This window comes from Hemicordylus capensis, chromosome 7 (genome assembly GCF_027244095.1).
Source record: "Hemicordylus capensis ecotype Gifberg chromosome 7, rHemCap1.1.pri, whole genome shotgun sequence".
Taxonomy (NCBI): domain Eukaryota; kingdom Metazoa; phylum Chordata; class Lepidosauria; order Squamata; family Cordylidae; genus Hemicordylus; species Hemicordylus capensis.
Window position 1 is genome coordinate 36,232,581 of NC_069663.1, and position 62,123 is coordinate 36,294,703.

General features: G+C 54.1%; 3 protein-coding genes across 3 annotated transcripts; all 3 read left to right on the forward strand.

Annotated features, from left to right (window-relative positions):
* The first annotated feature begins 12,931 nt into the window (after positions 1–12,931).
* LOC128333169 (uncharacterized) lies at positions 12,932–19,180 on the forward strand. Its single transcript, XM_053268325.1, has 13 exons — positions 12,932–12,997; positions 13,846–13,915; positions 14,216–14,385; positions 14,754–14,876; positions 14,996–15,116; positions 15,207–15,344; positions 15,738–15,911; positions 16,087–16,236; positions 16,461–16,580; positions 16,682–16,790; positions 17,114–17,176; positions 17,444–17,635; positions 17,930–19,180. The coding sequence occupies exons 1-12, from the start codon at positions 12,933–12,935 to the stop codon at positions 17,626–17,628; spliced, it is 1,488 nt and encodes a 495-aa protein (XP_053124300.1). The 5' UTR covers position 12,932; the 3' UTR covers positions 17,629–17,635; positions 17,930–19,180.
* A 9,552-nt stretch (positions 19,181–28,732) lies between these two features.
* Positions 28,733–39,905, forward strand: LOC128333144 (uncharacterized). The gene is made up of 20 exons (XM_053268262.1): positions 28,733–28,798; positions 29,778–29,866; positions 30,190–30,253; positions 31,306–31,391; positions 31,718–31,790; positions 32,743–32,828; positions 33,163–33,241; positions 33,631–33,722; positions 34,571–34,640; positions 34,941–35,110; positions 35,479–35,601; positions 35,721–35,841; positions 35,932–36,069; positions 36,463–36,636; positions 36,812–36,961; positions 37,186–37,305; positions 37,407–37,515; positions 37,839–37,901; positions 38,169–38,360; positions 38,655–39,905. Exons 7-19 carry the CDS (start codon positions 33,197–33,199, stop codon positions 38,351–38,353), a joined length of 1,560 nt encoding a protein of 519 aa, XP_053124237.1. The 5' UTR covers positions 28,733–28,798; positions 29,778–29,866; positions 30,190–30,253; positions 31,306–31,391; positions 31,718–31,790; positions 32,743–32,828; positions 33,163–33,196; the 3' UTR covers positions 38,354–38,360; positions 38,655–39,905.
* Positions 39,906–41,638: 1,733 nt separating this feature from the next.
* On the forward strand, positions 41,639–60,674 carry LOC128333136 (uncharacterized). The gene is made up of 22 exons (XM_053268252.1): positions 41,639–41,741; positions 48,070–48,143; positions 49,505–49,568; positions 50,548–50,636; positions 50,960–51,023; positions 52,076–52,161; positions 52,488–52,560; positions 53,514–53,599; positions 53,930–54,008; positions 54,400–54,491; positions 55,340–55,409; positions 55,710–55,879; positions 56,248–56,370; positions 56,490–56,610; positions 56,701–56,838; positions 57,232–57,405; positions 57,581–57,730; positions 57,955–58,074; positions 58,176–58,284; positions 58,608–58,670; positions 58,938–59,129; positions 59,424–60,674. Exons 1-21 carry the CDS (start codon positions 41,718–41,720, stop codon positions 59,120–59,122), a joined length of 2,154 nt encoding a protein of 717 aa, XP_053124227.1. The 5' UTR covers positions 41,639–41,717; the 3' UTR covers positions 59,123–59,129; positions 59,424–60,674.
* Positions 60,675–62,123: the final 1,449 nt, after the last annotated feature.

Here is a 62,123-nt window from a genome sequence, read left to right on the forward strand (position 1 = left end):
AAGGAGTCCAGAGTGAGTGTCCACCGCCCTGCCCCAAATAGGTTCAGTGTAGGGTGGGGGGGGGGACCCAGAGGGGTTGGATTTGGGTCCAGGTGGAGACATTTAGGAAGTGAGACTGTCCTGGACCCTTTGAGCTGACCAAGGTGGTCATGAATGAACTGGCCCAGCGCACCTTCACAAGGTCTTCATGGAGCACCAGCCCCCCATGGATGGCTCAGAGCTCCATCAGCCCCGTCCCTCCTCCAGGACCTCATCCAGCGAGAAAGCAGAGAGTGGAGCCACCTGCACAGAACGGGGAAGGGGCTCCCGGCCTCTCCGAGATCCCCGCAGTTTTCCCCTTCAGAGGGGCAGGGTGGCCATATGAGGGTCGAAGAAAACAACACTGGTCATTCTTGGTAGTTGAGCATGACTGGAATGGATGGTGAAAAGATCCCAGGCTCGGGAGCACATTCAGTATCCAGCAACACCCCTGCAGCGAAGCTCCCCCTCTCTCTTTCTCTTTGGATAGATGGTGATGACCTCCATTTTTTGGAAGGCTTTTTCATCTGTAGCTTTGCATGGGATTATATGAGTTCTATTGTTTGTTAGCCATTATTTTTAAATTAAAAGGAAGATATCAATTTAATGGAATGCGGGGGGGGGGAGGAAGGAGGATAGAAATGGCGAATTCTGCCAAGTGGGAGTTGCAGGTTCTGTGGAGGATGGGAATTGCCCCCTCTTGATGAAGGGGGTAGGGGGGGACCCCCAGGGGTTGGATTTGGGTCCAGGTGGAGACATTTAGGAAGCTAGACTGTCCTGGCCCCTCTGGGCTGACCTTGTAGGGCAGGAAGGGACTGGTCCAGCCCATCTTGAAGATGGGCTGGACCAGAAGAGCCCCTGGTGGTGCAGTGGTAAAACTGCCGCCCTGTAACCAGAAGGTTACAAGTTCGATCCTGACCAGGGGCTCAAGGTTGACTCAGCCTTCCATCCTTCCGAGGTCGGTAAAATGAGTACCCAGAATGTTGGGGGCAATATGCTACATCGTTGTAAACCGCTTAGAGAGCTTCGGCTATAGAGCGGTATATAAATGTAAGTGCTATTGCTATTGCTATTGCTATCTTCACGGGGTCTTCATGGAACAGCAGCCCCCCATCGATGGGTCAGAGCCCCATCAGTCCCCTCCGTCCTTCAGGACCTCATCCAGCGAGGAAGTGCAGAGTGGAGCCACCTGCACAGAGGAAGGGAAGGGGTTTCTGGTCTCTCCGAGATACCTGCAGCTTCCCCCTTCAGAGGGGCAGGATGGCCATATGAGGGACTTGAAGAAAACAACACTGGTCATTCTTGGGTAAAAGAAATGAAATGTTGAGGAGGGGGGATGGAGGAAGGATAGAAAGGGCCAGTTCTGCCAAGGGGGAGTCGCAGGTTCTGTGTAGGATGGGAATTGCCTCTCTTGATGTGGCATGGCTCCTCTGCTCTGAGCAAAAGCGTGACCTGTTTGAGCTGGTGAAGCCATTTCTAGGCTAAGGAGATGGGAAACTGCTTCACTAGCTTAAGATCTGCATGTCAGGCATCTGCTGAAGTCACAGGAGCCGGACCAGTTAACGAGTGGGCAACCCTGCCTCTTGATGCCTTGTGCCCACCACTGAGGCTGGGAGTTCCGCCATCCTTGTTTAGATTCAAATATGGCAGTTGCTGGAGTGGGGATCCCCGGCCGGGAGTGTTTACCGGTCGCCATGGCACTGAGGTTCTGATGGATCCTGATGGGGCTGGAGGTTCCGTTGCTGCCTTCAAACTCTCCGGACTCGACCGTTGGCAGGAGGACTTTCTGGCCTCTCCTGCTGCTCACGGCCAATTTCGTCCCATTTTGGCCGTGAGAGAGTGCAGAACATGGCCTCAGGCAAGGAGTCCAGAGTGAGTGTCCATGGACATGCCCCAAATATGTCAATGAGATGGGGGGGAGACCCCCAGGGGTTGGATTTGGGTCCAGGTAGAAACATTTAGGAAGTGAGACTGTCCTGGCCCCTTTGGGCTGATCCTGTTGGGCAGGAAGGGACTGGCCCAGCCCTTCTTCACGGGGTCTTCATCAGGGGTGTATCAAGCATGGGTCAGGCTGGGCATGTGTCCCGGAAGCCACATGAAGGGGGGGCACCATTTTTAAAAATTAAAAATCAATAAATAATGGCCACCAAAAACAAAATGGCCACTGCACATGCTCAAATGACTTCTCTGTGGCCCTAGGTCATGCCAAGCCTCACAGAGGCCATTTGAGCATGCGCTGTGGCCATTTTGTTTTCAGTGGCCATTTTTTAAAAACAAAATTTATTTTAATAAATGGCCACTGCACATGCTCAAATGGTCCCTGTGGGGCCCTAGAGGCTAGAGGATAGAGGGGAACATTTGCTTACCCCAAATGGCCTTTACCAAGCCCCCCGAAGGGGCGACAGGTAATTTTTAAAATAATAATAATAATAATATAAGTCACTGTACACATATTTAGTTTGGCACTATGTATGGAGAATCGGGGCTTGTGAATGCTGAGCTGAAGCTTATGAGCTAGGATTGTATTCATTTGCTCTTACTTTGCTTCTTGTGATAAGTGAGTTAAATGTAATGTCTTAATAATATGGCTATTAATGGTGAGTTTGTCTTTGAATCAGTGTGAAATCCTTAGTATTAAGGCCCACTGGGAGTTTCTTGCTCTCTTTCTCTCATTTTAACTGTCTTTCTGAAAGACTAGAATATATTCCAAGCAGTGACACAGTTTACTCTGCATATCCTTAAATTATTTTCAGAGTATCTGGGAAAAATCAAATTCTCCATTTATTTTAAAAACTGATTTAATAGTGATGCTACAATGCATAGTAGAGAATGAGACAGGCACTTCTCTTTAGTTTTCCAAGTATACCTCCACATAGTATTTGGGTATTTCATGAGCTGCAGCATACTGAAATGTGTAGTTTCCCAGCAATTTTTGGACTGGCTACATCCACTGCTAAATAGTTTTTGAGATATTAAAAGATTAACAAGCTTGACTTGTATTTTTCAGCTGTTATTATGGTAAAGTTATCTGAAAGATGGGTGTCAGATGTTTGGACAGGGGGCGCAATTTCAGTGCTTGCCCCAGGCGCTATTTCCCCTAGATACGCCTCTGGTCTTGGATGGCTCAGAGCTCCACCAGCCCCCTCCCTCCTCCAGGACCTCTTCCAGTGAGGAAGCACAAAGTGGAGCCACCTGCACAGAACAGGGGAAGGAGCTCCTGGCCTCTCTGAACTCCCTGCAGTTCCCCCTTCAGAGGGACAGGATGGCCATATTAGGAACTTTAAGAAAACAATACTGGTCATTCTTGGGGGCTGAGCATGACTGGAATGGATGGTCAAAAGGGCCCAGGCTCAGGAGGATTTTAAACATCCTGCAAGACCCCCGCTGCGAGGCTCTCTCTCCTTCTCCCTCTTTGGACAGATGGTGACGACCTCCTTGTTTTGGAAGGCTTCTTCCTCTATAGCTTTGCATGGGATTATATGAATTCACTATTTTTCAATTAAATGTAAGATATAAATTTAATGGAATGGGGTTGGGGAGAAGGAGGGAGGATAGAAATGTCCAGTTCTGCCAAATGGGAGTTGCCGGATATGTGGAGGATGGGAATTGCCCTCTCTTGATGTGGCCTGGCTCCTCTGCTCTGAGCAAAAGCGTGACCAGTTTGAGCAGGTGAAGCCATTTCAAGCCTAAAAAAGAAACAGTGGTGTTCTAATTCTAACTGTGGTTGGGAGTGCCAGGGCACATTGAGTTTCATGCTATGTCCAACAATGAACCTCCATTGTGATCAGCAAAAAGGCTGCCATTTTGGCCGCGAGAGAGCACAGAACATGGCCTTGGGCAAGGAGTCCAGAGTGAGTGTCCACCGACATGCCCCATAAAGGTTAATGGGGTGGGGGGGGAGACCCCCAGGGTTGGATTTGGGTCCAGGTAGAGACATTTAGGAATTGAGACTATCTTGGCCCCTTTGGGCTCACCCAGGTGGGCAGGAAGTGCAAGCCCATCCCATCTTCACTGGGTCTTCATGGAGCACCAGCCCCCCATGGATGGGTCAGAGGCCTGTCAGCCCCCTCCCTCCTCCAGGACCTCATCAAGAAAGGAAGTGCAAAGTGGAGCCACCTGCACAGAGGAAGGGAAGGGGCTCCTGGCCTCTCCGAACTCCCTGCAGTTCCCCCTTCAAAGGGGCAGGATGGCAATATGAGGGACTGGAAGAAAACAACACTGGTCATTTTTGGGAACTGAGCATGACTGGATTGGATGGGCAAAAGGGCCCAGACTCAGGAGCATTTAAGCATCCAGCAACACCCCTGCAGGGTCTCTCTCTCTCTCTCTCTCTCTCTCTCTCTCTCTCTCTGGTCAGATGGTGATGATGCCCTCCTTGTTTTGGAAGGTTTCTTGCCTGTAGCTTTGCATGAGATTATATGTTCTGCCAAGTGGGCGTCGCAGGTTCTGTGGAGGATGGGAATTGCCCCCTCTTGATGAAGGGGGTGGGGGGGAGACCCCCAGGGGTTGGATTTGGGTCAAGGTGGAGACATTTAGGAAGCGACACTGTCCTGGCCCCTCTCATTGCCCTGTAACACCGGTGTGGAGAAGTCTCCCTTTGGAGACCTGAGGGGCCAAATGTTCAGAATATTCCTCCTGCCCCTTGGAGGAAAGGCACGGTCCTGTTGTCCCCTTCCATGTGTGCTCAGGGATGGACTTCAGTCTGGATCCTGCAGGGTTGGCCTGCAGGGTTGCCAACCTTTTTGCTAGCCTGGCTCCTGTGCCTTGAAAAAGAGCTTGACAGTCCAAGATCAACCAGATGAAGCTTTTGCTGCAATGGAAATGAAGAGATGGGGAAATCTTCACCAGTTTAATTTTGATATGCCAGGTTTCCTCTAAAAGCATAAGAGCAGGAGCAGGTAGAGAGTTGGCAACCATGCCTGCTAGTGCCTCGTGCCCACCACTGGGCCTGGGAGTTCCGCCATCCTTGTGTACATTCAAACATGGCGGTTGCGGGGGGGGCAGCCGGGAGTGTTTACCGGTTGCAACGGATCCTGATGGGGCTGGAGGTTCCGCTGCTGCCTTCAGTCTCTCTGGACTCGACCGTTGGCAGGAAGACTTTCTGGCCTCTCCTGCTGCTCACGGCAAATTTCCGTCCACTTTTCGTCGTGAGGGAGCGCAGAACATGGCCTCAGGCAAGGAGTCCAGAGTGAGTGTCCAGCACCCAGCCCCAAATAGGTTCAATGTTTGGTGGGAGCGGGTGAGACCCCCAGGGGTTGGATTTGGGTCCAGGTGGAGACATTTAGGAAGTGAGACTGTCCTGGCCCCTTTGAGCTGACCTTGTAGGGCAGGAAGGGACTGGCCCAGCCCATCTTCACGGCGTCTTCATGGAGCAGCAGCCCCCCATCGATGGGTCAGAGCCCCATCAGCCCCCTCCCTCCTCTAGTGCCTCATCCAGCAAGGAAGTGCAGAGTGGAGCCACCTGCACAGAGGAAGGGAAGGGGTTCCTGGCCTCTCCGAGCTCCCTGCAGCTTCCCCCTTCAGAGGGGCAGGATGGCCATATGAGGGACTTGAAGAAAACAACATTGGTCCTTCTTGGGTAAAAGAAATGAAATGTTGAGGAGGGGGATGGAGGGAGGACTGAAAGGGCTATTTCTGCCCAGGGGGAGTCGCAGGTTCTGTGGAGGATGGGAACTGCCCCCTCTTGATGTGGCCTGGCTCCTCTGCTCTGAGCAAAAGCTTGACCAGCTTAGCCCAAAGAGATGGGAAATGCATCACCAGCTTGATATCTGCATGCCAGCCTTCTGCTGAAGTCACAGGAGCAGTATTAGTGAGAGAGTTGGCAACCCTGCCTCCTGGTGCCCCATGCCCACCACTGGGCCCTGGGAGTTCAGCTAACTGAGCCAAGATACACCTTTCAAAGTGTTGATACTCTCATATTTAGCAGGGGGAGAGCAACTTGTCCCCTCCATCCCCAGCACAGCATCTCTCCGGTGGTGTTGCTGGCATCTGCTTGATGTTTCTTTTTGGACGGAGAGCCCTTTGGAGACAGGGGACCATCTTATTCAGGTCTTCTTGATTTATTTCTCTGTGTAAACCACTTTGAGTACTTGGGTTGGAGAGTGGAATATACATCTCTGTAGTAGCCGACGGACTTGTTTAGATTCAAAAAGTGGCCGTTGCTGAGCTGCATCCCAGGGCTTGGTATGTTGACCTGGTCGCCATGGCGCTGGGGTTCAGATGGATCCTGATGCGGCTGGAGGTTCCGCTGCTGCCCTGGGAGCCCCTGGACTCGACTGGTGGCAGGAGGGCGTTGCGGTCTCCCCTGCGGCTCACGCCAAATCTGGTCCATTTGGGGCCATGTGGGAGCGCTGAACATGGCCTCCGGCAAGGGGTTTAGAGGGAGGGTTCACCACCCTGCCCCAAAGAGGTCCAATGTGGGGGTGGGGGGAGAGACCACCAAAGTTCTCAAAGCGGTTTGATGAGACATCTAGGATGGGAGTCTCCACTGGCTGCTTAGGAATGACCCCGGTGGGTGTGAAGTGGCCCAGCCCATGCTCACTCCTGCTCTCCTCTCTCCTTGGCAGGACATGGGAGAAGGATGCCCCTTACTCCGCGGCGTGGGCAGCCTTGATGGGGCTACTCCTGTGGCTCCTCTCAGGTATGTCCTCCTGTTCCTCCTGGGTTATCTGGGCCCATTCTTGATTAATGGCACCTTGGATTTGGGACCCTCTCAAGAAACATGGCCCCTGCCAGGGTTTCATTGTTGGAGATCCAGCTCCAGATGCCATCGGCCTTTGCCACCAGTAACCCTGATGACCACGACAGGTCTCTCTCTGACCAAGACGTAGCCAGAAGTCAGATAGAGGTCTTTTCCTCTCAGCATCTACTTCTGAATAAAGCAGATTAGTTTAACCTTGTGTGAATCTCCCTGCTTATCGTGGACAAGCTGTTGCCCCTGAGACCCTGTTGACTTCTGCTGTAATGGGAGTGAAATAGCTGCTGAATACTCTGCCATAGAAGTCATGACCCCCAACATTCATAAGCCCAACCCCCAAGGGGTCCCTGTTTTCAAGGGGCACCCAGTCTATGTTCTGACTATTGGAATGTGGGAAAGACATCAGAGAATGACAGCAAAGGCAGGCAAAGGGAGTTCCAAAGGAGAAGAGCCAATCAGTCTGAGCTACCTGGGTTTTGGGGGAGGATCCAGGGATTCAGGCACAGGAGGCAGGGGAGGGTTCTCGTGCACAATTTGCTCTCTAGGGTTTCAAATGAGGATGGGTGGGGTGGGGGGATCGGTCCCCTAGTCTGCTCTCTGAGGACTGAGGGGCTGTGGGGCTCCATGGGCTGGTGGGCCTGGCCCACCATTTCTCAATGCCTGGATTCCAGGTGAGCCCTGCAGCCACCCAGAGCGTGAGGCTGGAGCCAGGGTGTGGCTGGCTGCTCCTTCAGGGCTGGATCCGCTGGTGCCTCCTTGAGTGGTTGCAGGGCAAAGGGAGCAGTTGAGATGGGGAGTGATGGAAGCCCCTCTGGGGGCCAGAGGAGTGGGTTGTGGCAGCCCCTCGGAACAGGTGATGCTGAGTCAGACCATTGCTCTACTCTGACCAGTAGCCGCTCTCCAAACCCCAACCAAGGGAGCTGAGCTGTTTTAGAGGTTTTAAAAGTAGGCAGTATATACATATATATAAATCCAATGAATGAATGAATGAATGAATGAATCAGGAAAGAAAGAAAGAAAGAAAGAAAGAAAGAAAGAAAGAAAGAAAGAAAGAAAGAAAGAAAGAAAGAAAGCCCTTTATGTTGTGGAGAGCTGGGAGGGTATATAAATAAAATAAAATAAAATAAAATAAAATAAAATAAAATAAAATAAAATAAAATAAAGAAAGTAAGTAACCCTTATGTTGCAGGGAGCTTGGAGGGTTCTTGCCTTCACCCCAGCCCACTGCTGGAAACTGGCTACTCCAGGTTCCTTCGACACACTCTCTCACTCACTTGTGTCTTCTGTCCTTTTCCCCTCTCAGTGACTTCCAGCCACAGGAGATATATGAAGAGCGCTCCGTGGCCAAAACGAGCAAATGGTCACTGGTAAGGGATGAAAACCCAGTCTGTACATGGCAGGGCTGGGAGGGGGTGGGAGAGACCCCATTTCAAGCTAGAAGAAGGGCGTGTGGTAGAGATCCAGTCTTAGCAGGTTGAAGGGATGCTTTGAGAACTTGTCCGGAAAAGCCATATGCATCGATCTTTGCAGTGGTAGTAGCAGTGACTTGGGTGGGTGGGATGAGTGACAATCCGGGCTCAACTACAAGTGACTCAGGCAAAGGTGGGAGACCCTCGCTATGGAGGAAGCATCATGGGAACTTTAGGGATGGGAAGTGCTGAGAGGGAAGAGGGGTGTGTCTACCTATCTTCCAACCTCGCTTCTTCATTCCGCTCTCCTGCCCCAAATCTCTCCCTCCCCCAGGGTTCTAGACTTTGATTTTGTTCTGGACTACCAAGCAGAAAACACATCCAGGAAGGGAGCAGTCTGGAGGGGAACTAGAGTGGGAAAGTCTTCTTTGGGGTAGATGGTGCACTCTTTCCCCCCTGCCACTTCTTGGCTCCACATGGCCCCCTTTCTGGTGTCATTGAAAAGGGCCTCAAAACACGGGTCTGCAGCATCAAGTGGCCAATAGCTCTGCCCAGCAAAGAGAAGAACTTAGCTAGGCTTTCCTTAATTAAAGGCACCATGAAAGAAACCACAGTGTCCCATGTAGCAGGAGGCCTGACTCTTCTTCGGGATCCTGCCACTCCAAATGTTGTGTAATAGCCATGATCTCACCCGACTGCCCAGGAATGGGCAGAAAGCTGGTTTCTGAGGTTCAGTAGATTCTTGGGTTTGGTTCCTCTCTGAGCCCAGTTACACGTTGGTAGACACGGTTTTGAGGTGCTAAGGAGCCACCTCCTGCTTTAAGCTCCTCTGTTAAGAAGGACCTCTTGAAGGAGGGTTGACGTTTGGACCCCAGATGCCCTGGAAAGGTCAAGTGGGCACCAGAGCACCCATTCCTCTCTCCATTCTCATCCACAGAAGTCATTCTCGGACGGCTCCAGGATTCAGACGGTCAACACTGGGAACGAGATCCTGGAAGAAGCACATGCCATCAGTTCCCCGAGGAGGTAGAGTTTCTTCTTGAACTTTTGTGTAGGGAAGGTTTTCTGTCCCCCTGGCAGCCTGGATCTGGGATGTATCCAGTGCCGCTGACTGGCAAGAGGTGCAGGGCAGACAAAAACAACGTCTTCATACATTGTGTAGAAGCATTCACTCTTCCAAGAATGGTGGTGGTGATGTCCGTTAGCTTTAAGGGCACAGAGGATAGCTTCCTGGAGGCCTGCCGGATGGCTGTCCCCTATTGGAAGCAGAGTGCTGGGCTAGATGCATCTTTGGTCTGATCCAGCAAGGCTCCTCCGAGGTACTCATGCCATTGTATTTCTTCCTGCAGTGTCTTCACGGTTGAGGAGGATGGATGGTTTCTGCAGACCGTGGACACCGAATGGTCTTGTGAGGTAAGGAAACGATTCCAGTCGCTTTTGTGGATGGGCTGGTGGAGGAGTGAGGGGAGATTGCATCTCCACCGTCAGGAGACAGAGGGGGGTCAGATCCAGAAAGGGGAGGAAATCCAGCTGCTGCATGTTGGCCAGAGGAGTACAGTGGGAACGTCGTGGCTAGGGAAGGATTCTGCAACCCTCTGCCTCTCCTTCCAATGGCCACCTTTCTGGGTTTGTGTGCTTTGGATATGAGGCGTCAAACGGCTCCCAAGACCCTGAGATGGGTCAGGAGAGGAGAGGGTCTTCCTGGCAGATATCTTCCAGGTCTCTTGACTGAAGAGGCATTTCTGTAGAGACAATCATGGTCCCCTCAGGTAAAAACAGCCCACAGCAGGACAGATGGCCCTCACTCCGGACTCAGGGGCCCATCTTGTCTCTCCCCTTGGAAAGGCTGTGCTAACCCTGTTTCCTGGGGAGAGGAGAGAAGAGAAGAGGACATGAAGGGGTGGGATCAAGAAGACTCTCTGGGCCAAACTATTGATGCCAGTGGGTCCCGTTCCTCTTTGTTTCCATTCCCCATGAAAGGAATGCAGAAGAAATGACAACAAGCAGTTAGCATTCCATTCTGGAGCTCCCATGCAGTGATGTTTCTGTTAATGGCTGGTTTTTGGGAGGGAAAGAAAGAGATTTCACAGACCTACCTGTCATGCTGTCTTTGGACTAGAGCTCCAGAGTGCAGCCAACTGATTCTGATGGCCCTTTTGAAGGATGGTGGCCATTTTGCTGACCACAGTAGATCATCTTACAATGGAGGTTCATTGTTGGACATAGGATGAAACCAAATGGCCACAAGCATGTGGTGGCTGTGCCCTGGCACTCCCAACCAGTTAGAATTAGAACACATGGTTGCTTTTTAATAAGGTTTTTTTGTCTTTAGAAAAAAATCAAAATAATTTAAAGAAATAAAAATGAACTCAAAGAAAATGTCAGGGGGAAAACTCCCTACGAATCCTAGGCCCTAGGAAGATCAGAGTGAGTACACACATTGGAAACCTTTGTCTCATTTGCAGAGTCCTGACATCCAAGAGGCCACGATCCCAGAAGACAACACTAGGGATCAGGAGCTGGACGTGGAGAGCTTTGTCAGTTCCCCGAGGTACTCTTTTCTCACCTGGAGGGGCAGCTCCATCGCTCATGGAAGTAGAGGACCTTCCTTAGGAGCCCATGCAAGTTTTTTGGGGGGGAGGTGGTTAGTTTAGCAAGAAGCCAAGGGTGGAGAGAAGCTCCGAGCAGCATGGAGGATTGTTTCCATGGAGACAGGTGTCTCCATGCCCAGCCCGTGGGCTTCCTGCAGGCATCTGGCTGTCCACTCCTGGAAACAGGGTGTTGGGCTGCATGCCTCATCCATCTTATCAAGCAGAGCTCTTTCTAAGCACTCGTGTTCTGATCTCATGTGTCTTCTTTCTTTCTTTTCTTAGCGTCCAGAGGCCAAGCACCGTGTTGAGGAGGCTGCAAAACACCGCTGCTGACCAAGAGCCATCCCTTGGAGAGGTCAGGAAGCCTCAACATCCTTGGAAGGACTGTGGGTTGGGCGTGTGGGTCCCCCGTGTTGGCCAGGAGTAGAGAGCATGTGGAATGGCCCCAGTTTTTGATGCTGCCGGGTGGGCGGCCATCTTCTGACAGTCGTTTGCTTAAAGCTATGGTAAAGGGACAGCCATGCCCTTAACAACACTGCATCCCAATGGTGGCACGGTGGGGGTGATAGGATTAAAGAAGATGGCCCCAAGGAGATGGCGGCCATGGCCTTGACGTCCGGTCCAGATCTCACAGTTAAAGGTGGAGCATCCTGTTGCTTTAATGGCAACCATTGAAAAACAGTGACAAATAAATGAAGAATGAATAAAAATACAAAACAATAAGCAAACTCAACCAAACCAATGAGAAATGAACTAAATGGAAAGGGGAAAGAACTGGGAAAGAAAGAGGAAAGGAGACCCCATTTTGGCATGCTTTTGCACGTGCCTTTAGTGTCCTCACTAAGGAGCCGACTGAAAGCATGAAGTGGACTGGAAGTGGTCTTTTCCAGTCACCAGAGCCATCGGGGCCCCAGCTGAGTGAGGGAGCGCAACATGTCTTGGGGGGGGGGGGCGGCGGTTGATGCCTTTCCCCTCTGCCATTTGCATGAGTGCGCAAAGGCCTGAAATCAGCCCGACCGACCTCACTGCGAGGAAGGCGGGCACGAGAGAGGAGCTCTTTCGCCATCTCTCCCGCCCGCCTCCAGCCAGCACGCCTGGGCTCCAAAGTGGTTTTTAAGAAAATTGAAAATCAGGAAAGCGGGAGGAATTGTGTCCAGAACTGGACGATCCCCTTCCGGCCCACTTCCTGCGTTCAGCTCACCCGGTGATGACCGCTGGAAGGTGCCAGGCTGGCCATTTCCCTGCTGAAGCCTAGGAAGCCAATGCGAGGGCCAGAGCAGCCATTTCTCCCCCTTCTCTCCTTCACAGAGTTCTTCCTTCCCGGGGGCCGAGACTCCACCCGCCAGCGTGGAGGAAGAGGGGTCGGAAGGGGACTATGCCACCAGTTCCCCCAGGTACCTTTCTCAGCTGAAGGGCCGCTCCAGGGATCAGAGAGGCGGATCACCTTCCCCAGGAGCCTTGGTTGATTAGACATGTTCATGGAGGAGAAGCCAGTTGAAGACTATTACCCATGACAGCCAAGGAACCTCTGAATCTCCAGATTTCTCTCTCTCTCTCTCTTTCTCTCTCTCTTTCTCTCTCTCTCTCTCTCTCTGAATAAACACACTTTGATGCCACATGTAACCAGGTCTCAAGTGGTTCACAACCAACTAAATAGGTTGATGCACAAGGGCTCTTGGCATGCATTGATGTTCTTATGCCATGTCTCTCCTTTCTCCTCTCAGAGTCCAGAAGCCAAAGAAGTGGCTCATCAAGAAGATGATGATGAACACCTACACAGTGGAAGACTCGTCCTCTGCAGAGGTCAGAAATGACCCATTTCATCATCCATTTTTTCATGTGAACGGGCTCTAGGTTGTGTGTGTGTGTGTGTGTGTGTGTGTGCGTGCCCTGTTCCCCAGCAGGAGACAGAACATGGAATGGTTCTAGTTCTAGATGCTGCAGGATGGGAGGGATTGTGATTGGTGGGATGGGAGGAAATGCAGCTGAGGCATTGGAAAGGGGGCAAAAATGTGGTGAAAGGCTTTTCTTCTGGGCAGAGATGCCAAATGCCTTTTCTACCAAGAGGCACGTCTTATTTTAGAGCCGGATGTCTTCCCAACTGTCCCTTGGGCTTGGTTCCTCTCAGAAGCCTCGCAAGGTCAACGCAAGCCCTGGAACGCTCCCGTTTCTCTTCTCTCTCCTCCCCAGTGCTCCTCTACGGACGAGGACGACACGATGCATGAGATCAGCAGCATCGAGGACGAGGGGTGGGACTCTCCACCGACCCCCAGTTTGGCCAGGTAGGTACCCTCCTCTCAGCTGAAGGGCCTTAGGAGCCAGTAGGGAGCTGGGGGAGGAGAGCTGGTCTTGTGGTAGCAAGCATGGCTTGTCCCCATAGCTAAGCAGGGTCTGCCTTGGTTACATATGAATGGGAGACTTGATGTGTGAGCATTGGAAGAGATTCCCCTTAGGGGATGAAGCCGCTCTGGGAAGAGCAGAAGGTTTCAAGTTCCCTCCCTGGCAGCATCTCCAAGATAGGGATGAGAGAGATTGCTGCCTGTAACCTTGGAGAAGCCGCTGCCAGTCTGTGAAGACAATACTGAGCTAGATAGACCAATGGTCTGACTCAGTAGATGGCAGTTCCCTATGTTCCCTATGTTCCTATGGGGGGCTTTTAGCACAGTAAGCAGAAGGCTGCAGGGGACAGGGGCAGCTCCCCCATGTCTGAGCCCCACAGAGGGATGTTTCCTCCAACTTGCTCCCTGAGGACTCTGGAGGGGGAGTTCACCCAAGGAAGCCGATTGACAGCAGGTGCAAGACAGACACCAGCAAGTCTATTGCTGGCTATTAGCAGAGGGAGCTCCGAGACCCCCATGCTGTTGGCATGAGCGGGTGTTGGGGAGAAGGAGCAGGGGAGGGCTCCTGTCTCGATGCCCCCTTTGAACACTTCCCAGGGCTTCTCAGTGGGGAACGAAAGGCTGGACTTGGGAGATCTCTGGCCTGATGAAGTTCCCCTGCCAGCCACCTCCCAAGGGAGGCGAGATCCTTGCTTAGCATCTCTTTGGGTGCCCGTGTTCTTCTTCAGCTGGCTGCCATCTCCAACAGGACAGACCTTTGAGCAGCTTTTCTCTCTCCTCTCCTCTCTCAGGAACATCGACGAAGAGGAAAGAAGAGGACAGCTGGCCCCAGATTGGTTCTCCTCGGTCCATCTGGGAGAGGTAAGGGGTGCAAACCAAGGGTGACTTGACTCCACCCCTCTGCCCCTCCTTTCCTGCACTACACAGGATGGCGGCTTGGATGGCAGTCACTGTTCACACGGGAGTTGGAGACTTACCCTTTTCCCTTGTGGATGTCTTTCCCTTCCAGTTGACCTCATGCACCCTGAGCCAGAGGCAGCACCCTCCAGGCCCAGATGTGGGTGCAGACACCCATGGCACTGGCCTGGCCCTGGGGATTCTCCTGACCCATAACCGTCCCTCGGACTGTGTGCTGAGGCCTGACCCTCCTCTTCTTCGCAGGGGAGAGCAACAAAGAAGATCGGGGACGTCGTCCGGTGTGTGGAGTATGCCAGCGAGGTGGAGGAGAGGTTCCCCGAACTCCTGGTGGGCCTGGTCAACAAGATCCTCACCGGCCTGCAGAACACCACCGAGGGAGTCGGGAACCGAGACAGCCAAGACCTGCCTCCTCAGTAAGTCATGGCGGTGGGGAAAGCGGGGCCAGCAAGTCCTCCTTCCAGCACTCTGCGAGGACAGGCTAGGGTCATTTCTCCCATGTCCCACTCTGATGGGCGAGGAGCATTTCTGGCCTGTTGGGGTGACTCTGGCACGGTGGTCCCTTCCCTCAGCTCCACAGGGGAGACCCCAGAATTTGCAGCCCTCTTGGCTCTGCAGAGAGCCTAAAAATGCGTCTGCAGTGTTAAAAAACCAGCTGTGGGGAAAGTCACTTCACCCCTGTGGTCTCCCTCCCATGGTCCAACACAGTCGCTCCACCCTTGACACTACACCACCCCGCAAGGAGACACACACTTTGGTGACAGCAACCTTCTCTTCTCTGCAGGGAGACTGCGCAGATTGTCCGGACCCTGCTGGAGAGGGTGGCACAGGTGACCCCAGAGAAGACCTGCTGGGAATCCCTGTGCTCTCCGCAGAGCTGCCTCCAGGGTGTGGCCCTCTTGGTGAGGTAAGTAGGAGTGAATAGGAGATATCTCAGGAGGCCTGGGGGCTGGTGTGGTTTGGGTCAGGTCTGCTCTTTCTGGACCTTCCGCCCAGGACTCAGCAGGGTCTTTTGGTGTTTTGCAGGGCTCTCCTCCAGACACGGTCCTCCACAGTGGCCAGGCTGAAGGCATACCTGGCTTCCCTCTTCAGCCTGGACAAAGATCCAGAAGAGCATTCCCTCGCAGAGGTGGCCTTCTTTGTGGAGGTGAGCAGCGTCTTCCTCAGGGTGGGCTTCCCTGAGAGGAGGGTCTGGCCCCAGAGGCTAATGGATGTTTTCCTCCTTTCCCTCTTTTAGCTGCTCCTGAAAGACCAAGACTTTGCTGCCTTAGAGAAGACCTGGACGCTCCTGGTAGCGTGGCTAGTCCACCCCAGCCAGAACATCTGCTACCTGAGCGAAAGGGGACTTCTCCAAATTTATGGCACCCTGAAGGCGGTGAGTGACATCCCTGGGCATGGAGCATCCCTAGGCATGGAGACTCCTCTCTTTGGGGAGCCCTTCCTGAGGCTGGTGCTCCTAGGCATCCCCAGGTGTGATGGGGAGATTTCTCCAGTTGGGTGGATTCAGTCTGTGGAACCCTTGCCACAGGACGAAGGAGAAATGCTTAAGGGAAGGCACAGGAATGCATCTCTCAGTAGGAGCCTGATTCCCCACGTGCTCCAATGCCGCATTCTCCCCGCTCTTTGTGCCTCTGGGATGGCTTGAGTCATCTCCTCCCCAAGGCAGTGGATGGTGGCCAAGCAGCATCAAACACGGACAGCTCTGTGGTGCGTTTAGCAGCGGGTGGACTAGCATGTGTTTTCAAGGATCCACCTTTTCCCTCCCTAGGCCAAGAAAGCCCAGGATTTTAGTGCCGGGATCCTGGGAGGGCTCAGGACCTCCAGTCTGGAAGCCACTTTGGGGGTCCTGGCCTTCATGGAGCGGCTGAGGCACTGTCCATCAGAACACCAGGCCACGGTGAATGCTGTCCTGGCTGCCCTGTGCCGCCCTCTCTTCCACCACGTGAGTACTTGCACGCCAGCCCTCCGCCCCGGCTCTATGAGGGCCGGCCAACCTGCAGGTTCCGACTGGGTTGGAGAAGGGAAACCAGAAACCCCCTAGAGACCCATGCAAGCTCTTCATCAATTATGGAGGTGAGGAATTCCTCCCTAATAACAAGCCCTGTTCTTCTTTGTAGGAGGAGGCTAAGATCCGAAGGGCAGCCATGAGGACCCACCTGGATCTCCTGCAGCACCGCCACCACCACCACAAGGGTAGAGAGGAGAACATCACGACCCTCATCGCGGTGCTGATGCATGTGGAGGATGAAGACCTGGAGGTAGCACAGGTGAGGGCCCACTTCTTCCTGCCACCCCTATGAAGGTGTTTAGGCTTCCCCAAGTCCAGCCACCCAGTGGCAGGCTCCAGAGTTAGCCTCATGGGGTGGTGAATCCACAAGCTGTCCTGCTGTGGTTTGGCCCATCCAGGCCCTACTCCTTGAAGCCCCCTAAGAGGTTTCTTGGAATCCCTTGGCAGCCTTTTTCACTCCCATTCCGTTCTTTCTTTTGGCAGGCTGCGAAGGACAATCTGAGCCTCCTGGCGGAAGCCCTCCTATGGCACCTGGAGGGCAGGCTGCTGGCGCGGGACTCTTACAGCCTGCAGGAGCTGCTCCACAAGATCGCCAAGCGTCTGGTAAGGGCAGCCCCTTCCTGTCCATCCCTCGGCTCAAATGGCTCAAGGACCTTTGGGCGATGCTTTGCTCACTCGGGATTTGTCTTTGCTCTTGATCCCAGATTCGGCAGCTCGGCACAGAGGACGCCGTGGAGATGGAGGCCACCAAGATCCTGGGCTTCTTCCGCAGCGAGCAGCCTTCAGTGAGGAGAACGGCTGCCCTGCTGATCGGTAAGCGAAACAAGACTTTTGGGTCTCCCTTAGTGGGTCGTCTTGGTGGGCAAAGGTTCATTCTCTTGGAAGGCACTGCCAGAAGGGTGTGGAGGGGCAGGAGCTGTTCCCTCCCCAGGAGGACTGGCCCAGTGAGCGTTAGCGAGGTCTCTTGGCTTAATTTCCTTCCAAGGTGACGTAAGAGTCCCGGGAGGAATGGCTCAATCTGTCAGTCCCAGAGGGAGCAGAGAGGGGAGGACTTCCTCTCCTGAATGATGGGAAGTGGGCTGTCCATGCGCAGGGTCCTGAACTGTGGTCCCATTTCCTTCCACCCTTGTTTTTAGGTCACCTGGTCCACAAAAAGGGCAGCATCCTCACTGAAGGGAACATAGAGACCTTCCATGCTGGTAAGTGCCGGTTTCTGGGTGGGAAGGGGAAGTTTCTGTGAGGGGAGAGGCCTAGATTTAGGGACCACAGAGCTGGAATGGGCCACCTGTCCCCTCAAATGGAAGGTCCCGCTTGCATCCTCAGGGATGCTCAGCAGTAGGGTTTCCCAGAGTGCAGGGGAGAAAGAGTCAGGACTTGCGCCCTCTTGGTGTGGAAATGGTGGGGCTTGGCCAAGGGTGGGGTGATCTCTTCATGCCATTTCTGAACCTTCTCCTTCATCCCTCCAGCGCTGGAGAGCTTGCTTGGCGACCATGACCCCGAGGTCGGGAGAGTTGCCTGCAAGACAGAGAAGATTGTGAAGAAGGCCTTTTCCCTCCACTCCCGGCACGGGCTGCGGGCTGCCGTTCGGCGCTTGTGGGCGGGCTGTAAGAAGAAGAGACACCCGCCAGAGTACGGTGATCTCTCCACCTGACCGACTGGTGAGTAGACCAAGGCAGGGCTTCACTTGAAGGGGCCCCGATGGTTAGGGAGGGGGCTGGGGCTGCAGGAAGGGTGGGCAGGAATCTGGGCAACCCTCCCTCGTGTTGGAATGCCATCTTCGGACATTGTGGCCAGTTGTACAAGTAGCCCAAGGGAAAGAGGAAATCTCTCTCTTCCCTCTGGGAAATGAGGACACGGATATTCTGCCAGGAGTCCCTGGTGCTGGGTGGTGTCATGGGGGAGAGTGTGAGAAGACCCCCAATCTCTGAACCAATGTCCTTCTCTCTTTCCAGGAACAACAGCCCCGTGCTCTCCCCTTGAAGATCAGCAGCTGAAGGGAGGTTCAGGAAAGACCGTGCAGCGCAGGGGCCTCCCAGAAGACCTCCTCCAACCGCGTGGACACAAGATCTGTCCACAAGAAGACATCCAGCAGGGAAGTGCAGTTCTGTCTGAGGAGTGAGGGGGAAGCAGGCTCCACTCCCCTGGCCCAAGGAAGCCCCGCCTCTGGGGTGCAGAAGCCCCTCCCCTAGCTTCTGCTGGCAGGCAGTGGGAGGAGGCTACAGCACCACCCTGCCCCCAAGTGGCCCTTTGGAACCATTCTTGGGCTTCCCTTGGGTCCGGGGAGGCTGTGTGGCCCCAGCAGGAGGGCAAGGTCACCGCCTCCCTCCATTCCCACCAGCTGGCCAGGGAGCGCTCCCTCCTCCTTCCGCTTTTCTCCCCTTCCCCAGCGGCCTGGCTTCCCCTGGCAGGGGAAGCACCATCCAGGCATCCGCCCCCTCCCCTGCCGAGGGTGTGCTCCTCCCCCCCTCCACTCCCGCAGCCACGCCTCACTCCCCCCTCCGCTCCCTCCTCATTCCTCCTCAAACCGGTGCAGCAGCAGAGGAGCCCGGGAGACTCTGGGGGCCCCCTGCAGCCCCAGTAGCGCCCCCTGGTGCTGCCCGGTGGCAGGCCAGAGAATCCTCCTCTCCCTCCTGCTCCATGCTGTGGCTGCACAGTGGGGAGCCCGAGGTCAAGCAGAATTCTCTGGCTTGCCCCCCCCTCAACCCCCAGCCCCCTGCCCAATCCCCACTTGCTGGGCTGCCGGAGTGGAAAGGGAGGAGGAGCAGGGCAACCCCACTGATGCTGCTTTGTGCTTCTTGCAGGCTTGTGCTGCTGCTGGGCGGCTGGAGGAGTCGATCCGCCCCAGAAGAGGAGACCAAGTGAACGTGCCTGCAAGGAGCGGGGGTGGGGTGGGGTTGGGGGCTGGCTGGGACTCCCCCCAATTTTGTTTGCCCTGCCATTCCCTTCTTCTGTGTGACCCTGGGCTTCCTCCCTCCCCTCCTTCCCTTCCTCCCTCCCCCTCCCTCCCAGGGACAGAATGGGCTTTGCTGGTCGTCCCATTGGGGGCCGAGTAGGAATTTTTGGCTTTCCAACAGATTGGCCGAGATGGAAAGTTTTTTTGCCTACTCCATTCTGTCCTGTTTTGTTTCCTTTAGTTAGAAAGTTAAGTGATGACTTGTATCCTAATTAAGTATATGAATAAAGTTGCCCCTTTTGTTAAAAACCATCCCATCGTTTCTGAGTTCCTCTTTTCTTCTCGTCTCCCTTGGAGCGTTTGTGCCCACAGACTCCCAAGCTCACCTCTTGGCTGAGGGAGACGCTGCTACACTGCTGCAGGTCCATGCAAATGCCTCTTGCTTGGAAGCACTCACTCAGACAATTGGCTTGGATCACTCCAGAGGAGCCCACTTGAGGTTTGCCGCCAATGAGGTTTGCTGAGCACAGGATCCTGGGAGCAAGCTGCACCTTCCAATCGAGTGCCCGGAAAGCACAGCCTTGGCAAGGCCTGGCAAACTTACAAACCAAGGCCAAAATTCAATTAAAATGAAACCAAGGCAGACCCTGCTTAGCTAAGGGGACAAGTCACGCTTGCTACCACAAGACCAGCTCTCCTCTCCTCTGAGACGGGCGCTCTAGGCACCCGTCTCTGTGTGCACGCAGGCAACAAGCAGCCCAAGCACCCATCTGATCCCAGTGCCGGGGTAAAGGGCACGCTCGCACCCTCAACTTTGTCTAAAGGCTGGGCTTCAAAGTGGGGTTAGGCGGGCCAGCAGTGCCAGGGATGCCTGCGCTGCAGACGAGCAGCCTGGCTTAAACTGCTTCTTCTGGGAACCGTCTTCCTGAGAAACATAGCTAGGACAGTGAAGAGGGGAGCAGACCGCAGGAGAGAAGCGACCCCCACCCCCACCCCGGTCAGTCAAGAGCAGAGAGCAGGAAATCTGGTCCCTTCCCCATTCACAAAGGCAGGGGGTTCTCCAAGGCACCATTGCTGTGGAGACGGATGGGGCTCTCCTGTGCCGCAGCGGTGAGTTCCAGAGGTTCCTGGTAGAGTGGCGAGCAGCAAAAGATGGATCCCCTGGACGAGAACATGGCAGCACCGTGTGTGTGTGTGTGTGTGTGTGTGTGTGTGTGTCTGATTGCCCTGAAAAGTGCCTGACCCAGTTTTTGCTTCTCTCCTCAAAGGGGCCGGAAGGTGGTCATGGCGCCAAGCCAGTGGGCTTGTGGAGATCCTATCAGGACACGAGACTTGAAAGCCATCTGCTGCGCTTGGCTTAGTGGCCACAATGACTGGGAATAAAGCCCTGCTCTGACCTGAAGGAAGGAGGTTCCTTGCCTGGACCCCAATTGACACACACACACCTCCTCTGCCAAGCCTTCTGCTCCTCAGCAGCTCTATTACCCACATTTAGTGGGCGCCTCCCTCATGCCCTGTAACACCTGTGTGGAGAAGTCTCCCTTTGAAGACCCGGGGGGCCAAATGTTCAGAATATTCCTCCTGCCCCTTGGAGGAAAGGCACGGTCCTTTTTGTCCCCTTCCATGTGTGCTCAGGGATGGACTTCACACTGGATCCTGCAGGGTTGCCAACCTTTTTGCTAGCCTGGCTCCTGTGCCTTGAAAAAGAGCTTGACAGTCCAAAATTAAGCAGATGAAGCTTTTGCTGCAATGGAAATGAAGAGATGGGGAAATCTTCATCAGTTTAATTTCGATATGCCAGGTTTCCTGTAAAAGCATAAGAGCAGGAGCAGGTCGAGAGTTGGCAACCCTGCCTGCTGGTGCCTCGTGCCCACCACTGGGCCTGGGAGTTCCGCCATCCTTGTTTAGATCCAAATATGGCAGTTGCTGGAGGGGGGGTCCCCGTCCGGGAGTGTTTACCGGTCGCCATGGCGCTGTGGTTCCGACGGATCCTGATGGGGCTGGAGGTTCCGCTGCTGCCTTCAAACTCTCTGGACTCGACTGTTGGCAGGAGGATTTTCTGGCCTCTCCTGCTGCTCACGGCATATTTCCGTCCCATTTTGGCCGTGAGGGAGCGCAGAACATGGCCTCAGGCAAGGAGTCCAGAGTGAGTGTCCACCGCCCTGCCCCAAATAGGTTCAGTGTAGGGTGGGGGGGGGACCCAGAGGGGTTGGATTTGGGTCCAGGTGGAGACATTTAGGAAGTGAGACTGTCCTGGACCCTTTGAGCTGACCAAGGTGGGCATGAATGAACTGGCCCAGCGCACCTTCACAAGGTCTTCATGGAGCACCAGCCCCCCATGGATGGCTCAGAGCTCCATCAGCCCCTTCCCTCCTCCAGGACCTCATCCAGCGAGAAAGCACAGAGTGGAGCCACCTGCACAGAACGGGGAAGGGGCTCCCGGCCTCTCCGAGATCCCCACAGTTTTCCCCTTCAGAGGGGCAGGGTGGCCATATGAGGGTCGAAGAAAACAACACTGGTCATTCTTGGTAGTTGAGCATGACTGGAATGGATGGTGAAAAGATCCCAGGCTCAGGAGCATTTAAGCATCCAGCAACACCCCTGCAGCGAAGCTCCCCCTCTCTCTTTCTCTTTGGATAGATGGTGATGACCTCCATTTTTTGGAAGGCTTTTTCCTCTGTAGCTTTGCATGGGATTATATGAGTTCTATTGTTTGTTAGCCATTATTTTTAAATTAAAAGGAAGATATCAATTTAATGGAATGCGGGGGGGGGGGAGGAAGGAGGATAGAAATGGCGAATTCTGCCAAGTGGGAGTTGCAGGTTCTGTGGAGGATGGGAATTGCCCCCTCTTGATGAAGGGGGTGGGGGGGGACCCCCAGGGGTTGGATTTGGGTCAAGGTGGAGACATTTAGGAAGCTAGACTGTCCTGGCCCCTCTGGGCTGACCTTGTAGGGCAGGAAGGGACTGGTCCAGCCCATCTTCACGGGGTCTTCATGGAACAGCAGCCCCCCATCGATGGGTCAGAGCCCCATCAGTCCCCTCCGTCCTTCAGGACCTTATCCAGCGAGGAAGTGCAGAGTGGAGCCACCTGCACAGAGGAAGGGAAGGGGTTTCTGGTCTCTCCGAGATACCTGCAGCTTCCCCCTTCAGAGGGGCAGGATGGCCATATGAGGGACTTGAAGAAAACAACACTGGTCATTCTTGGGTAAAAGAAATGAAATGTTGAGGAGGGGGGATGGAGGAAGGATAGAAAGGGCCAGTTCTGCCAAGGGGGAGTCGCAGGTTCTGTGTAGGATGGGAATTGCCTCTCTTGATGTGGCATGGCTCCTCTGCTCTGAGCAAAAGCGTGACCTGTTTGAGCTGGTGAAGCCATTTCTAGGCTAAGGAGATGGGAAACTGCTTCACTAGCTTAAGATCTGCATGTCAGGCATCTGCTGAAGTCACAGGAGCCGGACCAGTTAACGAGTGGGCAACCCTGCCTCTTGATGCCTTGTGCCCACCACTGAGGCTGGGAGTTCCGCCATCCTTGTTTAGATTCAAATATGGCAGTTGCTGGAGTGGGGATCCCCGGCCGGGAGTGTTTACCGGTCGCCATGGCACTGAGGTTCTGATGGATCCTGATGGGGCTGGAGGTTCCGTTGCTGCCTTCAAACTCTCCGGACTCGACCGTTGGCAGGAGGACTTTCTGGCCTCTCCTGCTGCTCACGGCAAATTTCCGTCCCATTTTGGACGTGAGAGAGTGCAGAACATGGCCTCAGGCAAGGAGTCCAGAGTGAGTGTCCATGGACATGCCCCAAATATGTCAATGAGATGGGGGGGAGACCCCCAGGGGTTGGATTTGGGTCCAGGTAGAAACATTTAGGAAGTGAGACTGTCCTGGCCCCTTTGGGCTGATCCTGTTGGGCAGGAAGGGACTGGCCCAGCCCTTCTTCACGGGGTCTTCATCAGGGGTGTATCAAGCATGGGTCAGGCTGGGCATGTGCCCCGGAAGCCACATGAAGGGGGGGCACCATTTTTAAAAATTAAAAATCAATAAATAATGGCCACCAAAAACAAAATGGCCACTGCACATGCTCAAATGACTTCTCTGTGGCCCTAGGTCATGCCAAGCCTCACAGAGGCCATTTGAGCATGCGCTGTGGCCATTTTGTTTTCAGTGGCCATTTTTTAAAAACAAAATTTATTTTAATAAATGGCCACTGCACATGCTCAAATGGTCCCTGTGGGGCCCTAGAGGCTAGAGGATAGAGGGGAACATTTGCTTACCCCAAATGGCCTTTACCAAGCCCCCCGAAGGGGCGACAGGTAATTTTTTAAATAATAATAATAATAATATAAGTCACTGTACACATATTTAGTTTGGCACTATGTATGGAGAATCGGGGCTTGTGAATGCTGAGCTGAAGCTTATGAGCTAGGATTGTATTCATTTGCTCTTACTTTGCTTCTTGTGATAAGTGAGTTAAATGTAATGTCTTAATAATATGGCTATTAATGGTGAGTTTGTCTTTGAATCAGTGTGAAATCCTTAGTATTAAGGCCCACTGGGAGTTTCTTGCTCTCTTTCTCTCATTTTAACTGTCTTTCTGAAAGACTAGAATATATTCCAAGCAGTGACACAGTTTACTCTGCATATCCTTAAATTATTTTCAGAGTATCTGGGGAAAATCAAATTCTCCATTTATTTTAAAAACTGATTTAATAGTGATGCTACAATGCATAGTAGAGAATGAGACAGGCACTTCTCTTTAGTTTTCCAAGTATACCTCCACATAGTATTTGGGTATTTCATGAGCTGCAGCATACTGAAATGTGTAGTTTCCCAGCAATTTTTGGACTGGCTATATCCACTGCTAAATAGTTTTTGAGATATTAAAAGATTAACAAGCTTGACTTGTATTTTTCAGCTGTTATTATGGTAAAGTTATCTGAAAGATGGGTGTCAGATGTTTGGACAGGGGGCGCAATTTCAGTGCTTGCCCCAGGCGCTATTTCCCCTAGATACGCCTCTGGTCTTGGATGGCTCAGAGCTCCACCAGCCCCCTCCCTCCTCCAGGACCTCTTCCAGTGAGGAAGCACAGAGTGGAGCCTCCTGCACAGAACAGGGGAAGGAGCTCCTGGCCTCTCCGAACTCCCTGCAGTTCCCCCTTCAGAGGGGCAGGATGGCCATATTAGGAACTTTAAGAAAACAATACTGGTCATTCTTGGGGGATGAGCATGACTGGGATGGATGGTCAAAAGGGCCCAGGCTCAGGAGGATTTTAAACATCCTGCAAGACCCCCGCTGCGAGGCTCTCTCTCCTTCTCCCACTTTGGACAGATGGTGACGACCTCCTTGTTTTGGAAGGCTTCTTCCTCTATAGCTTTGCATGGGATTATATGAATTCACTATTTTTCAATTAAATGTAAGATATAAATTTAATGGAATGGGGTTGGGGAGAAGGAGAGAGGATAGAAATGTCCAGTTCTGCCAAATGGGAGTTGCCGGATATGTGGAGGATGGGAATTGCCCTCTCTTGATGTGGCCTGGCTCCTCTGCTCTGAGCAAAAGCGTGACCAGTTTGAGCAGGTGAAGCCATTTCAAGCCTAAAAAAGAAACAGTGGTGTTCTAATTCTAACTGTGGTTGGGAGTGCCAGGGCACATTGAGTTTCATGCTATGTCCAACAATGAACCTCCATTGTGATCAGCAAAAAGGCTGCCATTTTGGCTGCGAGAGAGCACAGAACATGGCCTCGGGCAAGGAGTCCAGAGTGAGTGTCCACCGACATGCCCCATATAGGTTAATGGGGTGGGGGGGAGACCCCCAGGGTTGGATTTGTGTCCAGGTGGAGACATTTAGGAATTGAGACTATCTTGGCCCCTTTGGGCTCACCCAGGTGGGCAGGAAGTGCAAGCCCATCCCATCTTCACTGGGTCTTCATGGAGCACCAGCCCCCCATGGATGGGTCAGAGGCCTGTCAGCCCCCTCCCTCCTCCAGGACCTCATCAAGAAAGGAAGTGCAAAGTGGAGCCACCTGCACAGAGGAAGGGAAGGGGCTCCTGGCCTCTCCGAACTCCCTGCAGTTCCCCCTTCAAAGGGGCAGGATGGCAATATGAGGGACTGGAAGAAAACAACACTGGTCATTTTTGGGAACTGAGCATGACTGGACTGGATGGGCAAAAGGGCCCAGGCTCAGGAGCATTTAAGCATCCAGCAACACCCCTGCAGGGTCTCTCTCTCTCTCTCTCTCTCTCTTTCTCTCTCTCTGGTTAGATGGTGATGATGCCCTCCTTGTTTTGGAAGGTTTCTTGCCTGTAGCTTTGCATGAGATTATATGTTCTGCCAAGTGGGCGTCGCAGGTTCTGTGGAGGATGGGAATTGCCCCCTCTTGATGAAGGGGGTGGGGGGGAGACCCCCAGGGGTTGGATTTGGGTCCAGGTGGAGACATTTAGGAAGCGACACTGTCCTGGCCCCTCTCATTGCCCTGTAACACCGGTGTGGAGAAGTCTCCCTTTGGAGACCTGAGGGGCCAAATGTTCAGAATATTCCTCCTGCCCCTTGGAGGAAAGGCACGGTCCTGTTGTCCCCTTCCATGTGTGCTCAGGGATGGACTTCAGTCTGGATCCTGCAGGGTTGGCCTGCAGGGTTGCCAACCTTTTTGCTAGCCTGGCTCCTGTGCCTTGAAAAAGAGCTTGACAGTCCAAGATCAACCAGATGAAGCTTTTGCTGCAATGGAAATGAAGAGATGGGGAAATCTTCACCAGTTTAATTTCTATATGCCAAGTTTCCTCTAAAAGCATAAGAGCAGGAGCAGGAAGAGAGTTGGCAACCATGCCTGCTAGTGCCTCGTGCCCACCACTGGGCCTGGGAGTTCCGCCATCCTTGTGTACATTCAAACATGGCGGTTGCGGGGGGGGGGGGCAGCCGGGAGTGTTTACCGGTTGCAACGGATCCTGATGGGGCTGGAGGTTCCGCTGCTGCCTTCAGTCTCTCTGGACTCGACCGTTGGCAGGAAGACTTTCTCTCCTCTCCTGCTGCTCACGGCAAATTTCCGTCCACTTTTCGTCGTGAGGGAGCGCAGAACATGGCCTCAGGCAAGGAGTCCAGAGTGAGTGTCCAGCACCCAGCCCCAAATAGGTTCAATGTTTGGTGGGAGCGGGTGAGACCCCCAGGGGTTGGATTTGGGTCCAGGTGGAGACATTTAGGAAGTGAGACTGTCCTGGCCCCTTTGAGCTGACCTTGTAGGGCAGGAAGGGACTGGCCCAGCCCATCTTCACGGCGTCTTCATGGAGCAGCAGCCCCCCATCGATGGGTCAGAGCCCCATCAGCCCCCTCCCTCCTCTAGTGCCTCATCCAGCAAGGAAGTGCAGAGTGGAGCCACCTGCACAGAGGAAGGGAAGGGGTTCCTGGCCTCTCCGAGCTCCCTGCAGCTTCCCCCTTCAGAGGGGCAGGATGGCCATATGAGGGACTTGAAGAAAACAACATTGGTCCTTCTTGGGTAAAAGAAATGAAATGTTGAGGAGGGGGATGGAGGGAGGACTGAAAGGGCTATTTCTGCCCAGGGGGAGTCGCAGGTTCTGTGGAGGATGGGAACTGCCCCCTCTTGATGTGGCCTGGCTCCTCTGCTCTGAGCAAAAGCTTGACCAGCTTAGCCCAAAGAGATGGGAAATGCATCACCAGCTTGATATCTGCATGCCAGCCTTCTGCTGAAGTCACAGGAGCAGTATTAGTGAGAGAGTTGGCAACCCTGCCTCCTGGTGCCCCATGCCCACCACTGGGCCCTGGGAGTTCAGCTAACTGAGCCAAGATACACCTTTCAAAGTGTTGATGCTCTCATATTTAGCAGGGGGAGAGCAACTTGTCCCCTCCATCCCCAGCACAGCATCTCTCCGGTGGTGTTGCTGGCATCTGCTTGATGTTTCTTTTTGGACGGAGAGCCCTTTGGAGACAGGGGACCATCTTATTCAGGTCTTCTTGATTTATTTCTCTGTGTAAACCACTTTGAGTACTTGGGTTGGAGAGTGGAATATACATCTCTGTAGTAGCCGACGGACTTGTTTAGATTCAAAAAGTGGCCGTTGCTGAGCTGCATCCCAGGGCTTGGTATGTTGACCTGGTCGCCATGGCGCTGGGGTTCAGATGGATCCTGATGCGGCTGGAGGTTCCGCTGCTGCCCTGGGAGCCCCTGGACTCGACTGGTGGCAGGAGGGCGTTGCGGTCTCCCCTGCGGCTCACGCCAAATCTGGTCCATTTGGGGCCATGTGGGAGCGCTGAACATGGCCTCCGGCAAGGGGTTTAGAGGGAGGGTTCACCACCCTGCCCCAAAGAGGTCCAATGTGGGGGTGGGGGGAGAGACCACCAAAGTTCTCAAAGCGGTTTGATGAGACATCTAGGATGGGAGTCTCCACTGGCTGCTTAGGAATGACCCCGGTGGGTGTGAAGTGGCCCAGCCCATGCTCACTCCTGCTCTCCTCTCTCCTTGGCAGGACATGGGAGAAGGATGCCCCTTACTCCGCGGCATGGGCAGCCTTGATGGGGCTACTCCTGTGGCTCCTCTCAGGTATGTCCTCCTGTTCCTCCTGGGTTATCTGGGCCCATTCTTGATTAATGGCACCTTGGATTTGGGACCCTCTCAAGAAACATGGCCCCTGCCAGGGTTTCATTGTTGGAGATCCAGCTCCAGATGCCATCGGCCTTTGCCACCAGTAACCCTGATGACCACGACAGGTCTCTCTCTGACCAAGACGTAGCCAGAAGTCAGATAGAGGTCTTTTCCTCTCAGCATCTACTTCTGAATAAAGCAGATTAGTTTAACCTTGTGTGAATCTCCCTGCTTATCATGGACAAGCTGTTGCCCCTGAGACCCTGTTGACTTCTGCTGTAATGGGAGTGAAATAGCTGCTGAATACTCTGCCATAGAAGTCATGACCCCCAACATTCATAAGCCCAACCCCCAAGGGGTCCCTGTTTTCAAGGGGCACCCAGTCTATGTTCTGACTATTGGAATGTGGGAAAGACATCAGAGAATGACAGCAAAGGCAGGCAAAGGGAGTTCCAAAGGAGAAGAGCCAATCAGTCTGAGCTACCTGGGTTTTGGGGGAGGATCCAGGGATTCAGGCACAGGAGGCAGGGGAGGGTTCTCGTGCACAATTTGCTCTCTAGGGTTTCAAATGAGGATGGGTGGGGTGGGGGGATCGGTCCCCTAGTCTGCTCTCTGAGGACTGAGGGGCTGTGGGGCTCCATGGGCTGGTGGGCCTGGCCCACCATTTCTCAATGCCTGGATTCCAGGTGAGCCCTGCAGCCACCCAGAGCGTGAGGCTGGAGCCAGGGTGTGGCTGGCTGCTCCTTCAGGGCTGGATCCGCTGGTGCCTCCTTGAGTGGTTGCAGGGCAAAGGGAGCAGTTGAGATGGGGAGTGATGGAAGCCCCTCTGGGGGCCAGAGGAGTGGGTTGTGGCAGCCCCTCGGAACAGGTGATGCTGAGTCAGACCATTGCTCTACTCTGACCAGTAGCCGCTCTCCAAACCCCAACCAAGGGAGCTGAGCTGTTTTAGAGGTTTTAAAAGTAGGCAGTATATACATATATATAAATCCAATGAATGAATGAATGAATGAATGAATCAGGAAAGAAGGAAAGAAAGAAAGAAAGAAAGAAAGAAAGAAAGAAAGCCCTTTATGTTGTGGAGAGCTGGGAGGGTATATAAATAAAATAAAATAAAATAAAATAAAATAAAATAAAATAAAGAAAGTAAGTAACCCTTATGTTGCAGGGAGCTTGGAGGGTTCTTGCCTTCACCCCAGCCCACTGCTGGAAACTGGCTACTCCGGGTTCCTTCGACACACTCTCTCACTCACTTGTGTCTTTTGTCCTTTTCCCCTCTCAGTGACTTCCAGCCACAGGAGATATATGAAGAGCGCTCCGTGGCCAAAACGAGCAAATGGTCACTGGTAAGGGATGAAAACCCAGTCTGTACATGGCAGGGCTGGGAGGGGGTGGGAGAGACCCCATCTCAAGCTAGAAGAAGGGCGTGTGGTAGAGATCCAGTCTTAGCAGGTTGAAGGGATGCTTTGAGAACTTGTCCGGAAAAGCCATATGCATCGATCTTTGCAGTGGTAGTAGCAGTGACTTGGGTGGGTGGGATGAGTGACAATCCGGGCTCAACTACAAGTGACTCAGGCAAAGGTGGGAGACCCTCGCTATGGAGGAAGCATCATGGGAACTTTAGGGATGGGAAGTGCTGAGAGGGAAGAGGGGTGTGTCTACCTATCTTCCAACCTCGCTTCTTCATTCCGCTCTCCTGCCCCAAATCTCTCCCTCCCCCAGGGTTCTAGACTTTGATTTTGTTCTGGACTACCAAGCAGAAAACACATCCAGGAAGGGAGCAGTCTGGAGGGGAACTAGAATGGGAAAGTCTTCTTTGGGGTAGATGGTGCACTCTTTCCCCCCTGCCACTTCTTGGCTCCACATGGCCCCCTTTCTGGTGTCATTGAAAAGGGCCTCAAAACACGGGTCTGCAGCATCAAGTGGCCAATAGCTCTGCCCAGCAAAGAGAAGAACTTAGCTAGGCTTTCCTTAATTAAAGGCACCATGAAAGAAACCACAGTGTCCCATGTAGCAGGAGGCCTGACTCTTCTTCGGGATCCTGCCACTCCAAATGTTGTGTAATAGCCATGATCTCACCCGACTGCCCAGGAATGGGCAGAAAGCTGGTTTCTGAGGTTCAGTAGATTCTTGGGTTTGGTTCCTCTCTGAGCCCAGTTACACGTTGGTAGACACGGTTTTGAGGTGCTAAGGAGCCACCTCCTGCTTTAAGCTCCTCTGTTAAGAAGGACCTCTTGAAGGAGGGTTGACGTTTGGACCCCAGATGCCCTGGAAAGGTCAAGTGGGCACCAGAGCACCCATTCCTCTCTCCATTCTCATCCACAGAAGTCATTCTCGGACGGCTCCAGGATTCAGACGGTCAACACTGGGAACGAGATCCTGGAAGAAGCACATGCCATCAGTTCCCCGAGGAGGTAGAGTTTCTTCTTGAACTTTTGTGTAGGGAAGGTTTTCTGTCCCCCTGGCAGCCTGGATCTGGGATGGATCCAGTGCCGCTGACTGGCAAGAGGTGCAGGGCAGACAAAAACAACGTCTTCATACATTGTGTAGAAGCATTCACTCTTCCAAGAATGGTGGTGGTGATGTCCGTTAGCTTTAAGGGCACAGAGGATAGCTTCCTGGAGGCCTGCCGGATGGCTGTCCCCTATTGGAAGCAGAGTGCTGGGCTAGATGCATCTTTGGTCTGATCCAGCAAGGCTCCTCCGAGGTACTCATGCCATTGTATTTCTTCCTGCAGTGTCTTCACGGTTGAGGAGGATGGATGGTTTCTGCAGACCGTGGACACCGAATGGTCTTGTGAGGTAAGGAAACGATTCCAGTCGCTTTTGTGGATGGGCTGGTGGAGGAGTGAGGGGAGATTGCATCTCCACCGTCAGGAGACAGAGGGGGGTCAGATCCAGAAAGGGGAGGAAATCCAGCTGCTGCATGTTGGCCAGAGGAGTACAGTGGGAACGTCGTGGCTAGGGAAGGATTCTGCAACCCTCTGCCTCTCCTTCCAATGGCCACCTTTCTGGGTTTGTGTGCTTTGGATATGAGGCGTCAAACGGCTCCCAAGACCCTGAGATGGGTCAGGAGAGGAGAGGGTCTTCCTGGCAGATATCTTCCAGGTCTCTTGACTGAAGAGGCATTTCTGTAGAGACAATCATGGTCCCCTCAGGTAAAAACAGCCCACAGCAGGACAGATGGCCCTCACTCCGGACTCAGGGGCCCATCTTGTCTCTCCCCTTGGAAAGGCTGTGCTAACCCTGTTTCCTGGGGAGAGGAGAGAAGAGAAGAGGACATGAAGGGGTGGGATCAAGAAGACTCTCTGGGCCAAACTATTGATGCCAGTGGGTCCCGTTCCTCTTTGTTTCCATTCCCCATGAAAGGAATGCAGAAGAAATGACAACAAGCAGTTAGCATTCCATTCTGGAGCTCCCATGCAGTGATGTTTCTGTTAATGGCTGGTTTTTGGGAGGGAAAGAAAGAGATTTCACAGACCTACCTGTCATGCTGTCTTTGGACTAGAGCTCCAGAGTGCAGCCAACTGATTCTGATGGCCCTTTTGAAGGATGGTGGCCATTTTGCTGACCACAGTAGATCATCTTACAATGGAGGTTCATTGTTGGACATAGGATGAAACCAAATGGCCACAAGCATGTGGTGGCTGTGCCCTGGCACTCCCAACCAGTTAGAATTAGAACACATGGTTGCTTTTTAATAAGGTTTTTTTGTCTTTAGAAAAAAATCAAAATAATTTAAAGAAATAAAAATGAACTCAAAGAAAATGTCAGGGGGAAAACTCCCTACGAATCCTAGGCCCTAGGAAGATCAGAGTGAGTACACACATTGGAAACCTTTGTCTCATTTGCAGAGTCCTGACATCCAAGAGGCCACGATCCCAGAAGACAACACTAGGGATCAGGAGCTGGACGTGGAGAGCTTTGTCAGTTCCCCGAGGTACTCTTTTCTCACCTGGAGGGGCAGCTCCATCGCTCATGGAAGTAGAGGACCTTCCTTAGGAGCCCATGCAAGTTTTTTGGGGGGGAGGTGGTTAGTTTAGCAAGAAGCCAAGGGTGGAGAGAAGCTCCGAGCAGCATGGAGGATTGTTTCCATGGAGACAGGTGTCTCCATGCCCAGCCCGTGGGCTTCCTGCAGGCATCTGGCTGTCCACTCCTGGAAACAGGGTGTTGGGCTGCATGCCTCATCCATCTTATCAAGCAGAGCTCTTTCTAAGCACTCGTGTTCTGATCTCATGTGTCTTCTTTCTTTCTTTCTTTTCTTAGCGTCCAGAGGCCAAGCACCGTGTTGAGGAGGCTGCAAAACACCGCTGCTGACCAAGAGCCATCCCTTGGAGAGGTCAGGAAGCCTCAACATCCTTGGAAGGACTGTGGGTTGGGCGTGTGGGTCCCCCGTGTTGGCCAGGAGTAGAGAGCATGTGGAATGGCCCCAGTTTTTGATGCTGCCGGGTGGGCGGCCATCTTCTGACAGTCGTTTGCTTAAAGCTATGGTAAAGGGACAGCCATGCCCTTAACAACACTGCATCCCAATGGTGGCACGGTGGGGGTGATAGGATTAAAGAAGATGGCCCCAAGGAGATGGCGGCCATGGCCTTGACGTCCGGTCCAGATCTCACAGTTAAAGGTGGAGCATCCTGTTGCTTTAATGGCAACCATTGAAAAACAGTGACAAATAAATGAAGAATGAATAAAAATACAAAACAATAAGCAAACTCAACCAAACCAATGAGAAATGAACTAAATGGAAAGGGGAAAGAACTGGGAAAGAAAGAGGAAAGGAGACCCCATTTTGGCATGCTTTTGCACGTGCCTTTAGTGTCCTCACTAAGGAGCCGACTGAAAGCATGAAGTGGACTGGAAGTGGTCTTTTCCAGTCACCAGAGCCATCGGGGCCCCAGCTGAGTGAGGGAGCGCAACATGTCTTGGGGGGGGGGGCGGCGGTTGATGCCTTTCCCCTCTGCCATTTGCATGAGTGCGCAAAGGCCTGAAATCAGCCCGACCGACCTCACTGCGAGGAAGGCGGGCACGAGAGAGGAGCTCTTTCGCCATCTCTCCCGCCCGCCTCCAGCCAGCACGCCTGGGCTCCAAAGTGGTTTTTAAGAAAATTGAAAATCAGGAAAGCGGGAGGAATTGTGTCCAGAACTGGACGATCCCCTTCCGGCCCACTTCCTGCGTTCAGCTCACCCGGTGATGACCGCTGGAAGGTGCCAGGCTGGCCATTTCCCTGCTGAAGCCTAGGAAGCCAATGCGAGGGCCAGAGCAGCCATTTCTCCCCCTTCTCTCCTTCACAGAGTTCTTCCTTCCCGGGGGCCGAGACTCCACCCGCCAGCGTGGAGGAAGAGGGGTCGGAAGGGGACTATGCCACCAGTTCCCCCAGGTACCTTTCTCAGCTGAAGGGCCGCTCCAGGGATCAGAGAGGCGGATCACCTTCCCCAGGAGCCTTGGTTGATTAGACATGTTCATGGAGGAGAAGCCAGTTGAAGACTATTACCCATGACAGCCAAGGAACCTCTGAATCTCCAGATTTCTCTCTCTCTCTCTCTTTCTCTCTCTCTTTCTCTCTCTCTCTCTCTCTCTCTCTGAATAAACACACTTTGATGCCACATGTAACCAGGTCTCAAGTGGTTCACAACCAACTAAATAGGTTGATGCACAAGGGCTCTTGGCATGCATTGATGTTCTTATGCCATGTCTCTCCTTTCTCCTCTCAGAGTCCAGAAGCCAAAGAAGTGGCTCATCAAGAAGATGATGATGAACACCTACACAGTGGAAGACTCGTCCTCTGCAGAGGTCAGAAATGACCCATTTCATCATCCATTTTTTCATGTGAACGGGCTCTAGGTTGTGTGTGTGTGTGTGTGTGTGTGTGTGTGCGTGCCCTGTTCCCCAGCAGGAGACAGAACATGGAATGGTTCTAGTTCTAGATGCTGCAGGATGGGAGGGATTGTGATTGGTGGGATGGGAGGAAATGCAGCTGAGGCATTGGAAAGGGGGCAAAAATGTGGTGAAAGGCTTTTCTTCTGGGCAGAGATGCCAAATGCCTTTTCTACCAAGAGGCACGTCTTATTTTAGAGCCGGATGTCTTCCCAACTGTCCCTTGGGCTTGGTTCCTCTCAGAAGCCTCGCAAGGTCAACGCAAGCCCTGGAACGCTCCCGTTTCTCTTCTCTCTCCTCCCCAGTGCTCCTCTACGGACGAGGACGACACGATGCATGAGATCAGCAGCATCGAGGACGAGGTGTGGGACTCTCCACCGACCCCCAGTTTGGCCAGGTAGGTACCCTCCTCTCAGCTGAAGGGCCTTAGGAGCCAGTAGGGAGCTGGGGGAGGAGAGCTGGTCTTGTGGTAGCAAGCATGGCTTGTCCCCATAGCTAAGCAGGGTCTGCCTTGGTTACATATGAATGGGAGACTTGATGTGTGAGCATTGGAAGAGATTCCCCTTAGGGGATGAAGCCGCTCTGGGAAGAGCAGAAGGTTTCAAGTTCCCTCCCTGGCAGCATCTCCAAGATAGGGATGAGAGAGATTGCTGCCTGTAACCTTGGAGAAGCCGCTGCCAGTCTGTGAAGACAATACTGAGCTAGATAGACCAATGGTCTGACTCAGTAGATGGCAGTTCCCTATGTTCCCTATGTTCCTATGGGGGGCTTTTAGCACAGTAAGCAGAAGGCTGCAGGGGACAGGGGCAGCTCCCCCATGTCTGAGCCCCACAGAGGGATGTTTCCTCCAACTTGCTCCCTGAGGACTCTGGAGGGGGAGTTCACCCAAGGAAGCCGATTGACAGCAGGTGCAAGACAGACACCAGCAAGTCTATTGCTGGCTATTAGCAGAGGGAGCTCCGAGACCCCCATGCTGTTGGCATGAGCGGGTGTTGGGGAGAAGGAGCAGGGGAGGGCTCCTGTCTCGATGCCCCCTTTGAACACTTCCCAGGGCTTCTCAGTGGGGAACGAAAGGCTGGACTTGGGAGATCTCTGGCCTGATGAAGTTCCCCTGCCAGCCACCTCCCAAGGGAGGCGAGATCCTTGCTTAGCATCTCTTTGGGTGCCCGTGTTCTTCTTCAGCTGGCTGCCATCTCCAACAGGACAGACCTTTGAGCAGCTTTTCTCTCTCCTCTCCTCTCTCAGGAACATCGACGAAGAGGAAAGAAGAGGACAGCTGGCCCCAGATTGGTTCTCCTCGGTCCATCTGGGAGAGGTAAGGGGTGCAAACCAAGGGTGACTTGACTCCACCCCTCTGCCCCTCCTTTCCTGCACTACACAGGATGGCGGCTTGGATGGCAGTCACTGTTCACACGGGAGTTGGAGACTTACCCTTTTCCCTTGTGGATGTCTTTCCCTTCCAGTTGACCTCATGCACCCTGAGCCAGAGGCAGCACCCTCCAGGCCCAGATGTGGGTGCAGACACCCATGGCACTGGCCTGGCCCTGGGGATTCTCCTGACCCATAACCGTCCCTCGGACTGTGTGCTGAGGCCTGACCCTCCTCTTCTTCGCAGGGGAGAGCAACAAAGAAGATCGGGGACGTCGTCCGGTGTGTGGAGTATGCCAGCGAGGTGGAGGAGAGGTTCCCCGAACTCCTGGTGGGCCTGGTCAACAAGATCCTCACCGGCCTGCAGAACACCACCGAGGGAGTCGGGAACCGAGACAGCCAAGACCTGCCTCCTCAGTAAGTCATGGCGGTGGGGAAAGCGGGGCCAGCAAGTCCTCCTTCCAGCACTCTGCGAGGACAGGCTAGGGTCATTTCTCCCATGTCCCACTCTGATGGGCGAGGAGCATTTCTGGCCTGTTGGGGTGACTCTGGCACGGTGGTCCCTTCCCTCAGCTCCACAGGGGAGACCCCAGAATTTGCAGCCCTCTTGGCTCTGCAGAGAGCCTAAAAATGCGTCTGCAGTGTTAAAAAACCAGCTGTGGGGAAAGTCACTTCACCCCTGTGGTCTCCCTCCCATGGTCCAACACAGTCGCTCCACCCTTGACACTACACCACCCCGCAAGGAGACACACACTTTGGTGACAGCAACCTTCTCTTCTCTGCAGGGAGACTGCGCAGATTGTCCGGACCCTGCTGGAGAGGGTGGCACAGGTGACCCCAGAGAAGACCTGCTGGGAATCCCTGTGCTCTCCGCAGAGCTGCCTCCAGGGTGTGGCCCTCTTGGTGAGGTAAGTAGGAGTGAATAGGAGATATCTCAGGAGGCCTGGGGGCTGGTGTGGTTTGGGTCAGGTCTGCTCTTTCTGGACCTTCCGCCCAGGACTCAGCAGGGTCTTTTGGTGTTTTGCAGGGCTCTCCTCCAGACACGGTCCTCCACAGTGGCCAGGCTGAAGGCATACCTGGCTTCCCTCTTCAGCCTGGACAAAGATCCAGAAGAGCATTCCCTCGCAGAGGTGGCCTTCTTTGTGGAGGTGAGCAGCGTCTTCCTCAGGGTGGGCTTCCCTGAGAGGAGGGTCTGGCCCCAGAGGCTAATGGATGTTTTCCTCCTTTCCCTCTTTTAGCTGCTCCTGAAAGACCAAGACTTTGCTGCCTTAGAGAAGACCTGGACGCTCCTGGTAGCGTGGCTAGTCCACCCCAGCCAGAACATCTGCTACCTGAGCGAAAGGGGACTTCTCCAAATTTATGGCACCCTGAAGGCGGTGAGTGACATCCCTGGGCATGGAGCATCCCTAGGCATGGAGACTCCTCTCTTTGGGGAGCCCTTCCTGAGGCTGGTGCTCCTAGGCATCCCCAGGTGTGATGGGGAGATTTCTCCAGTTGGGTGGATTCAGTCTGTGGAACCCTTGCCACAGGACGAAGGAGAAATGCTTAAGGGAAGGCACAGGAATGCATCTCTCAGTAGGAGCCTGATTCCCCACGTGCTCCAATGCCGCATTCTCCCCGCTCTTTGTGCCTCTGGGATGGCTTGAGTCATCTCCTCCCCAAGGCAGTGGATGGTGGCCAAGCAGCATCAAACACGGACAGCTCTGTGGTGCGTTTAGCAGCGGGTGGACTAGCATGTGTTTTCAAGGATCCACCTTTTCCCTCCCTAGGCCAAGAAAGCCCAGGATTTTAGTGCCGGGATCCTGGGAGGGCTCAGGACCTCCAGTCTGGAAGCCACTTTGGGGGTCCTGGCCTTCATGGAGCGGCTGAGGCACTGTCCATCAGAACACCAGGCCACGGTGAATGCTGTCCTGGCTGCCCTGTGCCGCCCTCTCTTCCACCACGTGAGTACTTGCACGCCAGCCCTCCGCCCCGGCTCTATGAGGGCCGGCCAACCTGCAGGTTCCGACTGGGTTGGAGAAGGGAAACCAGAAACCCCCTAGAGACCCATGCAAGCTCTTCATCAATTATGGAGGTGAGGAATTCCTCCCTAATAACAAGCCCTGTTCTTCTTTGTAGGAGGAGGCTAAGATCCGAAGGGCAGCCATGAGGACCCACCTGGATCTCCTGCAGCACCGCCACCACCACCACAAGGGTAGAGAGGAGAACATCACGACCCTCATCGCGGTGCTGATGCATGTGGAGGATGAAGACCTGGAGGTAGCACAGGTGAGGGCCCACTTCTTCCTGCCACCCCTATGAAGGTGTTTAGGCTTCCCCAAGTCCAGCCACCCAGTGGCAGGCTCCAGAGTTAGCCTCATGGGGTGGTGAATCCACAAGCTGTCCTGCTGTGGTTTGGCCCATCCAGGCCCTACTCCTTGAAGCCCCCTAAGAGGTTTCTTGGAATCCCTTGGCAGCCTTTTTCACTCCCATTCCGTTCTTTCTTTTGGCAGGCTGCGAAGGACAATCTGAGCCTCCTGGCGGAAGCCCTCCTATGGCACCTGGAGGGCAGGCTGCTGGCGCGGGACTCTTACAGCCTGCAGGAGCTGCTCCACAAGATCGCCAAGCGTCTGGTAAGGGCAGCCCCTTCCTGTCCATCCCTCGGCTCAAATGGCTCAAGGACCTTTGGGCGATGCTTTGCTCACTCGGGATTTGTCTTTGCTCTTGATCCCAGATTCGGCAGCTCGGCACAGAGGACGCCGTGGAGATGGAGGCCACCAAGATCCTGGGCTTCTTCCGCAGCGAGCAGCCTTCAGTGAGGAGAACGGCTGCCCTGCTGATCGGTAAGCGAAACAAGACTTTTGGGTCTCCCTTAGTGGGTCGTCTTGGTGGGCAAAGGTTCATTCTCTTGGAAGGCACTGCCAGAAGGGTGTGGAGGGGCAGGAGCTGTTCCCTCCCCAGGAGGACTGGCCCAGTGAGCGTTAGCGAGGTCTCTTGGCTTAATTTCCTTCCAAGGTGACGTAAGAGTCCCGGGAGGAATGGCTCAATCTGTCAGTCCCAGAGGGAGCAGAGAGGGGAGGACTTCCTCTCCTGAATGATGGGAAGTGGGCTGTCCATGCGCAGGGTCCTGAACTGTGGTCCCATTTCCTTCCACCCTTGTTTTTAGGTCACCTGGTCCACAAAAAGGGCAGCATCCTCACTGAAGGGAACATAGAGACCTTCCATGCTGGTAAGTGCCGGTTTCTGGGTGGGAAGGGGAAGTTTCTGTGAGGGGAGAGGCCTAGATTTAGGGACCACAGAGCTGGAATGGGCCACCTGTCCCCTCAAATGGAAGGTCCCGCTTGCATCCTCAGGGATGCTCAGCAGTAGGGTTTCCCAGAGTGCAGGGGAGAAAGAGTCAGGACTTGCGCCCTCTTGGTGTGGAAATGGTGGGGCTTGGCCAAGGGTGGGGTGATCTCTTCATGCCATTTCTGAACCTTCTCCTTCATCCCTCCAGCGCTGGAGAGCTTGCTTGGCGACCATGACCCCGAGGTCGGGAGAGTTGCCTGCAAGACAGAGAAGATTGTGAAGAAGGCCTTTTCCCTCCACTCCCGGCACGGGCTGCGGGCTGCCGTTCGGCGCTTGTGGGCGGGCTGTAAGAAGAAGAGACACCCGCCAGAGTACGGTGATCTCTCCACCTGACCGACTGGTGAGTAGACCAAGGCAGGGCTTCACTTGAAGGGGCCCCGATGGTTAGGGAGGGGGCTGGGGCTGCAGGAAGGGTGGGCAGGAATCTGGGCAACCCTCCCTCGTGTTGGAATGCCATCTTCGGACATTGTGGCCAGTTGTACAAGTAGCCCAAGGGAAAGAGGAAATCTCTCTCTTCCCTCTGGGAAATGAGGACACGGATATTCTGCCAGGAGTCCCTGGTGCTGGGTGGTGTCATGGGGGAGAGTGTGAGAAGACCCCCAATCTCTGAACCAATGTCCTTCTCTCTTTCCAGGAACAACAGCCCCGTGCTCTCCCCTTGAAGATCAGCAGCTGAAGGGAGGTTCAGGAAAGACCGTGCAGCGCAGGGGCCTCCCAGAAGACCTCCTCCAACCGCGTGGACACAAGATCTGTCCACAAGAAGACATCCAGCAGGGAAGTGCAGTTCTGTCTGAGGAGTGAGGGGGAAGCAGGCTCCACTCCCCTGGCCCAAGGAAGCCCCGCCTCTGGGGTGCAGAAGCCCCTCCCCTAGCTTCTGCTGGCAGGCAGTGGGAGGAGGCTACAGCACCACCCTGCCCCCAAGTGGCCCTTTGGAACCATTCTTGGGCTTCCCTTGGGTCCGGGGAGGCTGTGTGGCCCCAGCAGGAGGGCAAGGTCACCGCCTCCCTCCATTCCCACCAGCTGGCCAGGGAGCGCTCCCTCCTCCTTCCGCTTTTCTCCCCTTCCCCAGCGGCCTGGCTTCCCCTGGCAGGGGAAGCACCATCCAGGCATCCGCCCCCTCCCCTGCCGAGGGTGTGCTCCTCCCCCCCTCCACTCCCGCAGCCACGCCTCACTCCCCCCTCCGCTCCCTCCTCATTCCTCCTCAAACCGGTGCAGCAGCAGAGGAGCCCGGGAGACTCTGGGGGCCCCCTGCAGCCCCAGTAGCGCCCCCTGGTGCTGCCCGGTGGCAGGCCAGAGAATCCTCCTCTCCCTCCTGCTCCATGCTGTGGCTGCACAGTGGGGAGCCCGAGGTCAAGCAGAATTCTCTGGCTTGCCCCCCCCTCAACCCCCAGCCCCCTGCCCAATCCCCACTTGCTGGGCTGCCGGAGTGGAAAGGGAGGAGGAGCAGGGCAACCCCACTGATGCTGCTTTGTGCTTCTTGCAGGCTTGTGCTGCTGCTGGGCGGCTGGAGGAGTCGATCCGCCCCAGAAGAGGAGACCAAGTGAACGTGCCTGCAAGGAGCGGGGGTGGGGTGGGGTTGGGGGCTGGCTGGGACTCCCCCCAATTTTGTTTGCCCTGCCATTCCCTTCTTCTGTGTGACCCTGGGCTTCCTCCCTCCCCTCCTTCCCTTCCTCCCTCCCCCTCCCTCCCAGGGACAGAATGGGCTTTGCTGGTCGTCCCATTGGGGGCCGAGTAGGAATTTTTGGCTTTCCAACAGATTGGCCGAGATGGAAAGTTTTTTTGCCTACTCCATTCTGTCCTGTTTTGTTTCCTTTAGTTAGAAAGTTAAGTGATGACTTGTATCCTAATTAAGTATATGAATAAAGTTGCCCCTTTTGTTAAAAACCATCCCATCGTTTCTGAGTTCCTCTTTTCTTCTCGTCTCCCTTGGAGCGTTTGTGCCCACAGACTCCCAAGCTCACCTCTTGGCTGAGGGAGACGCTGCTACACTGCTGCAGGTCCATGCAAATGCCTCTTGCTTGGAAGCACTCACTCAGACAATTGGCTTGGATCACTCCAGAGGAGCCCACTTGAGGTTTGCCGCCAATGAGGTTTGCTGAGCACAGGATCCTGGGAGCAAGCTGCACCTTCCAATCGAGTGCCCGGAAAGCACAGCCTTGGCAAGGCCTGGCAAACTTACAAACCAAGGCCAAAATTCAATTAAAATGAAACCAAGGCAGACCCTGCTTAGCTAAGGGGACAAGTCACGCTTGCTACCACAAGACCAGCTCTCCTCTCCTCTGAGACGGGCGCTCTAGGCACCCGTCTCTGTGTGCACGCAGGCAACAAGCAGCCCAAGCACCCATCTGATCCCAGTGCCGGGGTAAAGGGCACGCTCGCACCCTCAACTTTGTCTAAAGGCTGGGCTTCAAAGTGGGGTTAGGCGGGCCAGCAGTGCCAGGGATGCCTGCGCTGCAGACGAGCAGCCTGGCTTAAACTGCTTCTTCTGGGAACCGTCTTCCTGAGAAACATAGCTAGGACAGTGAAGAGGGGAGCAGACCGCAGGAGAGAAGCGACCCCCACCCCCACCCCGGTCAGTCAAGAGCAGAGAGCAGGAAATCTGGTCCCTTCCCCATTCACAAAGGCAGGGGGTTCTCCAAGGCACCATTGCTGTGGAGACGGATGGGGCTCTCCTGTGCCGCAGCGGTGAGTTCCAGAGGTTCCTGGTAGAGTGGCGAGCAGCAAAAGATGGATCCCCTGGACGAGAACATGGCAGCACCGTGTGTGTGTGTGTGTGTGTGTGTGTGTGTGTGTCTGATTGCCCTGAAAAGTGCCTGACCCAGTTTTTGCTTCTCTCCTCAAAGGGGCCGGAAGGTGGTCATGGCGCCAAGCCAGTGGGCTTGTGGAGATCCTATCAGGACACGAGACTTGAAAGCCATCTGCTGCGCTTGGCTTAGTGGCCACAATGACTGGGAATAAAGCCCTGCTCTGACCTGAAGGAAGGAGGTTCCTTGCCTGGACCCCAATTGACACACACACACCTCCTCTGCCAAGCCTTCTGCTCCTCAGCAGCTCTATTACCCACATTTAGTGGGCGCCTCCCTCATGCCCTGTAACACCTGTGTGGAGAAGTCTCCCTTTGAAGACCCGGGGGGCCAAATGTTCAGAATATTCCTCCTGCCCCTTGGAGGAAAGGCACGGTCCTTTTTGTCCCCTTCCATGTGTGCTCAGGGATGGACTTCACACTGGATCCTGCAGGGTTGCCAACCTTTTTGCTAGCCTGGCTCCTGTGCCTTGAAAAAGAGCTTGACAGTCCAAAATTAAGCAGATGAAGCTTTTGCTGCAATGGAAATGAAGAGATGGGGAAATCTTCATCAGTTTAATTTCGATATGCCAGGTTTCCTGTAAAAGCATAAGAGCAGGAGCAGGTAGAGAGTTGGCAACCCTGCCTGCTGGTGCCTCGTGCCCACCACTGGGCCTGGGAGTTCCGCCATCCTTGTTTAGATCCAAATATGGCAGTTGCTGGAGGGGGGGTCCCCGTCTGGGAGTGTTTACCGGTCGCCATGGCGCTGGGGTTCCGACGGATCCTGATGGGGCTGGAGGTTCCGCTGCTGCCTTCAAACTCTCTGGACTCGACTGTTGGCAGGAGGATTTTCTGGCCTCTCCTGCTGCTCACGGCATATTTCCGTCCCATTTTGGCCGTGAGGGAGCGCAGAACATGGCCTCAGGCAAGGAGTCCAGAGTGAGTGTCCACCGCCCTGCCCCAAATAGGTTCAGTGTAGGGTGGGGGGGGGGACCCAGAGGGGTTGGATTTGGGTCCAGGTGGAGACATTTAGGAAGTGAGACTGTCCTGGACCCTTTGAGCTGACCAAGGTGGGCATGAATGAACTGGCCCAGCGCACCTTCACAAGGTCTTCATGGAGCACCAGCCCCCCATGGATGGCTCAGAGCTCCATCAGCCCCGTCCCTCCTCCAGGACCTCATCCAGCGAGAAAGCACAGAGTGGAGCCACCTGCACAGAACGGGGAAGGGGCTCCCGGCCTCTCCGAGATCCCCACAGTTTTCCCCTTCAGAGGGGCAGGGTGGCCATATGAGGGTCGAAGAAAACAACACTGGTCATTCTTGGTAGTTGAGCATGACTGGAATGGATGGTGAAAAGATCCCAGGCTCAGGAGCATTTAAGCATCCAGCAACACCCCTGCAGCGAAGCTCCCCCTCTCTCTTTCTCTTTGGATAGATGGTGATGACCTCCATTTTTTGGAAGGCTTTTTCCTCTGTAGCTTTGCATGGGATTATATGAGTTCTATTGTTTGTTAGCCATTATTTTTAAATTAAAAGGAAGATATCAATTTAATGGAATGCGGGGGGGGGGGGAGGAAGGAGGATAGAAATGGCGAATTCTGCCAAGTGGGAGTTGCAGGTTCTGTGGAGGATGGGAATTGCCCCCTCTTGATGAAGGGGGTGGGGGGGGACCCCCAGGGGTTGGATTTGGGTCAAGGTGGAGACATTTAGGAAGCTAGACTGTCCTGGCCCCTCTGGGCTGACCTTGTAGGGCAGGAAGGGACTGGTCCAGCCCATCTTCACGGGGTCTTCATGGAACAGCAGCCCCCCATCGATGGGTCAGAGCCCCATCAGTCCCCTCCGTCCTTCAGGACCTTATCCAGCGAGGAAGTGCAGAGTGGAGCCACCTGCACAGAGGAAGGGAAGGGGTTTCTGGTCTCTCCGAGATACCTGCAGCTTCCCCCTTCAGAGGGGCAGGATGGCCATATGAGGGACTTGAAGAAAACAACACTGGTCATTCTTCGGTAAAAGAAATGAAATGTTGAGGAGGGGGGATGGAGGAAGGATAGAAAGGGCCAGTTCTGCCAAGGGGGAGTCGCAGGTTCTGTGTAGGATGGGAATTGCCTCTCTTGATGTGGCATGGCTCCTCTGCTCTGAGCAAAAGCGTGACCTGTTTGAGCTGGTGAAGCCATTTCTAGGCTAAGGAGATGGGAAACTGCTTCACTAGCTTAAGATCTGCATGTCAGGCATCTGCTGAAGTCACAGGAGCCGGACCAGTTAACGAGTGGGCAACCCTGCCTCTTGATGCCTTGTGCCCACCACTGAGGCTGGGAGTTCCGCCATCCTTGTTTAGATTCAAATATGGCAGTTGCTGGAGTGGGGATCCCCGGCCGGGAGTGTTTACCGGTCGCCATGGCACTGAGGTTCTGATGGATCCTGATGGGGCTGGAGGTTCCGTTGCTGCCTTCAAACTCTCCGGACTCGACCGTTGGCAGGAGGACTTTCTGGCCTCTCCTGCTGCTCACGGCCAATTTCGTCCCATTTTGGCCGTGAGAGAGTGCAGAACATGGCCTCAGGCAAGGAGTCCAGAGTGAGTGTCCATGGACATGCCCCAAATATGTCAATGAGATGGGGGGGAGACCCCCAGGGGTTGGATTTGGGTCCAGGTAGAAACATTTAGGAAGTGAGACTGTCCTGGCCCCTTTGGGCTGATCCTGTTGGGCAGGAAGGGACTGGCCCAGCCCTTCTTCACGGGGTCTTCATCAGGGGTGTATCAAGCATGGGTCAGGCTGGGCATGTGCCCCGGAAGCCACATGAAGGGGGGGCACCATTTTTAAAAATTAAAAATCAATAAATAATGGCCACCAAAAACAAAATGGCCACTGCACATGCTCAAATGACTTCTCTGTGGCCCTAGGTCATGCCAAGCCTCACAGAGGCCATTTGAGCATGCGCTGTGGCCATTTTGTTTTCAGTGGCCATTTTTTAAAAACAAAATTTATTTTAATAAATGGCCACTGCACATGCTCAAATGGTCCCTGTGGGGCCCTAGAGGCTAGAGGATAGAGGGGAACATTTGCTTACCCCAAATGGCCTTTACCAAGCCCCCCGAAGGGGCGACAGGTAATTTTTTAAATAATAATAATAATAATATAAGTCACTGTACACATATTTAGTTTGGCACTATGTATGGAGAATCGGGGCTTGTGAATGCTGAGCTGAAGCTTATGAGCTAGGATTGTATTCATTTGCTCTTACTTTGCTTCTTGTGATAAGTGAGTTAAATGTAATGTCTTAATAATATGGCTATTAATGGTGAGTTTGTCTTTGAATCAGTGTGAAATCCTTAGTATTAAGGCCCACTGGGAGTTTCTTGCTCTCTTTCTCTCATTTTAACTGTCTTTCTGAAAGACTAGAATATATTCCAAGCAGTGACACAGTTTACTCTGCATATCCTTAAATTATTTTCAGAGTATCTGGGGAAAATCAAATTCTCCATTTATTTTAAAAACTGATTTAATAGTGATGCTACAATGCATAGTAGAGAATGAGACAGGCACTTCTCTTTAGTTTTCCAAGTATACCTCCACATAGTATTTGGGTATTTCATGAGCTGCAGCATACTGAAATGTGTAGTTTCCCAGCAATTTTTGGACTGGCTACATCCACTGCTAAATAGTTTTTGAGATATTAAAAGATTAACAAGCTTGACTTGTATTTTTCAGCTGTTATTATGGTAAAGTTATCTGAAAGATGGGTGTCAGATGTTTGGACAGGGGGCGCAATTTCAGTGCTTGCCCCAGGCGCTATTTCCCCTAGATACGCCTCTGGTCTTGGATGGCTCAGAGCTCCACCAGCCCCCTCCCTCCTCCAGGACCTCTTCCAGTGAGGAAGCACAGAGTGGAGCCTCCTGCACAGAACAGGGGAAGGAGCTCCTGGCCTCTCCGAACTCCCTGCAGTTCCCCCTTCAGAGGGGCAGGATGGCCATATTAGGAACTTTAAGAAAACAATACTGGTCATTCTTGGGGGATGAGCATGACTGGGATGGATGGTCAAAAGGGCCCAGGCTCAGGAGGATTTTAAACATCCTGCAAGACCCCCGCTGCGAGGCTCTCTCTCCTTCTCCCACTTTGGACAGATGGTGACGACCTCCTTGTTTTGGAAGGCTTCTTCCTCTATAGCTTTGCATGGGATTATATGAATTCACTATTTTTCAATTAAATGTAAGATATAAATTTAATGGAATGGGGTTGGGGAGAAGGAGAGAGGATAGAAATGTCCAGTTCTGCCAAATGGGAGTTGCCGGATATGTGGAGGATGGGAATTGCCCTCTCTTGATGTGGCCTGGCTCCTCTGCTCTGAGCAAAAGCGTGACCAGTTTGAGCAGGTGAAGCCATTTCAAGCCTAAAAAAGAAACAGTGGTGTTCTAATTCTAACTGTGGTTGGGAGTGCCAGAGCACATTGAGTTTCATGCTATGTCCAACAATGAACCTCCATTGTGATCAGCAAAAAGGCTGCCATTTTGGCTGCGAGAGAGCACAGAACATGGCCTCGGGCAAGGAGTCCAGAGTGAGTGTCCACCGACATGCCCCATATAGGTTAATGGGGTGGGGGGGAGACCCCCAGGGTTGGATTTGTGTCCAGGTGGAGACATTTAGGAATTGAGACTATCTTGGCCCCTTTGGGCTCACCCAGGTGGGCAGGAAGTGCAAGCCCATCCCATCTTCACTGGGTCTTCATGGAGCACCAGCCCCCCATGGATGGGTCAGAGGCCTGTCAGCCCCCTCCCTCCTCCAGGACCTCATCAAGAAAGGAAGTGCAAAGTGGAGCCACCTGCACAGAGGAAGGGAAGGGGCTCCTGGCCTCTCCGAACTCCCTGCAGTTCCCCCTTCAAAGGGGCAGGATGGCAATATGAGGGACTGGAAGAAAACAACACTGGTCATTTTTGGGAACTGAGCATGACTGGACTGGATGGGCAAAAGGGCCCAGGCTCAGGAGCATTTAAGCATCCAGCAACACCCCTGCAGGGTCTCTCTCTCTCTCTCTCTCTCTCTCTCTCTTTCTCTCTCTCTGGTTAGATGGTGATGATGCCCTCCTTGTTTTGGAAGGTTTCTTGCCTGTAGCTTTGCATGAGATTATATGTTCTGCCAAGTGGGCGTCGCAGGTTCTGTGGAGGATGGGAATTGCCCCCTCTTGATGAAGGGGGTGGGGGGGAGACCCCCAGGGGTTGGATTTGGGTCCAGGTGGAGACATTTAGGAAGCGACACTGTCCTGGCCCCTCTCATTGCCCTGTAACACCGGTGTGGAGAAGTCTCCCTTTGGAGACCTGAGGGGCCAAATGTTCAGAATATTCCTCCTGCCCCTTGGAGGAAAGGCACGGTCCTGTTGTCCCCTTCCATGTGTGCTCAGGGATGGACTTCAGTCTGGATCCTGCAGGGTTGGCCTGCAGGGTTGCCAACCTTTTTGCTAGCCTGGCTCCTGTGCCTTGAAAAAGAGCTTGACAGTCCAAGATCAACCAGATGAAGCTTTTGCTGCAATGGAAATGAAGAGATGGGGAAATCTTCACCAGTTTAATTTCTATATGCCAAGTTTCCTCTAAAAGCATAAGAGCAGGAGCAGGAAGAGAGTTGGCAACCATGCCTGCTAGTGCCTCGTGCCCACCACTGGGCCTGGGAGTTCCGCCATCCTTGTGTACATTCAAACATGGCGGTTGCGGGGGGGGGGCAGCCGGGAGTGTTTACCGGTTGCAACGGATCCTGATGGGGCTGGAGGTTCCGCTGCTGCCTTCAGTCTCTCTGGACTCGACCGTTGGCAGGAAGACTTTCTCTCCTCTCCTGCTGCTCACGGCAAATTTCCGTCCACTTTTCGTCGTGAGGGAGCGCAGAACATGGCCTCAGGCAAGGAGTCCAGAGTGAGTGTCCAGCACCCAGCCCCAAATAGGTTCAATGTTTGGTGGGAGCGGGTGAGACCCCCAGGGGTTGGATTTGGGTCCAGGTGGAGACATTTAGGAAGTGAGACTGTCCTGGCCCCTTTGAGCTGACCTTGTAGGGCAGGAAGGGACTGGCCCAGCCCATCTTCACGGCGTCTTCATGGAGCAGCAGCCCCCCATCGATGGGTCAGAGCCCCATCAGCCCCCTCCCTCCTCTAGTGCCTCATCCAGCAAGGAAGTGCAGAGTGGAGCCACCTGCACAGAGGAAGGGAAGGGGTTCCTGGCCTCTCCGAGCTCCCTGCAGCTTCCCCCTTCAGAGGGGCAGGATGGCCATATGAGGGACTTGAAGAAAACAACATTGGTCCTTCTTGGGTAAAAGAAATGAAATGTTGAGGAGGGGGATGGAGGGAGGACTGAAAGGGCTATTTCTGCCCAGGGGGAGTCGCAGGTTCTGTGGAGGATGGGAACTGCCCCCTCTTGATGTGGCCTGGCTCCTCTGCTCTGAGCAAAAGCTTGACCAGCTTAGCCCAAAGAGATGGGAAATGCATCACCAGCTTGATATCTGCATGCCAGCCTTCTGCTGAAGTCACAGGAGCAGTATTAGTGAGAGAGTTGGCAACCCTGCCTCCTGGTGCCCCATGCCCACCACTGGGCCCTGGGAGTTCAGCTAACTGAGCCAAGATACACCTTTCAAAGTGTTGATGCTCTCATATTTAGCAGGGGGAGAGCAACTTGTCCCCTCCATCCCCAGCACAGCATCTCTCCGGTGGTGTTGCTGGCATCTGCTTGATGTTTCTTTTTGGACGGAGAGCCCTTTGGAGACAGGGGACCATCTTATTCAGGTCTTCTTGATTTATTTCTCTGTGTAAACCACTTTGAGTACTTGGGTTGGAGAGTGGAATATACATCTCTGTAGTAGCCGACGGACTTGTTTAGATTCAAAAAGTGGCCGTTGCTGAGCTGCATCCCAGGGCTTGGTATGTTGACCTGGTCGCCATGGCGCTGGGGTTCAGATGGATCCTGATGCGGCTGGAGGTTCCGCTGCTGCCCTGGGAGCCCCTGGACTCGACTGGTGGCAGGAGGGCGTTGCGGTCTCCCCTGCGGCTCACGCCAAATCTGGTCCATTTGGGGCCATGTGGGAGCGCTGAACATGGCCTCCGGCAAGGGGTTTAGAGGGAGGGTTCACCACCCTGCCCCAAAGAGGTCCAATGTGGGGGTGGGGGGAGAGACCACCAAAGTTCTCAAAGCGGTTTGATGAGACATCTAGGATGGGAGTCTCCACTGGCTGCTTAGGAATGACCCCGGTGGGTGTGAAGTGGCCCAGCCCATGCTCACTCCTGCTCTCCTCTCTCCTTGGCAGGACATGGGAGAAGGATGCCCCTTACTCCGCGGCGTGGGCAGCCTTGATGGGGCTACTCCTGTGGCTCCTCTCAGGTATGTCCTCCTGTTCCTCCTGGGTTATCTGGGCCCATTCTTGATTAATGGCACCTTGGATTTGGGACCCTCTCAAGAAACATGGCCCCTGCCAGGGTTTCATTGTTGGAGATCCAGCTCCAGATGCCATCGGCCTTTGCCACCAGTAACCCTGATGACCACGACAGGTCTCTCTCTGACCAAGACGTAGCCAGAAGTCAGATAGAGGTCTTTTCCTCTCAGCATCTACTTCTGAATAAAGCAGATTAGTTTAACCTTGTGTGAATCTCCCTGCTTATCATGGACAAGCTGTTGCCCCTGAGACCCTGTTGACTTCTGCTGTAATGGGAGTGAAATAGCTGCTGAATACTCTGCCATAGAAGTCATGACCCCCAACATTCATAAGCCCAACCCCCAAGGGGTCCCTGTTTTCAAGGGGCACCCAGTCTATGTTCTGACTATTGGAATGTGGGAAAGACATCAGAGAATGACAGCAAAGGCAGGCAAAGGGAGTTCCAAAGGAGAAGAGCCAATCAGTCTGAGCTACCTGGGTTTTGGGGGAGGATCCAGGGATTCAGGCACAGGAGGCAGGGGAGGGTTCTCGTGCACAATTTGCTCTCTAGGGTTTCAAATGAGGATGGGTGGGGTGGGGGGATCGGTCCCCTAGTCTGCTCTCTGAGGACTGAGGGGCTGTGGGGCTCCATGGGCTGGTGGGCCTGGCCCACCATTTCTCAATGCCTGGATTCCAGGTGAGCCCTGCAGCCACCCAGAGCGTGAGGCTGGAGCCAGGGTGTGGCTGGCTGCTCCTTCAGGGCTGGATCCGCTGGTGCCTCCTTGAGTGGTTGCAGGGCAAAGGGAGCAGTTGAGATGGGGAGTGATGGAAGCCCCTCTGGGGGCCAGAGGAGTGGGTTGTGGCAGCCCCTCGGAACAGGTGATGCTGAGTCAGACCATTGCTCTACTCTGACCAGTAGCCGCTCTCCAAACCCCAACCAAGGGAGCTGAGCTGTTTTAGAGGTTTTAAAAGTAGGCAGTATATACATATATATAAATCCAATGAATGAATGAATGAATGAATGAATCAGGAAAGAAGGAAAGAAGGAAAGAAGGAAAGAAAGAAAGAAAGAAAGAAAGAAAGAAAGAAAGAAAGAAAGAAAGAAAGAAAGAAAGCCCTTTATGTTGTGGAGAGCTGGGAGGGTATATAAATAAAATAAAATAAAATAAAATAAAATAAAATAAAATAAAGAAAGTAAGTAACCCTTATGTTGCAGGGAGCTTGGAGGGTTCTTGCCTTCACCCCAGCCCACTGCTGGAAACTGGCTACTCCGGGTTCCTTCGACACACTCTCTCACTCACTTGTGTCTTTTGTCCTTTTCCCCTCTCAGTGACTTCCAGCCACAGGAGATATATGAAGAGCGCTCCGTGGCCAAAACGAGCAAATGGTCACTGGTAAGGGATGAAAACCCAGTCTGTACATGGCAGGGCTGGGAGGGGGTGGGAGAGACCCCATTTCAAGCTAGAAGAAGGGCGTGTGGTAGAGATCCAGTCTTAGCAGGTTGAAGGGATGCTTTGAGAACTTGTCCGGAAAAGCCATATGCATCGATCTTTGCAGTGGTAGTAGCAGTGACTTGGGTGGGTGGGATGAGTGACAATCCGGGCTCAACTACAAGTGACTCAGGCAAAGGTGGGAGACCCTCGCTATGGAGGAAGCATCATGGGAACTTTAGGGATGGGAAGTGCTGAGAGGGAAGAGGGGTGTGTCTACCTATCTTCCAACCTCGCTTCTTCATTCCGCTCTCCTGCCCCAAATCTCTCCCTCCCCCAGGGTTCTAGACTTTGATTTTGTTCTGGACTACCAAGCAGAAAACACATCCAGGAAGGGAGCAGTCTGGAGGGGAACTAGAGTGGGAAAGTCTTCTTTGGGGTAGATGGTGCACTCTTTCCCCCCTGCCACTTCTTGGCTCCACATGGCCCCCTTTCTGGTGTCATTGAAAAGGGCCTCAAAACACGGGTCTGCAGCATCAAGTGGCCAATAGCTCTGCCCAGCAAAGAGAAGAACTTAGCTAGGCTTTCCTTAATTAAAGGCACCATGAAAGAAACCACAGTGTCCCATGTAGCAGGAGGCCTGACTCTTCTTCGGGATCCTGCCACTCCAAATGTTGTGTAATAGCCATGATCTCACCCGACTGCCCAGGAATGGGCAGAAAGCTGGTTTCTGAGGTTCAGTAGATTCTTGGGTTTGGTTCCTCTCTGAGCCCAGTTACACGTTGGTAGACACGGTTTTGAGGTGCTAAGGAGCCACCTCCTGCTTTAAGCTCCTCTGTTAAGAAGGACCTCTTGAAGGAGGGTTGACGTTTGGACCCCAGATGCCCTGGAAAGGTCAAGTGGGCACCAGAGCACCCATTCCTCTCTCCATTCTCATCCACAGAAGTCATTCTCGGACGGCTCCAGGATTCAGACGGTCAACACTGGGAACGAGATCCTGGAAGAAGCACATGCCATCAGTTCCCCGAGGAGGTAGAGTTTCTTCTTGAACTTTTGTGTAGGGAAGGTTTTCTGTCCCCCTGGCAGCCTGGATCTGGGATGGATCCAGTGCCGCTGACTGGCAAGAGGTGCAGGGCAGACAAAAACAACGTCTTCATACATTGTGTAGAAGCATTCACTCTTCCAAGAATGGTGGTGGTGATGTCCGTTAGCTTTAAGGGCACAGAGGATAGCTTCCTGGAGGCCTGCCGGATGGCTGTCCCCTATTGGAAGCAGAGTGCTGGGCTAGATGCATCTTTGGTCTGATCCAGCAAGGCTCCTCCGAGGTACTCATGCCATTGTATTTCTTCCTGCAGTGTCTTCACGGTTGAGGAGGATGGATGGTTTCTGCAGACCGTGGACACCGAATGGTCTTGTGAGGTAAGGAAACGATTCCAGTCGCTTTTGTGGATGGGCTGGTGGAGGAGTGAGGGGAGATTGCATCTCCACCGTCAGGAGACAGAGGGGGGTCAGATCCAGAAAGGGGAGGAAATCCAGCTGCTGCATGTTGGCCAGAGGAGTACAGTGGGAACGTCGTGGCTAGGGAAGGATTCTGCAACCCTCTGCCTCTCCTTCCAATGGCCACCTTTCTGGGTTTGTGTGCTTTGGATTTGAGGCGTCAAACGGCTCCCAAGACCCTGAGATGGGTCAGGAGAGGAGAGGGTCTTCCTGGCAGATATCTTCCAGGTCTCTTGACTGAAGAGGCATTTCTGTAGAGACAATCATGGTCCCCTCAGGTAAAAACAGCCCACAGCAGGACAGATGGCCCTCACTCCGGACTCAGGGGCCCATCTTGTCTCTCCCCTTGGAAAGGCTGTGCTAACCCTGTTTCCTGGGGAGAGGAGAGAAGAGAAGAGGACATGAAGGGGTGGGATCAAGAAGACTCTCTGGGCCAAACTATTGATGCCAGTGGGTCCCGTTCCTCTTTGTTTCCATTCCCCATGAAAGGAATGCAGAAGAAATGACAACAAGCAGTTAGCATTCCATTCTGGAGCTCCCATGCAGTGATGTTTCTGTTAATGGCTGGTTTTTGGGAGGGAAAGAAAGAGATTTCACAGACCTACCTGTCATGCTGTCTTTGGACTAGAGCTCCAGAGTGCAGCCAACTGATTCTGATGGCCCTTTTGAAGGATGGTGGCCATTTTGCTGACCACAGTAGATCATCTTACAATGGAGGTTCATTGTTGGACATAGGATGAAACCAAATGGCCACAAGCATGTGGTGGCTGTGCCCTGGCACTCCCAACCAGTTAGAATTAGAACACATGGTTGCTTTTTAATAAGGTTTTTTTGTCTTTAGAAAAAAATCAAAATAATTTAAAGAAATAAAAATGAACTCAAAGAAAATGTCAGGGGGAAAACTCCCTACGAATCCTAGGCCCTAGGAAGATCAGAGTGAGTACACACATTGGAAACCTTTGTCTCATTTGCAGAGTCCTGACATCCAAGAGGCCACGATCCCAGAAGACAACACTAGGGATCAGGAGCTGGACGTGGAGAGCTTTGTCAGTTCCCCGAGGTACTCTTTTCTCACCTGGAGGGGCAGCTCCATCGCTCATGGAAGTAGAGGACCTTCCTTAGGAGCCCATGCAAGTTTTTTGGGGGGGAGGTGGTTAGTTTAGCAAGAAGCCAAGGGTGGAGAGAAGCTCCGAGCAGCATGGAGGATTGTTTCCATGGAGACAGGTGTCTCCATGCCCAGCCCGTGGGCTTCCTGCAGGCATCTGGCTGTCCACTCCTGGAAACAGGGTGTTGGGCTGCATGCCTCATCCATCTTATCAAGCAGAGCTCTTTCTAAGCACTCGTGTTCTGATCTCATGTGTCTTCTTTCTTTCTTTCTTTTCTTAGCGTCCAGAGGCCAAGCACCGTGTTGAGGAGGCTGCAAAACACCGCTGCTGACCAAGAGCCATCCCTTGGAGAGGTCAGGAAGCCTCAACATCCTTGGAAGGACTGTGGGTTGGGCGTGTGGGTCCCCCGTGTTGGCCAGGAGTAGAGAGCATGTGGAATGGCCCCAGTTTTTGATGCTGCCGGGTGGGCGGCCATCTTCTGACAGTCGTTTGCTTAAAGCTATGGTAAAGGGACAGCCATGCCCTTAACAACACTGCATCCCAATGGTGGCACGGTGGGGGTGATAGGATTAAAGAAGATGGCCCCAAGGAGATGGCGGCCATGGCCTTGACGTCCGGTCCAGATCTCACAGTTAAAGGTGGAGCATCCTGTTGCTTTAATGGCAACCATTGAAAAACAGTGACAAATAAATGAAGAATGAATAAAAATACAAAACAATAAGCAAACTCAACCAAACCAATGAGAAATGAACTAAATGGAAAGGGGAAAGAACTGGGAAAGAAAGAGGAAAGGAGACCCCATTTTGGCATGCTTTTGCACGTGCCTTTAGTGTCCTCACTAAGGAGCCGACTGAAAGCATGAAGTGGACTGGAAGTGGTCTTTTCCAGTCACCAGAGCCATCGGGGCCCCAGCTGAGTGAGGGAGCGCAACATGTCTTGGGGGGGGGGGGCGGCGGTTGATGCCTTTCCCCTCTGCCATTTGCATGAGTGCGCAAAGGCCTGAAATCAGCCCGACCGACCTCACTGCGAGGAAGGCGGGCACGAGAGAGGAGCTCTTTCGCCATCTCTCCCGCCCGCCTCCAGCCAGCACGCCTGGGCTCCAAAGTGGTTTTTAAGAAAATTGAAAATCAGGAAAGCGGGAGGAATTGTGTCCAGAACTGGACGATCCCCTTCCGGCCCACTTCCTGCGTTCAGCTCACCCGGTGATGACCGCTGGAAGGTGCCAGGCTGGCCATTTCCCTGCTGAAGCCTAGGAAGCCAATGCGAGGGCCAGAGCAGCCATTTCTCCCCCTTCTCTCCTTCACAGAGTTCTTCCTTCCCGGGGGCCGAGACTCCACCCGCCAGCGTGGAGGAAGAGGGGTCGGAAGGGGACTATGCCACCAGTTCCCCCAGGTACCTTTCTCAGCTGAAGGGCCGCTCCAGGGATCAGAGAGGCGGATCACCTTCCCCAGGAGCCTTGGTTGATTAGACATGTTCATGGAGGAGAAGCCAGTTGAAGACTATTACCCATGACAGCCAAGGAACCTCTGAATCTCCAGATTTCTCTCTCTCTCTCTCTTTCTCTCTCTCTTTCTCTCTCTCTCTCTCTCTCTGAATAAACACACTTTGATGCCACATGTAACCAGGTCTCAAGTGGTTCACAACCAACTAAATAGGTTGATGCACAAGGGCTCTTGGCATGCATTGATGTTCTTATGCCATGTCTCTCCTTTCTCCTCTCAGAGTCCAGAAGCCAAAGAAGTGGCTCATCAAGAAGATGATGATGAACACCTACACAGTGGAAGACTCGTCCTCTGCAGAGGTCAGAAATGACCCATTTCATCATCCATTTTTTCATGTGAACGGGCTCTAGGTTGTGTGTGTGTGTGTGTGTGTGTGTGTGTGTGCGTGCCCTGTTCCCCAGCAGGAGACAGAACATGGAATGGTTCTAGTTCTAGATGCTGCAGGATGGGAGGGATTGTGATTGGTGGGATGGGAGGAAATGCAGCTGAGGCATTGGAAAGGGGGCAAAAATGTGGTGAAAGGCTTTTCTTCTGGGCAGAGATGCCAAATGCCTTTTCTACCAAGAGGCACGTCTTATTTTAGAGCCGGATGTCTTCCCAACTGTCCCTTGGGCTTGGTTCCTCTCAGAAGCCTCGCAAGGTCAACGCAAGCCCTGGAACGCTCCCGTTTCTCTTCTCTCTCCTCCCCAGTGCTCCTCTACGGACGAGGACGACACGATGCATGAGATCAGCAGCATCGAGGACGAGGTGTGGGACTCTCCACCGACCCCCAGTTTGGCCAGGTAGGTACCCTCCTCTCAGCTGAAGGGCCTTAGGAGCCAGTAGGGAGCTGGGGGAGGAGAGCTGGTCTTGTGGTAGCAAGCATGGCTTGTCCCCATAGCTAAGCAGGGTCTGCCTTGGTTACATATGAATGGGAGACTTGATGTGTGAGCATTGGAAGAGATTCCCCTTAGGGGATGAAGCCGCTCTGGGAAGAGCAGAAGGTTTCAAGTTCCCTCCCTGGCAGCATCTCCAAGATAGGGATGAGAGAGATTGCTGCCTGTAACCTTGGAGAAGCCGCTGCCAGTCTGTGAAGACAATACTGAGCTAGATAGACCAATGGTCTGACTCAGTAGATGGCAGTTCCCTATGTTCCCTATGTTCCTATGGGGGGCTTTTAGCACAGTAAGCAGAAGGCTGCAGGGGACAGGGGCAGCTCCCCCATGTCTGAGCCCCACAGAGGGATGTTTCCTCCAACTTGCTCCCTGAGGACTCTGGAGGGGGAGTTCACCCAAGGAAGCCGATTGACAGCAGGTGCAAGACAGACACCAGCAAGTCTATTGCTGGCTATTAGCAGAGGGAGCTCCGAGACCCCCATGCTGTTGGCATGAGCGGGTGTTGGGGAGAAGGAGCAGGGGAGGGCTCCTGTCTCGATGCCCCCTTTGAACACTTCCCAGGGCTTCTCAGTGGGGAACGAAAGGCTGGACTTGGGAGATCTCTGGCCTGATGAAGTTCCCCTGCCAGCCACCTCCCAAGGGAGGCGAGATCCTTGCTTAGCATCTCTTTGGGTGCCCGTGTTCTTCTTCAGCTGGCTGCCATCTCCAACAGGACAGACCTTTGAGCAGCTTTTCTCTCTCCTCTCCTCTCTCAGGAACATCGACGAAGAGGAAAGAAGAGGACAGCTGGCCCCAGATTGGTTCTCCTCGGTCCATCTGGGAGAGGTAAGGGGTGCAAACCAAGGGTGACTTGACTCCACCCCTCTGCCCCTCCTTTCCTGCACTACACAGGATGGCGGCTTGGATGGCAGTCACTGTTCACACGGGAGTTGGAGACTTACCCTTTTCCCTTGTGGATGTCTTTCCCTTCCAGTTGACCTCATGCACCCTGAGCCAGAGGCAGCACCCTCCAGGCCCAGATGTGGGTGCAGACACCCATGGCACTGGCCTGGCCCTGGGGATTCTCCTGACCCATAACCGTCCCTCGGACTGTGTGCTGAGGCCTGACCCTCCTCTTCTTCGCAGGGGAGAGCAACAAAGAAGATCGGGGACGTCGTCCGGTGTGTGGAGTATGCCAGCGAGGTGGAGGAGAGGTTCCCCGAACTCCTGGTGGGCCTGGTCAACAAGATCCTCACCGGCCTGCAGAACACCACCGAGGGAGTCGGGAACCGAGACAGCCAAGACCTGCCTCCTCAGTAAGTCATGGCAGTGGGGAAAGCGGGGCCAGCAAGTCCTCCTTCCAGCACTCTGGGAGGACAGGCTAGGGTCATTTCTCCCATGTCCCACTCTGATGGGCGAGGAGCATTTCTGGCCTGTTGGGGTGACTCTGGCACGGTGGTCCCTTCCCTCAGCTCCACAGGGGAGACCCCAGAATTTGCAGCCCTCTTGGCTCTGCAGAGAGCCTAAAAATGCGTCTGCAGTGTTAAAAAACCAGCTGTGGGGAAAGTCACTTCACCCCTGTGGTCTCCCTCCCATGGTCCAACACAGTCGCTCCACCCTTGACACTACACCACCCCGCAAGGAGACACACACTTTGGTGACAGCAACCTTCTCTTCTCTGCAGGGAGACTGCGCAGATTGTCCGGACCCTGCTGGAGAGGGTGGCACAGGTGACCCCAGAGAAGACCTGCTGGGAATCCCTGTGCTCTCCGCAGAGCTGCCTCCAGGGTGTGGCCCTCTTGGTGAGGTAAGTAGGAGTGAATAGGAGATATCTCAGGAGGCCTGGGGGCTGGTGTGGTTTGGGTCAGGTCTGCTCTTTCTGGACCTTCCGCCCAGGACTCAGCAGGGTCTTTTGGTGTTTTGCAGGGCTCTCCTCCAGACACGGTCCTCCACAGTGGCCAGGCTGAAGGCATACCTGGCTTCCCTCTTCAGCCTGGACAAAGATCCAGAAGAGCATTCCCTCGCAGAGGTGGCCTTCTTTGTGGAGGTGAGCAGCGTCTTCCTCAGGGTGGGCTTCCCTGAGAGGAGGGTCTGGCCCCAGAGGCTAATGGATGTTTTCCTCCTTTCCCTCTTTTAGCTGCTCCTGAAAGACCAAGACTTTGCTGCCTTAGAGAAGACCTGGACGCTCCTGGTAGCGTGGCTAGTCCACCCCAGCCAGAACATCTGCTACCTGAGCGAAAGGGGACTTCTCCAAATTTATGGCACCCTGAAGGCGGTGAGTGACATCCCTGGGCATGGAGCATCCCTAGGCATGGAGACTCCTCTCTTTGGGGAGCCCTTCCTGAGGCTGGTGCTCCTAGGCATCCCCAGGTGTGATGGGGAGATTTCTCCAGTTGGGTGGATTCAGTCTGTGGAACCCTTGCCACAGGACGAAGGAGAAATGCTTAAGGGAAGGCACAGGAATGCATCTCTCAGTAGGAGCCTGATTCCCCACGTGCTCCAATGCCGCATTCTCCCCGCTCTTTGTGCCTCTGGGATGGCTTGAGTCATCTCCTCCCCAAGGCAGTGGATGGTGGCCAAGCAGCATCAAACACGGACAGCTCTGTGGTGCGTTTAGCAGCGGGTGGACTAGCATGTGTTTTCAAGGATCCACCTTTTCCCTCCCTAGGCCAAGAAAGCCCAGGATTTTAGTGCCGGGATCCTGGGAGGGCTCAGGACCTCCAGTCTGGAAGCCACTTTGGGGGTCCTGGCCTTCATGGAGCGGCTGAGGCACTGTCCATCAGAACACCAGGCCACGGTGAATGCTGTCCTGGCTGCCCTGTGCCGCCCTCTCTTCCACCACGTGAGTACTTGCACGCCAGCCCTCCGCCCCGGCTCTATGAGGGCCGGCCAACCTGCAGGTTCCGACTGGGTTGGAGAAGGGAAACCAGAAACCCCCTAGAGACCCATGCAAGCTCTTCATCAATTATGGAGGTGAGGAATTCCTCCCTAATAACAAGCCCTGTTCTTCTTTGTAGGAGGAGGCTAAGATCCGAAGGGCAGCCATGAGGACCCACCTGGATCTCCTGCAGCACCGCCACCACCACCACAAGGGTAGAGAGGAGAACATCACGACCCTCATCGCGGTGCTGATGCATGTGGAGGATGAAGACCTGGAGGTAGCACAGGTGAGGGCCCACTTCTTCCTGCCACCCCTATGAAGGTGTTTAGGCTTCCCCAAGTCCAGCCACCCAGTGGCAGGCTCCAGAGTTAGCCTCATGGGGTGGTGAATCCACAAGCTGTCCTGCTGTGGTTTGGCCCATCCAGGCCCTACTCCTTGAAGCCCCCTAAGAGGTTTCTTGGAATCCCTTGGCAGCCTTTTTCACTCCCATTCCGTTCTTTCTTTTGGCAGGCTGCGAAGGACAATCTGAGCCTCCTGGCGGAAGCCCTCCTATGGCACCTGGAGGGCAGGCTGCTGGCGCGGGACTCTTACAGCCTGCAGGAGCTGCTCCACAAGATCGCCAAGCGTCTGGTAAGGGCAGCCCCTTCCTGTCCATCCCTCGGCTCAAATGGCTCAAGGACCTTTGGGCGATGCTTTGCTCACTCGGGATTTGTCTTTGCTCTTGATCCCAGATTCGGCAGCTCGGCACAGAGGACGCCGTGGAGATGGAGGCCACCAAGATCCTGGGCTTCTTCCGCAGCGAGCAGCCTTCAGTGAGGAGAACGGCTGCCCTGCTGATCGGTAAGCGAAACAAGACTTTTGGGTCTCCCTTAGTGGGTCGTCTTGGTGGGCAAAGGTTCATTCTCTTGGAAGGCACTGCCAGAAGGGTGTGGAGGGGCAGGAGCTGTTCCCTCCCCAGGAGGACTGGCCCAGTGAGCGTTAGCGAGGTCTCTTGGCTTAATTTCCTTCCAAGGTGACGTAAGAGTCCCGGGAGGAATGGCTCAATCTGTCAGTCCCAGAGGGAGCAGAGAGGGGAGGACTTCCTCTCCTGAATGATGGGAAGTGGGCTGTCCATGCGCAGGGTCCTGAACTGTGGTCCCATTTCCTTCCACCCTTGTTTTTAGGTCACCTGGTCCACAAAAAGGGCAGCATCCTCACTGAAGGGAACATAGAGACCTTCCATGCTGGTAAGTGCCGGTTTCTGGGTGGGAAGGGGAAGTTTCTGTGAGGGGAGAGGCCTAGATTTAGGGACCACAGAGCTGGAATGGGCCACCTGTCCCCTCAAATGGAAGGTCCCGCTTGCATCCTCAGGGATGCTCAGCAGTAGGGTTTCCCAGAGTGCAGGGGAGAAAGAGTCAGGACTTGCGCCCTCTTGGTGTGGAAATGGTGGGGCTTGGCCAAGGGTGGGGTGATCTCTTCATGCCATTTCTGAACCTTCTCCTTCATCCCTCCAGCGCTGGAGAGCTTGCTTGGCGACCATGACCCCGAGGTCGGGAGAGTTGCCTGCAAGACAGAGAAGATTGTGAAGAAGGCCTTTTCCCTCCACTCCCGGCACGGGCTGCGGGCTGCCGTTCGGCGCTTGTGGGCGGGCTGTAAGAAGAAGAGACACCCGCCAGAGTACGGTGATCTCTCCACCTGACCGACTGGTGAGTAGACCAAGGCAGGGCTTCACTTGAAGGGGCCCCGATGGTTAGGGAGGGGGCTGGGGCTGCAGGAAGGGTGGGCAGGAATCTGGGCAACCCTCCCTCGTGTTGGAATGCCATCTTCGGACATTGTGGCCAGTTGTACAAGTAGCCCAAGGGAAAGAGGAAATCTCTCTCTTCCCTCTGGGAAATGAGGACACGGATATTCTGCCAGGAGTCCCTGGTGCTGGGTGGTGTCATGGGGGAGAGTGTGAGAAGACCCCCAATCTCTGAACCAATGTCCTTCTCTCTTTCCAGGAACAACAGCCCCGTGCTCTCCCCTTGAAGATCAGCAGCTGAAGGGAGGTTCAGGAAAGACCGTGCAGCGCAGGGGCCTCCCAGAAGACCTCCTCCAACCGCGTGGACACAAGATCTGTCCACAAGAAGACATCCAGCAGGGAAGTGCAGTTCTGTCTGAGGAGTGAGGGGGAAGCAGGCTCCACTCCCCTGGCCCAAGGAAGCCCCGCCTCTGGGGTGCAGAAGCCCCTCCCCTAGCTTCTGCTGGCAGGCAGTGGGAGGAGGCTACAGCACCACCCTGCCCCCAAGTGGCCCTTTGGAACCATTCTTGGGCTTCCCTTGGGTCCGGGGAGGCTGTGTGGCCCCAGCAGGAGGGCAAGGTCACCGCCTCCCTCCATTCCCACCAGCTGGCCAGGGAGCGCTCCCTCCTCCTTCCGCTTTTCTCCCCTTCCCCAGCGGCCTGGCTTCCCCTGGCAGGGGAAGCACCATCCAGGCATCCGCCCCCTCCCCTGCCGAGGGTGTGCTCCTCCCCCCCTCCACTCCCGCAGCCACGCCTCACTCCCCCCTCCGCTCCCTCCTCATTCCTCCTCAAACCGGTGCAGCAGCAGAGGAGCCCGGGAGACTCTGGGGGCCCCCTGCAGCCCCAGTAGCGCCCCCTGGTGCTGCCCGGTGGCAGGCCAGAGAATCCTCCTCTCCCTCCTGCTCCATGCTGTGGCTGCACAGTGGGGAGCCCGAGGTCAAGCAGAATTCTCTGGCTTGCCCCCCCCTCAACCCCCAGCCCCCTGCCCAATCCCCACTTGCTGGGCTGCCGGAGTGGAAAGGGAGGAGGAGCAGGGCAACCCCACTGATGCTGCTTTGTGCTTCTTGCAGGCTTGTGCTGCTGCTGGGCGGCTGGAGGAGTCGATCCGCCCCAGAAGAGGAGACCAAGTGAACGTGCCTGCAAGGAGCGGGGGTGGGGTGGGGTTGGGGGCTGGCTGGGACTCCCCCCAATTTTGTTTGCCCTGCCATTCCCTTCTTCTGTGTGACCCTGGGCTTCCTCCCTCCCCTCCTTCCCTTCCTCCCTCCCCCTCCCTCCCAGGGACAGAATGGGCTTTGCTGGTCGTCCCATTGGGGGCCGAGTAGGAATTTTTGGCTTTCCAACAGATTGGCCGAGATGGAAAGTTTTTTTGCCTACTCCATTCTGTCCTGTTTTGTTTCCTTTAGTTAGAAAGTTAAGTGATGACTTGTATCCTAATTAAGTATATGAATAAAGTTGCCCCTTTTGTTAAAAACCATCCCATCGTTTCTGAGTTCCTCTTTTCTTCTCGTCTCCCTTGGAGCGTTTGTGCCCACAGACTCCCAAGCTCACCTCTTGGCTGAGGGAGACGCTGCTACACTGCTGCAGGTCCATGCAAATGCCTCTTGCTTGGAAGCACTCACTCAGACAATTGGCTTGGATCACTCCAGAGGAGCCCACTTGAGGTTTGCCGCCAATGAGGTTTGCTGAGCACAGGATCCTGGGAGCAAGCTGCACCTTCCAATCGAGTGCCCGGAAAGCACAGCCTTGGCAAGGCCTGGCAAACTTACAAACCAAGGCCAAAATTCAATTAAAATGAAACCAAGGCAGACCCTGCTTAGCTAAGGGGACAAGTCACGCTTGCTACCACAAGACCAGCTCTCCTCTCCTCTGAGACGGGCGCTCTAGGCACCCGTCTCTGTGTGCACGCAGGCAACAAGCAGCCCAAGCACCCATCTGATCCCAGTGCCGGGGTAAAGGGCACGCTCGCACCCTCAACTTTGTCTAAAGGCTGGGCTTCAAAGTGGGGTTAGGCGGGCCAGCAGTGCCAGGGATGCCTGCGCTGCAGACGAGCAGCCTGGCTTAAACTGCTTCTTCTGGGAACCGTCTTCCTGAGAAACATAGCTAGGACAGTGAAGAGGGGAGCAGACCGCAGGAGAGAAGCGACCCCCACCCCCACCCCGGTCAGTCAAGAGCAGAGAGCAGGAAATCTGGTCCCTTCCCCATTCACAAAGGCAGGGGGTTCTCCAAGGCACCATTGCTGTGGAGACGGATGGGGCTCTCCTGTGCCGCAGCGGTGAGTTCCAGAGGTTCCTGGTAGAGTGGCGAGCAGCAAAAGATGGATCCCCTGGACGAGAACATGGCAGCACCGTGTGTGTGTGTGTGTGTGTGTGTGTGTGTGTGTCTGATTGCCCTGAAAAGTGCCTGACCCAGTTTTTGCTTCTCTCCTCAAAGGGGCCGGAAGGTGGTCATGGCGCCAAGCCAGTGGGCTTGTGGAGATCCTATCAGGACACGAGACTTGAAAGCCATCTGCTGCGCTTGGCTTAGTGGCCACAATGACTGGGAATAAAGCCCTGCTCTGACCTGAAGGAAGGAGGTTCCTTGCCTGGACCCCAATTGACACACACACACCTCCTCTGCCAAGCCTTCTGCTCCTCAGCAGCTCTATTACCCACATTTAGTGGGCGCCTCCCTCATGCCCTGTAACACCTGTGTGGAGAAGTCTCCCTTTGAAGACCCGGGGGGCCAAATGTTCAGAATATTCCTCCTGCCCCTTGGAGGAAAGGCACGGTCCTTTTTGTCCCCTTCCATGTGTGCTCAGGGATGGACTTCACACTGGATCCTGCAGGGTTGCCAACCTTTTTGCTAGCCTGGCTCCTGTGCCTTGAAAAAGAGCTTGACAGTCCAAAATTAAGCAGATGAAGCTTTTGCTGCAATGGAAATGA

Excerpts from the sequence above, each read along its gene's own strand:
- LOC128333169 (XM_053268325.1), top strand. The coding sequence starts at position 12,933 with ATGCATGAGATCAGCAGCATCGAGGACGAGGGGTGGGACTCTCCACCG. Across the intron at positions 15,117-15,206 it reads AGGTGGCCTTCTTTGTGGAG|CTGCTCCTGAAAGACCAAGA; the intron begins GTGAGCAGCGTC and ends TCCCTCTTTTAG. Across the intron at positions 16,237-16,460 it reads AAGACCTGGAGGTAGCACAG|GCTGCGAAGGACAATCTGAG; the intron begins GTGAGGGCCCAC and ends TTCTTTTGGCAG.
- LOC128333144 (XM_053268262.1), top strand. The coding sequence starts at position 33,197 with ATGATGATGAACACCTACACAGTGGAAGACTCGTCCTCTGCAGAG. Across the intron at positions 33,723-34,570 it reads CCGACCCCCAGTTTGGCCAG|GAACATCGACGAAGAGGAAA; the intron begins GTAGGTACCCTC and ends CTCCTCTCTCAG. Across the intron at positions 35,602-35,720 it reads GGTGTGGCCCTCTTGGTGAG|GGCTCTCCTCCAGACACGGT; the intron begins GTAAGTAGGAGT and ends GGTGTTTTGCAG.
- LOC128333136 (XM_053268252.1), top strand. The coding sequence starts at position 41,718 with ATGGCCTCAGGCAAGGAGTCCAGA. Across the intron at positions 52,162-52,487 it reads AGCTTTGTCAGTTCCCCGAG|CGTCCAGAGGCCAAGCACCG; the intron begins GTACTCTTTTCT and ends TTCTTTTCTTAG. Across the intron at positions 55,880-56,247 it reads AGCCAAGACCTGCCTCCTCA|GGAGACTGCGCAGATTGTCC; the intron begins GTAAGTCATGGC and ends TCTTCTCTGCAG.